Raw genomic sequence first — 63,360 nt, forward strand, 5'->3', positions numbered from 1 at the left:
AGCATTGTTTTGTTGAAACAAATAAATCATCCAATCTAGATAAACCACCGCAAGGGAACAGGCTTGTTAGGGAAAGAAGACCCTGAGTTATAATCACTAAAAGTCCATGTAAAGTAAGAATGAATATGAGTTTCATATGAGTTCATCAGACCAAAGTGTTAAGCACCCAGCCAGATCTGAATTATTAAAAATATCGACAAGTTGTCAAAGTGTCAAAATCAGGTAAAAATGAATTCTCAGCTCCAAGGTGTTGCTCCCCTGAGTGGGCGTGGCCTCAGCACAATTAGCATTCATGGGAGCAACTCCACCTTTCAGTAACATATAAGTCTTTTCACATATTCTCAGCAATTATTTTACAAGATATTTAATGTGTTTTGGAAGTGGTGTGTCAGCAGCTGTGTCACAGGGTGCAGAGGCTTTTAAAACAGGTTTCAGTGCATATTGTGGTTTCTTTTCTGTGTATTCTTTTCATAAGAGTGTGTCAGAGATTTTGAGAGTGAGGCTATTCTGTAAGCTTTGGGCCAGTCTCTTTATTTGTTAAGCACCACATCTGAGATCAGACATGGGTCACTTGAACACATGCTCATATGGAGATAGTGCTGCATTACTTCAATACAAACTAAGCAATGTTTTCATTACACTTGGAAATTTCTTCAGTTTGGGCATTCTTGACTTCTGTCTCAACTTTTCTACTCGTGAGAGTTTGGGTACATGTGGCCCTGCAGTCTCATGCTCTTTATTGATGATTGGAAGGTGTTCAAATGCTAATTAGCAACAACGGGCATGCCCTTTCAACTTACAAGGAAAATGGGAGAATGTGTTGCTATCACTGTTAAGTACAAACATACAATATAGGGAGGACATATAGCTACCAACACAACAGTTCACATACTTGGATCATTGCTGACATTGAGAAGTTATTGTGAAGGTGTACACACTGTACTACTGTGTGGAGTTACAGTGAAGGCAGGTCATCTGCGGGTGTTTGGTCTCAGGAACAGGGCAGATCAATGAGGTCCATGTTTTTATTAAAGATGATGGAGAACTCTTTAGACAGCAGCTGATGGAGGCTCACACCATCATGAGTGTACACCCAGCTTTCCCCTGTCCAGTCATAGCGCTTTGGTCCACTGCAAAAGTGGGAGAAAAGAACTGAGCTTAGAAGCTGTTATTTGAGTTAAATTAAAAAAAAAAAAAAAAAAAAGAGGGAAAATCTCAAAGGTTTAGTTCTATGCACTTCTCCCTCAATCAGAGTTTTACTACTTCTATTAGTTTCCATCTATTTGTCAGTGTACATTTAAAATGCCTCTGTCCACTAATCAGATGATCAGTGGTTTGATCCCTGGCTCCTCCAGTCTGCATGTCGAAGTGTCCTTGAACAAGATACTGAACTCCAAACTGCTCCTGAAGGCTGAACCATCATTGTGTAAATGTGTATGAATGGTTAGCTCCTCAAACTGATGAACAGTTGGCACCTTGCATGGCAGCTAATGCCATCAGTGGCCAAGAGCACTTTGACATGCAGACTGGACGACCTGCTCTACCTCCGAGCCACAACCGCCCGGTGTGTGTACTATTATTAGTACTAGTAGTATTACCCCCTCACTCTCAGTCAAAATATTTTCCCGTACATTTAGTATACAGGAAAACAAAGCTTTCTTTCAGAAAAACACCAGTGGCTTTGTGTTGCAATGTGACATTTTGAAGAAGATCACGTTCAGAAAATCAATGTTTGGTAGTTTTGGTTCAGACAGAATTTAATGAAAATAATATGATTACTTAATATTTTCTAGCGTTTGTCCTCTAACGACGGCTCAGCTGTGGTGTTACTGTCCAGTCTCACCTGGTGGGAGAAGAAAGCCAGATCTGTTTGTTTGGAGTCTGTTTGTTGATGACGTAGATGCCGTGGTCCCCGCCCACCTTCACTGTCAGCACTCCACTCTGTACATGAACCAAAGACACCATATGCACATTGTGATGGCCACAGCTGTGGCTCGGTCCCTCACACACATACATAAAAATGAATGAATTATCAAGCACAATGGCTCTATATGTCACTGCAGCAAGTTGAAAAAGGGGGTCAGCTGCCAATATTGGAACACTGACCAATCAGTCAAAGCCAGCAGAGACAGCTGCTGTCCAACCAAAATGATTAGGACAGACAGACAGACAGACAGACAGACAGACAGACAGACACAGCTGCTTTATTAATCACCCTCTCATGGGCAACTGACATGGTGAAGGAAGCCGTTAGAGGAGAGAAGAGGGTGAGGGGTGAAGGAAGGAAATAGGGACACAAAGTGGTCTTGATTTGGATGGATGTGTCAGTTGGAGGGAAACCAGCAGTTCCTGGACAGATACACAACAGACATTTGTCATTGTGATGGTGATGCATACATGGGTGATCTGTCCTGAAAATGAATCCTCCTCTCTGATGTTACTCGTTACTAGTTTTTGAGCTTCCTTAGCTATCGGATAAACTCATCTCTCTCCCAACAAGAAAAACAGGCTTCAAGTGTGCTGATTTTATTGCAAAGGAAAACCAGAAGGCAACAGAAGCTAGCAGCCAAATAACCAGCAATGTCTGAAACAGAATCATGGTGCACAGGGAGATAATGGACCTGCAGCCTCTGCTGTAGTCTCACTATGAAACAACACTGACTGGGCAGTTTGAGGAGCTAACCAGCCCAAGGACACTTCGACATGAGATCGAACCGCCGATCTTCTGATTAGTGGACGACCCCTTTCAGAACAGAACAGATTACAAACGACTTGTATGTCTCAGCTCTGTGTTGAGCTGAGAGCCAGTACAGAAGAAACATGAAGTCACTACTCCCAACAGTAGGAGAGGTCAGACTGCAGCAGATGGAGGCAGAGATGGTGTTCATACGTGTAATATCTGACTAAACGAAGACATAAATTGATGCAGCCAAACAGACAACACAAAACAGACCAGCACATACTGCACAACATTAGTAAATCCAGCTGGATACACACACATCTGCTAGCATGTGTGATATAGTTTATCTTCCCACAATCAGAATCTGCTTTATTGGCATGGAAGGAATTTGACTCCTGTTTTTAAGTTACTTGCATTACATTACATTACATTGCATTTAGCAGACGCTTTTATCCAAAGCGACTTACAGAGGAGGACATAAGCTGAGAAAGGTGTAAAGGAGCACAGAGTAGTTGTTAGTTTTGTTAGGCAGGGAAGCATTCTCGAAACAGAAAGGTTTTTACAAGTTTTTTAAAGGTCGAAAGGGATGTTGCTGTTCTAGTAGCCGTTGGTAGGTCATTCCACCATTTGGGGACAACCACAGAGAAGAGTTTAGAGTGACCTCGCTTTGCGAGAGGCGAGGGTACAACTAGACGGTTTGTTGTAACGCCCTGGTCGGGACGTGAGCCTTTAGTAAGACGCTGAGATAGGCAGGGGCAGATCCTGAGATGGTTTTGTAGGCTAGCGTCAGAGCTTTGTGTTTGATTCTGGCAGCTACAGGCAGCCAGTGCAGGTCGCTGAAGAGTGGGGTGACATGTGACCTTTTAGGTTGATTTAAAACCAGTCGCGCTGCGGCATTCTGGACCATTTGCAAGGGTTTGATCGCGCAAGCAGGTAGGCCAGCCAAGAGCGAGTTGCAATAATCGAGGCGGGAGCTGACTGTAGCCTGTATCAGGAGCTGAGCGGCATATTGGGTCAGAGAAAGACGATCATCAAGTACGACGCCCAGGTTTTTAGCAGCATGGTTAGGGGTAATAGTGACAGTACCAATTTTCAGGTTGAAGTCATGGCAGATTGACTCATGGGCAGGGATGACCAGGAGTTCGGTTTTTGACAGATTAAGCTGGAGATGGTGGTCTTTCATCCAAGTTGACAGATCAGAGAGACAGGCGGAGATGTGTGCGGAGACCGTGGTGTCGTCCGGCTGGAACGACAGGTATAGCTGTGTGTCATCGGCATAGCAGTGGTAGAAGAAGCCGTGTGAGCAGATAACATGGGACAGCGAGGTGGTGTAGATGGCAAACAGAAGGGGACCCAGCAAAAGTATTTACAAACATACACTGTGTGTATTCTTCAGGTTTTACAAATATGTTGAATGTACTTCAATTTATGTCCCCATAAAACATTTCCAAAAATGTTTTTTTCTGAGAACTTCAAAGTGTAGCTACAGTTTGTTACTAGGGGAGGGTATTTGTTAGACATTGTTGTACACAAAACATACCAAGTTGAGGAAGTAACAACTACTACTACTATATTGTAGAACTTATTAGAAACACTGCGTGTCTGCTGAATGGAATCTGTAAGAACAACATCAAACTTCTTCAAATGGTTTGCAGGCAGGACGTGCAGTATAGAGTGCCTTTACTTATCAATATAGTCAAATAATGTGAACAAGCCCGTTGATCTGATTCAACTGCTTTAATCACCTTTAACAATGGTGACACAAAGACATCAATAACAAGCTTCTGTGTGAAAAAATGGCCCAAAAAGTCAGAGGCTACCTCAGCAGTCAGCAGGAACACCTGCAAGTGAGCGTGATGGCCAAAGACACAGCACAGTGCAAATCACTGTATGCTGGAAGAATACATGATAGACAAGCTTGACCCAGCACTGCACACCTATAATCATGGTATCATAGGTAGGAATGGTCGTAGTTTGAAACATCAGTTTTGTAACTGCAAACACTCTGACTGTTACTGTCACTTACAAACAAAGGAGTGGTGAGGTAAGAGTTGATTGATTGATTGATTGATTGATTGATTGATGTTCAGTGCAGCATAAACACACTCAAACAACATGTAATTGTACTATCACAGTCTAGAATCGTCTCTAATCGCAGATGCCTTTTAAAATGTCAGAGCACACAAGGCTCCGATTTAGAGATTCTGGTAGACTATGAGCATTGCTCAGTAGAATCTTTGTATAAAGCCTGTTTTGGTCCAGAGTCTAATGTCTAATGTCATTTAATATTATTTCACTATCCTTATTAAGTAATAGCATTAACACATTTCACTCCCTCCACACACCTTCAAAGAAAACAGCTGTGTTACCTGTAGAATGAACAATACTTGTAATTAGCAATGTGACTGTTTAATCAAGTTAAGTCTAGTTAAGTTAGTCTAATTCAGTTTTAGTTTGAAAGGAAACAGACTGACTTACCGAGAAGACAACATCGTACTCTGCTCCAGTGAAAGCTTCATCTGTCAGGTCTTCAAAATAATCAGCCAGAGCATCCAACGTCACATCTGCCAGCTTCTCATACTCCGATTCTGACAGCTCACTTTGACACAATGACACATGTTTCAGTTTAAACATTCAGCAGGTGATGCTTAGAAAATAAAAGAACTGTGCTTTACCTTATCTGTACAGGGGTGGCTTTCTCCTGCTGTAGTGATGTCAGATGGATGTTTTTCCTCCACCTATCACAATCATCTTTGCTCTTAAACCACTGACACAAAAAAGAAAAAAATGAGTTGTATTGTATGTGTATTACTGATCATCAGAATTCTAGTAGTTCTAAATTGATCTCTCCAAAACTTGCAACTTGGAAAATTCCATGAGATTTCAAAGTTTACTCAGATTTTTACACCTAAAAATAAGTCACACAATAAAGAAAATCTGGACATCAAAGTTCCTTTTTCCCACCAAATATTACTAGAGTAACCACTAACTTGCTTTGGTGTGTATATTTCTGACTGTGTTGATGTTGATTTTATTTTCCCAAATGAATTCCTTTGGTATGTTTTCAATAAAGCGATTCTACAGGAAGGGATCCTTTATTTCTAAAATCAAAAACAGTGTAAGCTGATGCAGAGCAGAGCGAGTTCCTCCACAAACACAGTTCATGTATGTCTAATCCTTTGACATGGTGATGCATTCAAGATTTCCTTTAATAGTCAGGTTGGCACTGTCCAAGCACAAGCTCAGAGAGAATGCATATCTGGAAACAGTGTTACCTCAGGGAGATCCTGCTTCAAGCCTGGCAAGGTTAACATGTTGGTGTAACTTCCAAAAATACACATTTGTCCTGTTGATGCATCTGTGCTCTGTTCGCATGAGCACCATTTTTAAAAATGCAATTGCGTAATTTTGGCCACAAGAGAGCTCTGTTTCCACTTAGCTCAGCTGTTGTTGGCAGTGGGAAACTCTGTTGGCAGAGTATTGTCTGTGTCTATAGCACTGTGCCAAATGGCGAAGATATATTTAAGTGCAGTTTTGTAAATTGTGATGTTTAAAAAGTGTCATGAGATAACATCCGTTATGATTTGGTGCTATATGAATAAAACTGAATTAAAATGATTATTGTGTGCATGCCATTGCAGTTATTACAGGTTTTAGCCACTATGTGTGCATCCAAAGTCTCTTATTTGATATTTCCTCCCTCCTCACTCCAGACAGAAGCTATTTGCCACCTTGCAGGAGGATCAATCGAGGAGCCTTGTACAAAGTTCCACAAGAGCAGCCATCATAGAAGACTTTTATCAGCCAACCTACTGGATATCAGTTATTGATTGGACACCGCAGCTGATTGGACCGACCTGATACAGCATAACATTCGTTAAGTGAAGACAGAGAACTGACTCATTGTAGGTCTGATTAATTCTGAATTCTTTACTGGAAAGATTTTTTTCCTTTTCATTATCTGTTATTGCTCTTCATTAATTTAAATACGGGTACAACAAAGAGAAGAGGAGAGAAGAAAAGGAGAGGAAAGAAAAGTCTGTGACGTCAAGTTTCATCTTCCAGCTGACATAAGGCGACATAGCTGAAGTGTTGTCGGTGTGTGCATGCAGATACTTACAGTGTGTGGAGGCTGACAGACCGGGTGCAGCGTGTGTATAGTATATGGACGAATCCCCGTGACGTGAGACAGGCTCCTGACCTGGAAAATACACATGATACAGGTGACTGCAGTGTTACATGATGTCTTTCATCAGTCTGACTTCATACGCACTGTTGACTCACGTTAGCTACAGCTCATATGAACTCACGTGGTGAAGCAGCCTGCTTGTCGTCATGGTGATCTGTGTGTATGTCAGGTAAACACAGGGTATTTTAGTGAACACAGACATGCTTCCTGTCCAACGCACTTTGTTTAAGCTCCTGAAAAGTTCACCGGTGTCCTGCGTGATCCTTCCGCCTTCTGTTTCTTCGTGTTTCTTGGCCACAGCACACTAACATTCATGACTCACACTGCCCCCGAGTGGAAGGATGTCTCTGTTCTCCGTTTGAATTTATCTTGGCATGTCTTTGCCATTCGTTACAGGCTGTAGTCCAAAGTACTGTAAGAGCAGTCAGGTTGCATTTGTTTCACCTCATTACGTGTGGCAGATGAAAATGGGTCACTCACAACATTTCATTATGATAGAGTCTCAAGATTAATTGTGTTTGTATTAGTTTGTCAACTATTTAGCAATGTTTGCAAGATAAAAAATGATGTATTGTAATGTTTTCATTGTGTTTTCTATCATGTAATTATCATGTTTTCTATCATGTCATAATCATGTTTTATCTCATGTAATTATCATGTTTTCTGTCATGTAATTATCATGTTGTCTCTCATGTAATTATCATGTTTTCTATCATGTAATTTTCATGTTTTCTATCACATCATAATCATGTTTTCTATCATGTTTTCTATCATGTCATCATCATGTTTTCTATCATGTTATCTATCATGTCATTATCATGTTTTCTATCATGTCATTATCATGTTTTCTCTCATGTAATTATCATGTTTTCTATCATGTGATTATCATGTTTTATATCATGTGATTATCATGTTTTCTATCATGTAATTATCATGTTTTCTATCATGTAATTATCATGTTTTCTATCATGTCATAATCATGTTTTCTCTCATGTCATCATCATGTTTTCTATCATGTCATAATCATGTTTTCTATCACGTCATCATCACGTTTTCTATAATGTCATCATCGTATTTTCTATCATGTCATAATCATGTTTTCTCTCATGTAATTATCATGTTTTCTATCATGTCATCATTATGTTTTCTCTCATGTAATTATCATGTTTTCTCTCATGTAATTATCATGTTTTCTATCATGTCATCATCGTATTTTCTATCATGTCATAATCATGTTGTCTCTCATGTCATAATCATGTTTTCTGTCATGTTTTCTCTCATGTCATCATCATGTTTTCTCTCATGTAATTATCATGTTTTCTATCATGTCATAATCATGTTTTCTCTCATGTAATTATCATGTTTTCTATCATGTCATAATCATGTTTTCTATCATGTCATCATCACGTTTTCTATAATGTCATCATCGTATTTTCTATCATGTCATAATCATGTTTTCTCTCATGTCATAATCATGTTTTCTATCATGTTTTCTATCATGTCATTATCATGTTTTCTCTCATGTAATTATCATGTTTTCTATCATGTCATCATCATGTTTTCTCTCATGTAATTATCATGTTTTCTATCATGTCATCATCATGTTTTCTCTCATGTAATTATCATGTTTTCTATCATGTCATAATCATGTTTTCTCTCATGTAATTATCATGTTTTCTATCATGTCATCATCATGTTTTCTCTCATGTAATTATCATGTTTTCTATCATGTCATCATCATGTTTTCTCTCATGTAATTATCATGTTTTCTATCATGTCATCATCATGTTTTCTCTCATGTAATTATCATGTTTTCTATCATGTCATCATCATGTTTTCTCTCATGTAATTATCATGTTTTCTATCATGTCATCATCATGTTTTCTCTCATGTCATTATCATGTTTTCTATCATGTCATTATCATGTTTTCTCTCATGTAATTATCATGTTTTCTATCATGTCATAATCATGTTTTCTCTCATGTAATTATCATGTTTTCTATCATGTCATAATCATGTTTTCTCTCATGTAATTATCATGTTATCTATCATGTCATTATCATGTTTTCTATCATGTAATTATCATGTTTTCTATCATGTCATCATCATGTTTTCTCTCATGTAATTATCATGTTTTCTATCATGTCATTATCATGTTTTCTCTCATGTAATTATCATGTTTTCTATCATGTCATCATCATGTTTTCTATCATGTAATTATCATGTTTTCTATCATGTCATCATCATGTTTTCTCTCATGTAATTATCATGTTTTCTATCATGTCATCATCATGTTTTCTCTCATGTAATTATCATGTTTTCTATCATGTCATCATCATGTTTTCTCTCATGTAATTATCATGTTTTCTATCATGTCATCATCATGTTTTCTCTCATGTAATTATCATGTTTTCTATCATGTCATCATCATGTTTTCTCTCATGTAATTATCATGTTTTCTATCATGTCATCATCATGTTTTCTCTCATGTAATTATCATGTTTTCTATCATGTCATCATCATGTTTTCTATCATGTAATTATCATGTTTTCTATCATGTCATCATCATGTTTTCTCTCATGTAATTATCATGTTTTCTATCATGTCATCATCATGTTTTCTCTCATGTAATTATCATGTTTTCTATCATGTCATCATCATGTTTTCTCTCATGTAATTATCATGTTTTCTATCATGTCATCATCATGTTTTCTCTCATGTAATTATCATGTTTTCTATCATGTCATCATCATGTTTTCTCTCATGTAATTATCATGTTTTCTATCATGTCATCATCATGTTTTCTCTCATGTAATTATCATGTTTTCTATCATGTCATCATCATGTTTTCTCTCATGTAATTATCATGTTTTCTATCATGTCATCATCATGTTTTCTCTCATGTAATTATCATGTTTTCTATCATGTCATCATCATGTTTTCTCTCATGTAATTATCATGTTTTCTATCATGTCATTATCATGTTTTCTCTCATGTAATTATCATGTTTTCTATCATGTCATAATCATGTTTTCTCTCATGTAATTATCATGTTTTCTATCATGTCATCATCATGTTTTCTATCATGTAATTATCATGTTTTCTATCATGTCATCATCATGTTTTCTCTCATGTAATTATCATGTTTTCTATCATGTCATAATCATGTTTTCTCTCATGTAATTATCATGTTTTCTATCATGTCATCATCATGTTTTCTCTCATGTAATTATCATGTTTTCTATCATGTCATCATCATGTTTTCTCTCATGTAATTATCATGTTTTCTATCATGTCATCATCATGTTTTCTATCATGTCATTATCATGTTTTCTATCATGTCATTATCATGTTTTCTCTCATGTAATTATCATGTTTTCTATCATGTCATCATCGTATTTTCTATCATGTCATAATCATGTTTTCTCTCATGTCATAATCATGTTTTCTATCATGTTTTCTCTCATGTCATCATCATGTTTTCTCTCATGTAATTATCATGTTTTCTATCATGTCATAATCATGTTTTCTCTCATGTAATTATCATGTTTTCTATCATGTCATCATCATGTTTTCTCTCATGTAATTATCATGTTTTCTATCATGTCATCATCATGTTTTCTCTCATGTAATTATCATGTTTTCTATCATGTCATCATCATGTTTTCTCTCATGTAATTATCATGTTTTCTATCATGTCATCATCATGTTTTCTCTCATGTATTTATCATGTTTTCTCTCATCATGTTTTCTATCATGTAATTATCATGTTTTCTATCATGTCATCATCATGTTTTCTCTCATGTAATTATCATGTTTTCTATCATGTCATCATCATGTTTTCTCTCATGTAATTATCATGTTTTCTATCATGTCATCATCATGTTTTCTCTCATGTAATTATCATGTTTTCTATCATGTCATCATCATGTTTTCTCTCATGTAATTATCATGTTTTCTATCATGTCATCATCATGTTTTCTCTCATGTAATTATCATGTTTTCTATCATGTCATCATCATGTTTTCTCTCATGTAATTATCATGTTTTCTATCATGTCATCATCATGTTTTCTCTCATGTAATTATCATGTTTTCTATCATGTCATCATCATGTTTTCTCTCATGTAATTATCATGTTTTCTATCATGTCATCATCATGTTTTCTCTCATGTAATTATCATGTTTTCTATCATGTCATCATCATGTTTTCTCTCATGTAATTATCATGTTTTCTATCATGTCATCATCATGTTTTCTCTCATGTAATTATCATGTTTTCTATCATGTCATCATCATGTTTTCTCTCATGTAATTATCATGTTTTCTATCATGTCATCATCATGTTTTCTCTCATGTAATTATCATGTTTTCTATCATGTCATCATCATGTTTTCTCTCATGTAATTATCATGTTTTCTATCATGTCATCATCATGTTTTCTCTCATGTAATTATCATGTTTTCTATCATGTCATCATCATGTTTTCTCTCATGTAATTATCATGTTTTCTATCATGTCATCATCATGTTTTCTCTCATGTAATTATCATGTTTTCTATCATGTCATCATCATGTTTTCTCTCATGTAATTATCATGTTTTCTATCATGTCATCATCATGTTTTCTCTCATGTAATTATCATGTTTTCTATCATGTCATCATCATGTTTTCTCTCATGTAATTATCATGTTTTCTATCATGTCATCATCATGTTTTCTCTCATGTAATTATCATGTTTTCTATCATGTCATCATCATGTTTTCTCTCATGTAATTATCATGTTTTCTATCATGTCATCATCATGTTTTCTCTCATGTAATTATCATGTTTTCTATCATGTCATCATCATGTTTTCTCTCATGTAATTATCATGTTTTCTATCATGTCATCATCATGTTTTCTCTCATGTAATTATCATGTTTTCTATCATGTCATCATCATGTTTTCTCTCATGTAATTATCATGTTTTCTATCATGTCATCATCATGTTTTCTCTCATGTAATTATCATGTTTTCTATCATGTCATCATCATGTTTTCTCTCATGTAATTATCATGTTTTCTATCATGTCATCATCATGTTTTCTCTCATGTAATTATCATGTTTTCTATCATGTCATCATCATGTTTTCTCTCATGTAATTATCATGTTTTCTATCATGTCATCATCATGTTTTCTCTCATGTAATTATCATGTTTTCTCTCATGTCATCATCATGTTTTCTCTCATGTAATTATCATGTTTTCTATCATGTCATCATCATGTTTTCTCTCATGTAATTATCATGTTTTCTATCATGTCATCATCATGTTTTCTCTCATGTAATTATCATGTTTTCTATCATGTCATCATCATGTTTTCTCTCATGTAATTATCATGTTTTCTATCATGTCATCATCATGTTTTCTCTCATGTAATTATCATGTTTTCTCTCATGTCATCATCATGTTTTCTCTCATGTAATTATCATGTTTTCTATCATGTCATCATCATGTTTTCTCTCATGTAATTATCATGTTTTCTATCATGTCATCATCATGTTTTCTCTCATGTAATTATCATGTTTTCTATCATGTCATCATCATGTTTTCTCTCATGTAATTATCATGTTTTCTATCATGTCATCATCATGTTTTCTCTCATGTAATTATCATGTTTTCTATCATGTCATCATCATGTTTTCTCTCATGTAATTATCATGTTTTCTCTCATGTCATCATCATGTTTTCTCTCATGTAATTATCATGTTTTCTATCATGTCATCATCATGTTTTCTCTCATGTAATTATCATGTTTTCTATCATGTCATCATCATGTTTTCTCTCATGTAATTATCATGTTTTCTATCATGTCATCATCATGTTTTCTCTCATGTAATTATCATGTTTTCTATCATGTCATCATCATGTTTTCTCTCATGTAATTATCATGTTTTCTATCATGTCATCATCATGTTTTCTCTCATGTAATTATCATGTTTTCTATCATGTCATCATCATGTTTTCTCTCATGTAATTATCATGTTTTCTATCATGTCATCATCATGTTTTCTCTCATGTAATTATCATGTTTTCTATCATGTCATCATCATGTTTTCTCTCATGTAATTATCATGTTTTCTATCATGTCATCATCATGTTTTCTCTCATGTAATTATCATGTTTTCTATCATGTCATCATCATGTTTTCTCTCATGTAATTATCATGTTTTCTATCATGTCATCATCATGTTTTCTCTCATGTAATTATCATGTTTTCTATCATGTCATCATCATGTTTTCTCTCATGTAATTATCATGTTTTCTATCATGTCATCATCATGTTTTCTCTCATGTAATTATCATGTTTTCTATCATGTCATCATCATGTTTTCTCTCATGTAATTATCATGTTTTCTATCATGTCATCATCATGTTTTCTCTCATGTAATTATCATGTTTTCTATCATGTCATCATCATGTTTTCTCTCATGTAATTATCATGTTTTCTATCATGTCATCATCATGTTTTCTCTCATGTAATTATCATGTTTTCTATCATGTCATCATCATGTTTTCTCTCATGTAATTATCATGTTTTCTATCATGTCATCATCATGTTTTCTCTCATGTAATTATCATGTTTTCTATCATGTCATCATCATGTTTTCTCTCATGTAATTATCATGTTTTCTATCATGTCATCATCATGTTTTCTCTCATGTAATTATCATGTTTTCTATCATGTCATCATCATGTTTTCTCTCATGTAATTATCATGTTTTCTATCATGTCATCATCATGTTTTCTCTCATGTAATTATCATGTTTTCTATCATGTCATCATCATGTTTTCTCTCATGTAATTATCATGTTTTCTATCATGTCATCATCATGTTTTCTCTCATGTAATTATCATGTTTTCTATCATGTCATCATCATGTTTTCTCTCATGTAATTATCATGTTTTCTATCATGTCATCATCATGTTTTCTCTCATGTAATTATCATGTTTTCTATCATGTCATCATCATGTTTTCTCTCATGTAATTATCATGTTTTCTATCATGTCATCATCATGTTTTCTCTCATGTAATTATCATGTTTTCTATCATGTCATCATCATGTTTTCTCTCATGTAATTATCATGTTTTCTATCATGTCATCATCATGTTTTCTCTCATGTAATTATCATGTTTTCTATCATGTCATCATCATGTTTTCTCTCATGTAATTATCATGTTTTCTATCATGTCATCATCATGTTTTCTCTCATGTAATTATCATGTTTTCTATCATGTCATCATCATGTTTTCTCTCATGTAATTATCATGTTTTCTATCATGTCATCATCATGTTTTCTCTCATGTAATTATCATGTTTTCTATCATGTCATCATCATGTTTTCTCTCATGTAATTATCATGTTTTCTATCATGTCATCATCATGTTTTCTCTCATGTAATTATCATGTTTTCTATCATGTCATCATCATGTTTTCTCTCATGTAATTATCATGTTTTCTATCATGTCATCATCATGTTTTCTCTCATGTAATTATCATGTTTTCTATCATGTCATCATCATGTTTTCTCTCATGTAATTATCATGTTTTCTATCATGTCATCATCATGTTTTCTCTCATGTAATTATCATGTTTTCTATCATGTCATCATCATGTTTTCTCTCATGTAATTATCATGTTTTCTATCATGTCATCATCATGTTTTCTCTCATGTAATTATCATGTTTTCTATCATGTCATCATCATGTTTTCTCTCATGTAATTATCATGTTTTCTATCATGTCATCATCATGTTTTCTCTCATGTAATTATCATGTTTTCTATCATGTCATCATCATGTTTTCTCTCATGTAATTATCATGTTTTCTATCATGTCATCATCATGTTTTCTCTCATGTAATTATCATGTTTTCTATCATGTCATCATCATGTTTTCTCTCATGTAATTATCATGTTTTCTATCATGTCATTATCATGTTTTCTCTCATGTAATTATCATGTTTTCTATCATGTCATCATCATGTTTTCTCTCATGTAATTATCATGTTTTCTATCATGTCATCATCATGTTTTCTCTCATGTAATTATCATGTTTTCTATCATGTCATCATCATGTTTTCTCTCATGTAATTATCATGTTTTCTATCATGTCATCATCATGTTTTCTCTCATGTAATTATCATGTTTTCTATCATGTCATCATCATGTTTTCTATCATGTAATTATCATGTTTTCTATCATGTCATCATCATGTTTTCTCTCATGTAATTATCATGTTTTCTATCATGTCATAATCATGTTTTCTCTCATGTAATTATCATGTTTTCTATCATGTCATAATCATGTTTTCTATCATGTCATCATCACGTTTTCTATAATGTCATCATCGTGTTTTCTATCATGTCATAATCATGTTTTCTCTCATGTCATAATCATGTTTTCTATCATGTTTTCTATCATGTCATAATCATGTTTTCTATCATGTTTTCTATCATGTCATTATCATGTTTTCTATCATGTCATCATCGTGTTTTCTATCATGTCATTATCATGTTTTCTATCATGTCATAATCATGTTTTCTATCATGTTTTCTATCATGTCATTATCATGTTTTCTATCATGTCATCATCATGTTTTCTATCATGTCATAATCATGTTTTCTCTCATGTCATAATCATGTTTTCTATCATGTTTTCTCTCATGTCATAATCATGTTTTCTATCATGTTTTCTATCATGTCATTATCATGTTTTCTATCATGTCATCATCATGTTTTCTATCATGTAATTATCATGTTTTCTCTCATGTCATAATCATGTTTTCTATCATGTTTTCTATCATGTCATAATCATGTTTTCTCTCATGTCATAATCATGTTTTCTATCATGTTTTCTCTCATGTCATAATCATGTTTTCTATCATGTTTTCTATCATGTCATAATCATGTTTTCTCTCATGTCATAATCATGTTTTCTATCATGTTTTCTCTCATGTCATAATCATGTTTTCTATCATGTTTTCTATCATGTCATTATCATGTTTTCTATCATGTCATTATCATGTTTTCTATCATGTAATTATCATGTTTTCTCTCATGTCATCATCGTGTTTTCTATCATGTAATTATCATGTTTTCTATCATGTCATCATCATGTTTTCTCTCATGTAATTACCATGTTTTCTATCATGTCATTATCATGTTTTCTCTCATGTAATTATCATGTTTTCTATCATGTCATAATCATGTTTTCTATCACGTCATCATCACATTTTCTATAATGTCATCATCGTATTTTTTTATCATGTCATAATCATGTTTTCTCTCATGTAATTATCATGTTTTCTATCATGTCATCATCATGTTTTCTCTCATGTAATTATCATGTTTTCTCTCATGTAATTATCATGTTTTCTCTCATGTCATCATCGTGTTTTCTATCATGTCATCATCATGTTTTCTGTTATGTCATTATCATGTTTTCTATCATGTCATCATCGTGTTTTCTATCATGTCATCATCATGTTTTCTCTCATGTCATAATCATGTTTTCTATCATGTCATAATCATGTTTCCTATCATGTCATTATCATGTTTTCTATCATGTCATCATCGTGTTTTCTATCATGTCATCATCATGTTTTCCCTCATGTCATAATCATGTTTCCTATCATGTCATAATCATGTTTTCTATCATGTCATCATCATAATTTCTCTCATGTCTTTATATCATTTTTTCTATTGTGTCTTCATCATGTTTTCTATCATGTCATTATCATGTAGCCTGTCTCTGCACAGTGACTGGGCCCTTTTCCAGTTTGTCTGTTTAACTGCAGATCAGTGTAAAGCAGGGATGATATGGCCAGGGGGCCAATCACGGCCCACGTTTAAATTTCATGTAGCCCACAGCTTTATTTTTATAATGTATTATTTATGGCCTGCTAGGATTGTCAGATATTGTATGGTATGCACTAAACATTAGCTCTGAGGACATAACTGCTGGTGTTATATATCTGTAGATATAAAATATTACTTTCAGAATGATCTTGTGAAAGAGAAGAGCAAGTGATATGTTTTAAACCTAAATGTTAACAAACTTTGCACCACTCATAAAAAGTCATGTTTAGAATGCATATGAGGTTCAGATTTGTATTAACGTCATGCAAGTTTAACATATTCCATACAATTACATTCTTTGTTATCTGACTCCAGATGTGAAAGAAAGGAAGAACTGGTTTTTAGATTTGTTCACACCTGATTGGCTTAGATTTGGTTATTTGTTAGGTTTATTTTTTGTCATTTAAAAAAAAAGAGAGAATTGTGACAATGAAAACTAAATTATTACAGAACAGTGCAGTTATTGGTATTTTTTTCATTTTTAAAATGTTATTATTAGCCCCAGGGCATCTTCACATTGTCAAATCTGGCACACTTTAAAAAAAAGTTTGGACACCCATGGTGTAAAGAATAGTTACTCATGTGAGATAGTTACTCACAGAGATTTTGTTCTTTTCAGTCCTTACATCTTTAATTACAGTAACTTGTGAAGCACATACATGCATTTATGATGTATTACTTGTGTTAATTCATGTACCCAAAGTGTCAGAAAGCAAAACTAACATGTCTAGCAAAACTAGACATGTGTCTTTAAATTCTTGCCTGTCCTATTTCTGAACACTGGACCAGGTTTTACTCATTATTCATGAATCCGCCCTGCAGCTGTCTTACCAGGGCTTGGCCAATCAGTGCACTCACAACTGGTGAGATGTGTTGGGCCCTCATCTGATTGGCTGGCAGCTTCTCTGGCGAGGGCCAGGCAAGAGATCAGTGGAGGATCTCTTGCATGGCCTGTCTATACATCCTCTATATATATATATATATATAGCAGAGGTTTAAATGTTGAGCAGGGCCACAATGACCACAACAGGGACTACCCTGTCTCCCCTCAGTGCACTGCAAAATATATTTAAGAATATTATTTATAAAAAAAAATTTCAGCACCATATTTATTAATGGTTGTATCAGTGTATAATAATAATAATACGTTGCTGCCAATAAAATAAAATAAACAAAATATTTTGACCTCTTCTCCTGAAATGACTGTGACAATGTGATTTATTCTTGATAAAGAGTATCTTCTCAAAACTTTATTGATCAATCTCTTCCAAACATATCGCAGTGAAAATTTAATCACAATTGACCTGATGTGTATAAATAGGAATAAAAAGAGGAATGTGTCTGAAAACAATATTATTCCAGCTTTATGGGCAACAGTACATGAATAGATAATAATTATGAATCCCTCACTCTTTTGAATGTCTTTACAAGACAGGGCATCAAGATAATGTAGTAGCACTAAATATTGCACTTTTTATGGAAAAAGTTACCCTGGCAAAATATACAATTAGTTAGGGCCCCAGCAATAACATTTCTATTTATGAATGTGGTAGTCAATAATCTATGAAATGAAACTCTACCACACAAAGCTTCTGGATGTAGTTTTCATGATTCACCTGATACACGTGAATCGTGGGCGCTTCAAAGATTAGATACAAACCAATGAACTTTAGCTATTCAGTGTCAAGGCCAATGGTGTGTTTACTGTCACGTTAGTGTAAATTCCATGTTCCAGCTCATGTGCAATTTATGACAAATCATTAATAAAAACAGTGCAATGTCATTGTAAAGCCATCTTGTATTTATTACAAAATATATCCAAAATATTTGCCATCCACTGGAACAGGAAAACACACTATGACTGAACACACACACAAGCACGCACACAAACACACACACACACACACACACACGCACGCACATGTACAGTAGTAAATGGGCACTGGAACACACTTTACTTTGATAGTTAGTACTGGAAATGTGCTAAGTGCAAAGGTTAGTTTTACAATCTAATCTCAGAATGAAGGGACTGATGATTTGTTGTAAAGTCTCATCAGGCACTTGTAGCCTTTTTTTAGTTATCCTGCTATGATAGACTCGTTACGAAGCTTATATACCATTTCTGCTATATTCTTCCATATTCTAAAACTTACTTAAGTCTTTTTTGGTAGAACCAGGACTCAAGTCTGCTTTGCGATACTGCTGAGTTCACACAGTTGTGTGGGCTGCTTCAAACTATGACACTACATTCTTGTTCACAAACCCCCCTGATGAAGAAATGAAATGATGCAGAATCTGTAGTAAGCAGCATTGTTCTGAAGTTCCCACTGACAACCACAAACATTCACTGCTTAGGTCACAAAGTTGCTTCATTTGGCATCAGGGAAGCAGAAATGATTCATTTGAACCCAAAACCTGATAGCATTCTTAAATGTAGAAATAAAAGCTCCATAAAACACAGAAAATTAATATAGTCCCACAGAATAGTCTGATTAGCTTATATGGATCCTTTCCTATCCAACATAGTGATTGGTCAAAAGAAACCAGTGTCTCTTTGAAAGCACTTGGAAGACTTCTGAGGTCTGTTTTCATTGAACAAAATTATTAGTCCATTTCAAATTGTCCATCTTTCCCAGGTTTACTGCTCTGTGAGCTAGTGTAGCGCTGCTTTCAGGTTCTCAAGAGGCTTTTGTGGTGCACGTTCCTGGAGTTTCCTGTAGGTTCACCTTGGATCTACACACAGAACAGTTAGATCAGACTTCATCACACTTTGTTTAGTTTTGCATCTTTAACTTCAACACATAAAAAATAGGAGCAAAAACATAAGGGTTGCTTTTATATTTTTGCTCAGGAGTAGTTTAAGTACCGTTCAAAAAAATCCTGCTTACGAGCTAACTGTATACATAAGTATAAGAGGTATGCTGCTATCTATACTAGCCTTTAAGTGCTGAACACACAGTGGTGCAGGTGGTGTTGGGATCAAAGATTTTTGCAAGCCTTTTCACATTTTTGTTACATTCAACAAAGATATTTGTAACCAGCAGATTAAAAATCAGCTGTGGTGTTATGTAAAGATGGAGACACTGACAAACATGGCAGAACTCACTGATATGGCAAACACATTTGATGACTCTTTTGTCTTTGGCATACACCAAACTTTCTGATTATTTTCTGATATCTTCTGTAAATTAGGGCTGCTTGTTCTTACCTGTTGTGTGTCATGTGACTCTTGACCAGGTGGCCAGCAGCCAGAGCAGCCATCAGTGAGAGTTCTCCTGCCAGCACAGTGGCACACACAACTCTGGCCAGCTGCCGGGCATTCTCCCCTGGACAGTCCTGACTGGCACCCTGTACGCCCAGCATCTGTGCGCGCGCACACACACACACACACACACACACACACACACACACACACACACACACACACACACACGGGTTGCAATCACCAAAACTTTGCAGAAATCCAAAATACTGCAGACAATACTGAGGAAACTTTTTTTCTATTGGTGGAACTGTAGTAACATAAGTTATCTTAAATGTGTGTGTGTGCGCGTGTGTGTGTGTGTACCCGGAGGCAGGCTTGCTGGGGGGGCAGGTTGGTGCCTCCTCCTACAGTGCCTAGCTCTATGGAGGGCATAGTGCAGCTGATGTATAGATCCTCCCCTGTCGGTCCTGTTGCCTCCATCAGAGTGATGCAGTTACTGCTGCCTACTGACTGGGCTGGATCCTGGACACACACACACACACATTAACATAGGAATACATTGAAGTAAATGGAAGCACAACAGTTTCTTTGAACTCCTTTTACCTGACCACAGGCTATGTAGATGGCAGCCACTAGGTTGGCTGCATGTGCGTTATATCCACCGATGCAACCTGCCATGGCTGAGCCCACAAGGTTCTTACTGATGTTCACCTCCACCAGAGCTCCTGTCGTTGTTTTCAAAACCTGCAGCACAGAGATATATTATTTAAATGAATAGGTTACAACTAATACTGAAGGATAAACTGAACTCATATCACACAAAAATACAGAACAGAATTTAGCAGATCATGAAATGCCACCAAGATCGGCCATTCATTCTTTTCCCTGGTGTGTTTTAATGTTTTGCTCTGCCTACCTCTCTGACCACTTTAGCAGGTATGGTGGCCTCACAGACAGCAGACTTTCCCCTGCCTTCGATCCAATTGATGGCGGCTGGTTTCTTGTCGGTGCAGTAGTTTCCACTGACAGCCACCACCTGCAGCTCTGGGAAGTGTTGCTGCAGTCTGCTCAGAGCCTGCTCTGTACCCTGCAGGTAGAGTGTTAATCTCCATACATGAGATACACTGGGATTGCATGTCTTACACTTTTCTGCAGTGTGGTAAGGTGCAACATTCTGATAACATTTATTTAATATGTATATTATGTTAATTTCAGGATACCTTGGAGATCATATTCATCCCCATGGCATCACCAGTCTTGGAATGGAAGCGGATGTAGAGATTTCTCCCTGCCAGACCAACCAGCAGCTTCTGGAGCCGAGCAAACCTGTCAACAGAAACGTAACATAAAGACATGTCAACATACAACAAACACATAGCCCATTCTCTAATTTTTAGTTGGGTCCATGGCAGCTTTCAAGTTTTACCTGCTGGTGTTGTCAAAGGCATCTTTGATGGCCTGAAATCCGTCTGTGCTCTCCAGCCAGGCCTTCACCTCAGCGGCCTGGCAGGCAGAGGGCAGCCTGACTACAGGGCCTCGAGTCATGCTGTCAGCCATGATACGACTGCTGGCTCCGCCTCCCAGCTACGGCATAACAGGGACAGGGCCACGAGGTACAGTACATATTATCACACAGTGATGTTGTAGAAAAGGCCTAAACAGAATAAGTCACTTCCCACTATGACCCACATGAGTGTGATCCAATGTGCCCATAATCACTTGTCAGTGTCTCCCCTATCTAAAGACGAGTCTAAAGCTTTGTTGACTCAACCATAACAATCTCACACTACATTGTATACATTGTGTACTTATAATTCAAATGTATATATCATCCATCTATTTTTTAAGAGGTGGTATATGTACATATGTTCTATTTAATACAAATACTTTACACCCTGCATCACAGCCAAGGACTTCGGAAATTATGCAGCTGTGTTCCACAGGTTTTCATTTATTGTCATTCACATGAAAATCACTTGGCAGACTGTTGGCAACAGTGATTGTATGGTTCAATATTTTAATATAAAAACTCACAAACTAGACTAGAGAATGCAGTGGAGTTTTTCAATTAGTTTCAGTAGTTGTTCTGTAAGATCCTATCAGCATCTTTAGGGGAACACTTACAGCAATTGCTCGACAGCCACGGTTGGTACTGGCAACCAAGCAACCCTCTGTGGTTGCCATAGGAACCTGAAACTGCTTTCCATCCAGGTGCAGAGGACCAGCCACACCCACCGGTACAGGCATGTAGCCAATCACATTCTCACAGCAGGCACCCATAACCTGAAAGACAGAATTTTTTATGAGCTTGTACAGAACAGAAAGTTTTCAGTTTTCTATGTATGTGTGTGTGTGTGTGTGTGTGTGTGTGTGTGTGTGTGTGTGCGCACCTTGGAGTAGTCATAGTCTGTGTATGGCAGGGAAGAGAGCGCAGAAGGAGAGGGGAGCTTTGCAGAGATCATTTTCCTTCGTATGGCCACTCCTCTCTCTGGTCTCTCCATCATGACCTCCAGTTTGTATGCAGGGATGTGTTTGGAGTTGACCAGCAGCATCACCTCAGCATCGCTCAGGAAACGAGGACCCAGCTGCAAGAGACACAATCATGCAGTGACCTACTGTTTTTCAGTGGCTCCACTTCAAAATTTACTGAGTTCAGCATGGGATGAGCGTGTAAGGAATCATCAGGTTGATTTCACCTCTTTCCAAATTTCATGAAACAAAATTTAACAAATACATCAAATAGTTGTTTACTATTATATACTGTTTTATCATATATATTAATATAATAAATATAATAAATAATTGGTTTTAGTGCTGGGTGGTGAGGTATAAATACAGTTGAGTACAGCAGTAAGAGATAGTGCGGATGCTCATGTGGAGATGACAAGTTTCAGAGACACGGTCAACATCTCCAGGACAGGCAAGTCTACTCAGCTGTGATGTGTACATTCATGTTGTCACCCTGTTGTAACCCTAACCCTGATAGCCGATTCTGCCATCTGGGTCAGTGTCGAATAGATATGCCATACCAATGTCTGATTGGTGCATCTCTACTATATACAGTACATATTTTATACATATGTTTTATTTGTACTATCACCATCACCTGCTATGATACTTAAATGGTAGCCTTAATGCCTCTGCTTCTGATCATTTAAAAAATTAATTTCTGTCTACTTGTCATTATCATTTGTACAAATATTGCATTTCATAGTCATAGTCACACATCTTACGAGTAGAAATGTTCCATGTAGTCTGGGTGAAATGAAACCTCAGAAGTGTGAAAAAATGCAAAGGTGAGCTGAGTGGATGTGAGGACACACAGAGCAGTGGAATCAGTGCAAGTGTCTTTTCTACTGCCGTCATGCTCTAATTGGTTCATCCTCAGAGAGATTATGGCGTGACTAAGCTCATTACAGTGTAGTTAAATCACACAACTGCCTCAAACTCTGCAGTCTACTTGGTGGGATATGGCTCCCCGACCGAAGCAGACTGAGGTGATGTAACCATCTGAGAAGAGGTTAGCCGAGTTATCAAAGGGAGGTTTCATGGGTTCATGTACATGTCTCACCTCAGGGTTGTTGAGGATGGCCACACATTCTTCCAGGCCTCTGGGCTTTGGGGGGAGGCTCAGCTGATTGTTCTCAGACTCAAGTTCTTCCTCTTCCTCTCCAACGACAAAGAAGCTCTTTGGCCTGGGATCAGCAGCCGGGGCTGACAGGGGCCGGATAACCTCATCTAGGGGAACAATATGAAATTCGATACCACAGCACTACACACGTTTATCGGTTACAGCATCACTCAGTACGTTTGCATGCAGCAAAAAAAATTTAATTTCTGATCGTATCAGATAAAGACGTGCATAAGACTGGAAGTATAAGTGTACATGCCGTTAAGAGAATCAGGTGAAAGCCCCAGCAGAAATTCTCGCTCGAGCATGTACGGAATGCAAAATCTATGGTGTTAAAATGCCGACTATGTACAAATTATCTAGGTGTTCTTATCCAATTTTTAAATGTGCATTATGGTCCGAAGTAGGTCTGAAGTAGGTCGGACTAAGGTGTTTACAAGAATTTTAAAAGTACAAACTATGTCTGATACGATCAGAAATTCGAATTTTTTGCTGCATGTAAACATACTGACTGAGCACAGACACACCTCTCTCTGCATTGTTGATGGGTGCTGGGACACCTGGGCTCTGAGTGGGAACCAGGGGTTGTGGAGTGTACGGCTCCCTCCTGCAGCAGGTCTCAACTGGCCTTCGTGGGGTCAGGACAGGGGCAGACATAGTAATGGGGTTCTTCAGTGACAGAGTAGACTCCATCTCAGCCTGTTCAAAAAAGATGTACTTGATAGCCAGCAGCAGAGCCAAAGCCAGACAGATGACCTGCTCTATGTCCATGGTTATCATCCTGTAGGGGAAAAGTGACAATTACAAGTTTTATTATTGATGCTGAAATCAGAAAGTTTGTTTTGTAAAACTAGATAGAAATTTTACCAACCAACAACTTTGCGTATGTCCAAGCAACACTTGTAGTATAAAGACTAGCTTTATTGGTATCATCAGACCATGAACATGTTGGTTATCAATAACATTGTTCTTTACACAACTAAATATTGTTACTTCACATTCTTCACAGTCACCACTTCTCAAGCTTAATTGCATTTCCTTTGGGAATGCAGAGCATTTCTTTTTGAGGACACACAACTAATGCTTTGTACCACTGCAGGGAATGCAGAGTTAAAAGCAAGCATATCATTGGCCTCACCTGGTGAGGTAGAAGTGCCAAAGTGGTTTCTCTGGCTCAATCCTCCTGGGCGAAAGGTGGTCCAGTTCCATGCCAACCTGTGGGATTCCCACTGTGGTGTTAATGGACAAAGGCTCAGCGATCCAGCGGCTGTGGGCGTGAACCATCACCAGACCAAGAGACTACACACAGAGCAGAGAGGAGGCATCACACTTGAATCAAACTGTTCAATAATAACAAGCAGACCAGACAGATGAAGAAAGAGTGGTATTACCATGATCATTTTGACCCTCTGGGTTACAGGGTTGGGTTTGTTGTCCTCCTCCTCCTCCATCACTCTGGAGAAGTGGCTCAACTGCCAGATGGGATGGCCCTCCTGACTCTCACGGGACAACTACAGGAGCAAATACAACACAATTAATTAATCTGATCTAAACACATGTACATGTGTGCACACATGCAATGAAATGCTGCACCCTTACCTCCAGCACCAGAGAGACACACGCAGGGAAGAAAGTCATGAACACAAAGTAGTTGGCCAAGACAGACATGCAGCCAAAGCAGCACATGATTTCCAACTGCCGCACACCTGAAACGTACAGACAGATACTCCAGAAGTGTCCTCTGTATTACCAAATCAGAAAACTACTATTCACTATCTGTGTTGTTTCATTTTCTTCTGGTCAAAGGCAATCATCTGCTAAGGAGTCTGGTTAAAAAAACGACCCCAGGATTTAATTTGTTTCCAGTTTTCATTTCTTTGAGCTTTTTAAAATGTAAAATGGCCTTGAACTGTGCCAATACTTGACCCCTGTGTGAAGTATAAAAAACTACTGTATGTGATCTCAGTTCAGTAAAATTGATAAAGTCGTCACAATGCAAACCTATTTAACTGTCCATCTACAAGCCCACACAGACCATCATCAGCAGGGCAAAAATGCTCTCAACACTAACCCATCCACTAACTATTATTCTCCAAAGCAGCAGCAAATACCTGACATGGTTCCCACTCCAATCACTAGGCACTCCACCAGGGCATCCAAAGTGAAGGTAGGTCCCAGTACAGCCATTCCACGAGCAATGTTGTCCCTCACTTCATCCTGAAAAAGTTGTAGTGATCAGTCAGTGGTACTGTTGAATTTCATGTGGAATATTGCAATAGACGTAAATATTTCTTCCTACCTGAGAACTGGAGCTCAAAGCAAACTTGGCAAGAGCACATGCTTTGGAGAGGTCAATGAGAAGCAGGAAGAAGGGCAAAGCCTCACTGGAGGTCAGAACAGAACAATCAACTGGAGATTTTCACATAGATACTGATAAGAAATGGCAGTATGCAGAGTGTGTCCTTACTTGAGGCCTGTGAGCTCTTTATCAAGAAAGTGAATGACCACTGTGCTGAATACAAAGCTGGAGAATATGGTGAAAAGACCAGCAATGCCTACAAGACAGAAGGTAGGGTCAGTTTTAGCTAGATCTAACTTCCTCTACAAACACAAGACCTTAAGTCCCCTCAGATGATAAATATCAGTTTTACCTAAAATATATTTGGATCCCAGTTGTCGCAAGTTCTGGAACTGGAAGTAAATATACACAATGGCAATGCAGCGTGTGATGGTCAGGATGATGATATCACTGCTCAGAATTTGCTGTGATAAGAGAAAAGAAACTCTGTTCACTGGAAATGTAAGGATAGTACATTTTTGGGAAATGTTCTTATTCATTTTCAATTGAAACCACTGTCTGTACAGTAAATATAAGCCTAGCTTAGCATAGTACAAAGACAGCTAACATGGGGAATCAGCTAGCATGTCTCTGTTCAAAGATAACAAAATCCACTTATACCAGCAAATCTTAAGCCCACTAACTGATCTGTTATATCTCATTTGTTTAATTCGCAGAAAAAAACACTCTCATGACTGTACAGGTGTAATAATGACATGTTATGTTATTTTTCATGAGACTTTTTCTTGGGCAGGTGCAGTAATTTCTTGGAGCCTTGGCATCACAGAGAGGTTCCAAGCTAACAAGCAAAGAACCAGGAAGTGATAAGATGACAGATGAAAGGGACATTACCAAGTGGCGACCTCCATGGCACTGAAGCCAATGTGGAAGTCCTAAAAACGGTAAATCCTCGAGCGGCTGCAGAAGTGAGTCAATCTCTAAAAGCGGCCATTTTAAAATGTCCAGAGAAATAAACATGTTCACAGCCTGGTACAAAAAACAGTTTTGGTTTCTATAACTAATTTCCCCGTTCATGACAACTGTACTGAGGGTGAATTTATATACAACTCACCTGTTCAGATTATATTAAAGTTTAAGGTTGCACATAATTAACAGGTGGCCGCTTTGATTGACAGGTAAGTGGCATTACTGATGGCTTGTTCAAGCACCCAGGCATCATTCAGCCCGCCTTAGGTCAGCCGATGAACCACATCCTTGCTGATTTTTAGATTCGCCTGGAGGCGGAGGAAGCAGTATATCCAACATGATGGCGACCAGTGTGGCATATTTACAGCTTCAAAATGTTGCTTCACTCAGGTTCTGTCCATTCTTTATACTGTCTTGGGCATCACCAATGACAGGTAGGTATAGTCAGAATGACTGCATGTCATTTCATGCCAATACATCCATTAATTGTTGAGATATTTCGGTCTGGACCAAAATGGTGGACTTGACTTCTTCCATATACGTGTTGTTAAATAAAGTATACTTAGTAGTTAATATAGTCTGGATAGTTATAGTACACTGTCAGCACAAAAGTGTGACATATTATATGAGTTACAGGTAAGAAGACAGTGCAGATTTCTTGGTCGGTGACTTTATGTTGTGTGGTGGTGGATGCACTACTACAGATAATTAACACAATCATCTTGTTCGCTCACCTCCTCCATTTTGGGGCAGTCAAAGTTCCAGCCACAGATCTGGTCATTGCCAGTGAACATGTTCATGGACATCATACAGATGGTGAGGGTGACTGTGCCAACAATCACCTCCCAGGGGTGGGAGGCCACCAGAAGGCCATGCATACGGAACAGACGGGTCAGCATGGTGCAACAGAGCTACCAAATAACACAAGTTGAGTAATGTGAGCTGGGAGAAGCTGACTGTACACCATTAGTGGAGGAACAAAAGCATTCGCATTTACAATCTGATGACAGGAAACACAGCCACAGTGCAAATCAAAGCTCATTTATACTGTTCCATTGGTTTTTCAAGGAGAATTATAATGTTTGTATATTTGACTGTTCCCATTTTATGCTACATTGATGTATTCTTTTGTTCTTAACTTTCTTTTCTCTGATTCAGTTCTGACATTAAATTTTGTCTTTTTACTCCTTACAATAAGATAGATAGTGAAATAATTATGAAATGAAAACTAAAACAGTAAACATAACTGGAAGTTTAATAATTATAAACAAACACACACATTGAACATTATGAATTGATCTAAATTTCCCCATGCATCGTTTATAGCATTATGTTCTGTAAAACAAACAAACACTTTAATTGTGAAAACTCTTGTGACAGACGATTTCATAGAATGGTGTATGGAAAAGCCAAAAGTCATTAAGACATTAGTTTAAATACATATACTTTTTAATTCAAAGCTGACTTATTTTATCATGAACAGTGGGGTATTTTATGTTTTTGGTTTATTTTTGTGAATAGGTGGGAAACTTTGTAATAAACTGAATTAAATGGCATGGGGCTGTTTTAAATCAAAAAAAATTCTAAGAGGAATTATAGGCTCTGCTGTAGTGTTAAGTCCAGCCGCAGCACGGTGGATTTAGTCTACCATGTCGCCTGTAGAGACTATATTTACTCCAAAGGAACATAATAAGCAGATAAACTTGACTTACTTTGAGCGGCTGTTGGACGGGGAGCAGTTTCCAGTCTCCTGCTGTGCCACAAAGCCAGTCTATCAGCACCGTCCCTGAGGCTGACTGAACACCGATGGAGCGATGGCACGCTACTACATCTTTCGACCCTTCAGCCAATCATGTCGGCCATCTGCTTCACGAGGGCTTTATCCACGCCCCGTTTCCTAGGCGACAGCAGTAATGGGGCGTGGCTAGAGCGAGGACGTCTAATCTCACCATGCGCGGACACGCGTGGAGTGACAGCACAGATCAGGTACAGATCAGTGTGCTCTATTTTCGACTCTCGCGCTTTTGTCAGATTCAGTTGTGTATCAGAGGCCTAACATGTACACCTTGACTTTACAAGTAATACTAATAAATCATACAAAATATAATCAAAATTGTGTTTCACAGATATAAAGGAACCTGGCGTTTTTATGAATGTTTTCTGAACCAGAAATTAATAAAGGAACAGCTTTAACGGTTTTTCTTTTACAGCCCCTATATGCATATTTTACTGTTAAAGGTTCTGCAGAAACGAGCTTTAAAAAGTCCATTCTGACATGGTGTCCCAGGGTTTCTGGAACAGTATCTGTTCAGACATCATTTCATGCTCACAGTGTAAAGGTGGATGACTCAAGGTTCAAGGACTAATCCTTTGTTTGGTTTTTATCATAAGTTTTCAATTTCTTAAAATTGGGTAATTTGCATACATTAGAACAGAAATGTGAACATTTGATAAAGCCAGATTTAACATTCTTTTTAACATTGTAACGTTTTTTACAGAGGGAATTTTGTCTTTTTATCACTCCATAAATAAGAATAAAAACTGTTGTATAAATTATGCTATAAATGATATATGAACACACCTCTCTGTAAAGACTACAGAAACTTTATGTTTAAATATACAAATGAGGCATTATCTTATGGTAACTTTGAATTTACAAATGGACAAAGTGTAGTAGAAGAAACACCTACGTGTGTATTTGTGGTAGTTCTTTTCTGTCAAACCTTACTCTTACATACATATGTACATATACACTGTTGCATACAAGGACCCTAGTCATACATCTCATATGAATGAGGCTGGTAGAAAGACGATCAGAGACATACACCAGCTGAAAAGGCAAAACACGACAAGCAGATCAAATCTGCATGAGAGAGGAAGAGAATGAGACAGCGGAGGACTCAGGACCCCAAACAAGGTTTTTTAAAATTCAAAATATATTTGAACTCACTGATTGACGTTTTGTTAGTTAGAGTTATGAGACAGCAGACTGGATGTTTGAAAATAAAACCATCCATAATTTGTTACTTCTAGGCTGGACTATTGTAACTCTTTGTTATCAGGCTGCTCTAATAAGTCTTTTAGGACTTTGCAGTTAATTCAGAATGCTGCTGCATGTGTTCTGACAGGAACAAAGATCAGAGATCACATCTCTCCCATTTTGGCTTCCTTGCATTGGCTACCTGTTAAATCTAGAATATAATTTAAAATTCTTCTCCTTACTTATAAAGCTCTTCATGATCAGGCTCCATCCTATCTAAGAGAGCTCATAATACCTTACTACCCCTCTAGAACACTGCGCTCTCAGGATGCTGGGTTCCTTGTGGTTCCTATAGTCTCCAAAAGAATAGAGAATAGATCTTTATTGTCATTGTCACAGGTACAACGAGATTGAAAGTGCTTCTAGTCAGTGCAATAAAATCCTAGCATTAAAGTGACTAGTGAGTGTTAAAATAACTAGAATAAATAAGAATAAAATACCTGAGACATTAAAATGTACTAAAATAAATAAAATTAAACATATGCTAAAATCAAAATAAATACTAAATATGCTAAAAGGAGCATACACCCATAACGTAAAACATAAAACATTAAAACATTGTGCACATCATTTTTTAGCAGCATTCACAGTGGCTATTGCAGTTGGATAAAAACTGTGTTTGAGTCGATTTGTTCTAGCACCAATGGCTCTGTATCGTCTGCCTGAAGGCAGCATTTTAAACAGGGGGTGACCAGGGTGTGAAGTGTCCCTTATGATGTTGTGGGCTTTCTTGAGACAATGGGATCTGTGTAGGTCTCCCAGTGCTGGAAGAGGGCAGCCGACAGTCCTTTGGGCGTTGTTGATGACCCTCTGGAGCGTTTTTCTCTGAGCCACTGTACTGCTGGTGTACCAAATGCATACGCAGTAGGTGAGTATGCTTTCAATGGAGGCACGGTAGAAGGACACCAGCAGTCTTTGTGTGATGTTATTCCTCCTGAGTATTCTCAGGAAGTACAGTCTCTGCTGGGCCTTCTTTAGTAGCTCCGAGGTGTTCACGCTCCAGGAAAGACTGTCCTGTATGTGGACTCCCAGGTAGCAGAAGTCTGCCACCCTCTCCACACTGTCCCCGTTGATGAGCAGCGGTGGGACCACAGTCTTCTTCCTCCTGTAGTCTATTATGAGTTCTTTTGTTTTTGCAATATTGAGAAGAAGGTTGTTGGCTGTGCACCAAGCCAACAGCCTATAGGCGGACTCATCCCCCCCGGAGATGAGCCCCACCACTGTGGTGTCGTCTGCAAACTTCACAATGGTGTTGCTGTGATGGACAGGGGTGCAGTCATGTGTGTAGAGGGAGTAAAGCAGGGGACTCAACACACAGCCCTGGGGGGAGCCAGTGCTGAGGCTAAGGGCCGTGGATGTATGGTGACCCACTCTGACTCTCTGTCTGCGTCCAGAGAGAAAGCTGCTGATCCACCTGCATGTGGCCTCAGGGAGCCCGAGGTCCCTCAGCTTGACCGCCAGCTTGTGTGGCAGGATGGTGTTGAATGCCGAGCTGTAGTCCACGAAGAGCATCCGCACATAGCTCCCCTGCTGCTCCAGGTGTGAAAGTGCAGCATGGAGTGCTGTTGCCACTGCGTCTCCCGTGGATCTGTTCGCTCTGTAGGCAAACTGGTTGGAGTCATGGCTGGGGGGCAGGGCTGCTGTGATGTGACTGCGAACCAGTTTCTCGAAGCACTTCATGACCACTGGAGTGAGTGCCACTGGTCTGTAGTCGTTGAGGCTGGTGATGTGTGGCTTTTTGGGCAGAGGGACTACGGTGGAGGACTTCAGGCAGGGTGGAACAGAGGACTGGGCCAGGGATTGGTTGAAGATCCTCGTGAAGACTCCAGCCAGCTGGTCTGCACACTCCCTCAGCACCCGTCCTGGGACGCCATCCGGACCAGCCGCCTTCCTTGGATTCACCGCCCGCAGGGTGCGCCTCACTTCCTGTTCCTCAAGAGTGAGGGTTGTGCTGCTGTGGGCTGTGTGGTGTAGCTGTGCTGCCTCTGGTGCTGTGACCTCGAACCGAGCAAAGAAGATGTTCAGCTCCTCTGCCAATGCAAGATCACCTTCAGCAGCTCCACGGTTGGTCTTGTAGTTGGTGAGCTGCTGGACGCCCTGCCACACCTGCCGGCTGTTGTTACTGTCCAGGTGGTTCTCGATCCTCCTCCTGTAGTCTGCTTTGGCCTCTTTGATGCCTCTCTTCAGGTTGGCTCGGGCTGTGCTGTAGAGGTCCCGGTTGCCGGACCTGAAGGCCGTGTTCCTCTCCCTCAGTAGCTTCTTGACCTCCCGGGTCATCCAGGGCTTCTGGTTGGGGTAGACCCGGCTGTGTTTTACCACTGTGACAGTGTCTATGCAGTTCTTGATATAGCACAGTACACTGTCCGTGAACAGTTCCAGGTCCTGATGTTCAAAAACCTCCCAGTTGGTCGTAGCAAAGCAGTCCTGTAGCTGCTGGGAGGCCCCCTCTGGCCATATGGTAACAGTCTTAGTGATGTTGGGGGCAGTTTTCTTGAGGGGGGCATATGCAGGGATTAAAAGCAAGGACAGATGGTCGGACTGGCCCAGGTTTGGTAGTGGCCTGGCCCTGTAGCCCTGTTTGATGTTCGAGTACACCTTGTCCAGAGTGTTGTCTCCCCTAGTAGCACACTTAACATGCTGGTGGAAACTGGGGAGCGCTGCTTTTAAATCCGCATGATTGTAATCCCCTGCTAGAATCAGCACAGCGTCCGGGTACATGCTCTGCTTGTTGCTAATGTTTGTATGCAAAAGTCCAATAGCTGAGTTGGCACTAGCGTCCGGTGGGATGTACAGAGCTGTTATTAGAACTACAGTGAACTCTCTCGGAAGATAAATGGGCCTGCATTTAACAGTCAGATATTCCACGTCTGGTGAACAGTGACTCTCCATGATCACTGTGTCGGTACACCAGCTCCCAAAAGTAGATTGGGAGCCAGAGCTTTCAGCTATCAGGCTCCTCTTCTGTGGAGCAAACTACCATTCTGGGTTCAGGAGGCAGACACGATCAACACTTTTAAGAGTAGACTTAAGACTTTCCTTTTTGATAAAGCTTATTGTTAGGGCTGGCTCAGGTCATCCCTTAGTTATGCTGCCATAGGACTAGACTGCCGGGGGACTTCAAATGGTGCACTGAGCTCTTCTCTTCTCTCTCTCTCTCTCTCTCTCTCTCTCTCTCTCTGTCTCTCTCCCCTTTCTCTCTCTCTTGCTTTCTCTCTATCTATCTGAAAGTGTAAATACATTTTTTTATTGAATAAAATCATAGTTTCAGTATCAGCATGATACGTGCTGGCATGGAAATGCAGGTTTTAAAGTAACACATAACTGTGGTTCTCCCAGTAGTTAGTTTTTTTGTGTGTGCATGTGCAACAAATCACTGAATCCTTTTTCCCCTCTCTTTTCTCAAAAGGCTATATTTAAATAAGTGTTAAAATATTTGTAGTTCTATCCTCCTTTTTATTACTTCTACTACTTCTACTTCACCACACTTCAAGTTGGCTCCTTATTCAGGAGTCACAGCATTTTAAAGCATTTAAAAAGCTGGTGAACAGTACTGTAGATGTAATGGCGTCAGATCTGAGTGTTCCTGTCATCAGTCTTTTCTGTACAGTGTACTAGAGAAAATCATGTTTTTACATCCTTCCTATATTCTTTGTTTTTTCATCGTTATCTCATAAAAGAGGCTTTCATGTGTTATGTATATGTTTTAGTTTGTGCTGCCATCTAGTGGTGATCATTTACCTCAAGCTAAAAAAAATGACATTGTTAAAAACAAAAATGTTGTTGTTGTAAGTGACCCAGTATTTACTGGTTGGAATCCCATACTCACTGAAGGTCCAGCTCACAATGATCCTGGTAAGGAGAGGATGAGTTGTACAGGAACTAAAATAGAAGGTGAGCATTTGCAGCCCTGCAGCAGATCTGGGTCAACATCATTAGCCAACTGAGGTCCACAAGCATCACGGCAGATCATTTATTTGCCAAATTTCTGAGAGACTGCTAAACCCAGGTAAGTCCTTGTAAATAGCTGTCCTAAATAAAATAGTTAAGTGAACACATAGATTCTCTGAATCTGAATTTATCAAAAGTATTGTCACCCATGATTGACCATCAAATTCTTTTACAGAGACTGGAACATCGAATTGGCATCAAAGGAACCGCCCTAAGCTGGTTTAAATCGTATTTCTTAGATCGATCTCAGTTTGTTCACGTCAATGATGAATCCTCCATGCAGACCAAAGTTTGTCATGGAGTCCCACAAGGTTCTGTACTTGGACCACTTCTTTTCAGTTTATATATGCTTCCTTTAGGGAACATTATTAGGAATCACTCTATCAATTTTCATTGTTATGCTGACGACACCCAATTATATTTATCGATCAAGCCTGATGCAAACAATCAGTTAACTAAACTCCAAGCATGCCTTAAGGATATAAAAAGTTAGATGACCTACAATTTTTTGATGTTAAATTCAGACAAAACTGAAGTTCTTGTAATTGGACCCAAACACCTCAGAAACTCTCTTTCTAGAGACTTAGTTACTTTAGATGGGATCACCCTGGCCTCCAGCTCCACTGTAAAGAATCTTGGAGTTGTTTTTGATCAGGATTTGTCCTTTAACGTCCACATAAAACAAATTTCGAGGACTGCATTCTTCCACTTACGTAACATCGCTAAAATCAGACGCATTGTCTCTCAGGCGGATGCAGAAAAACTAGTCCACGCATTTGTTACTTCAAGGCTGGACTATTGTAACTCTTTGTTATCAGGCTGCTCTAATAAGTCTCTTAGGACTTTGCAGTTAATTCAGAATGCTGCTGCACGTGTTCTGACAGGAACCAAGATCAGAGATCACATCTCTCCCATTTTGGCTTCCTTGCATTGGCTACCTATTAAATCTAGAATAGAATTTAAAATTCTTCTCCTTACTTACAAAGCTCTTCATGGTCAGGCACCATCTTATCTAAAAGAGCTCATAATACCTTATTACCCCTCTAGAACACTGCGCTCTCAGGACGCTGGGTTCCTTGTGGTTCCTATAGTTTCCAAAAGTAGATTGGGAGCCAGAGCTTTCAGCTATCAGGCTCCTCTTCTGTGGAACAAACTACCTTTCTGGGTTCGGGAGGCAGACACGGTCAACACCTTTAAGAATAGACTTAAGACTTTCCTTTTTGATAAAGCCTATAGTTAGGGCTGGCTCAGGTCATCCCTTAGTTATGCTGCCATAGGATTACACTGCCGGGGGACCCCACCGAGGGTTATGCCTAGCCAGGCACGGTATTGGTTGAAGATGCACACATCTCCCTTACCGAAAACTCTCTCTCTCTCTCTCTCTCTCTCTCTCTCTCTCTCTCTCTCTCTCTCTCTCTCTCTCTCTCTCTCTCTCTCTTTCTCTCTCTCTCTCTCTCTCTCTCTCTCTCTCTCTCTCTCTCTCTCTCTCTATATATATATATATATCCATCTCTCTCTATATATATCTCTCTATATTTCTCTATATCTCACTCTCTCTATATATATATATCTATATCTCTATATCTCTCCATATCTCTCCATATCTCTCCATCTGTGGACATGTCTCATTAATGCATGTTACTAACCAAACTTCCCCGGAGTTTCTGTGCTCTGTCGTCCAGCAGGTTCTCGTGGATCGTGGCTGCTGCTGTGATCCTGCATGACGCCCACTACATATATTATTACTGTCATTATTACTACCATATCTATTACTGTAATCATTTTTATCATTCATTATAATTCATTGTCATTTTATCAGTCATTGTACAATATGTTTGTGTTGATTTGTCCTGTACACGTGACATCCATTGCACGTCTGTCCGTCCTGGGAGAGGGATCCCTCCTCTGTGGCTCTTCCTGAGGTTTCTTCCACATTTTTCCCTGTTAAAAGGGTTTTTGTGGGCAAGTTTTTCCTCACTCGAACCGAGGGTCTAAGGACAGAGGGTGTCACTCCCTGTACAGATTGTAAAGCCCTCTGAGGCAAATGTACTTTGTGACTTTGGGCTATACAAATAAAATTGATTTGATTTGATTTGATTCTTCCAATAAACTTGTGGGGAGAATCATGCTACATTTGTTGGTTTCTTTATTCATATTCATATATTAATTATCATATATTAATTTTCTGTGGTGAATTTAAAACCAGATTGCTGAAGCTCCCCATAAGCATGGTACAAACACAAAGACAAGTGACGAAGGAAGACAACCCTTACAGTACAACATAAATAGTGGAAGTGAAAGAGGTCATGCCTAAAAACAGAAGAGAGGATCTCAAAAATTGAACATGTTTCTTATTATTCTTATTCTTGTAGGGAACATAGTGGCAGCTTTCCATTATATTTTCTCCAGCTCCAACATGAGTGAGTGATTATACAGTAAATGACATCAGAATGAATATGATTGTCATAATGTATAGGAACTTTTTCTGTTATTGCATTCTAAAATAATGGATAGTAAGAAACAGACATCATTGAATCTATCTCTCTCTCACTTTATTTTATGGCACAAACATTACAGTACATAGTTCATTCTGCAGTACATAGAAATCACCTTTCTATGTTTGACCAGCAGGGGGCTCTAAAGTTGAAATCAGAGGTCTGACAGACAGGAATAATTTTTAGACAACAATATTTCTTTTCAGAAACTTATTTCATTCTTGTCTTATTGTAGTTATCATTCCATTTTCAGGGCATGCACATTGATTGTTGTAGATGTGTATTAGTACCACAGACAGTACACTGCTAAAGAAGAGTGCAGATCGATGTCTGTGGACCTTCATGTTCGTCCATCTTCTAGTAATGCCTCACGGCTCATATCGGTGGGCGTGCCTCAAGGTAATTAATTACCATCCACACACCACTACAAACTTTAATTCATTAGGTATAAAGAATAGTTTTCCTGTGTTGCTGTTGTTTTATATATTTTATATATATATATGAAGTGACTGACACTACAGTGGAACAGCCATCATTCAAATGCAAGCTAACGGTTAGCTCGTCGCTCGTCGCTCCTCGCGCCAAAAAGTTTTCACATTTTTAACAGTGTGCATCGCGAGCTCACTGCGCGAGGGATTGTTGTGTTTTCTTTCGAAGGCTTGCAAAATATGTAATTAATTAATAATAATGAAATAATATATGTTAATATATGTTTCTGGAACAGAATGTTTAACTAACATTGTGCTCAGCAAGACTCATTCACATCTGATAATTAGTGACTACGACACTCGTCAACTATTGTTCTTCTGCGTGTTTCTTTGTCTTATTATTAGTGACGAGTGCCGTAGGTGCTATCAATTAGCATTAGCCACTAAAAATTAAATAAATGCTAATGCTAACATGTTAATGCTAACGTGCTAATGTTAATTTCTAGCACGTCAGTGCTAGCCGCTAATTTTTTGTCACTAAGAATACATGCTAATTACATGTTAATTAACATGCTAATGCTAATTAGTATTAACCACTAAGAATTAAAAACATGCTAATGTTAACATGCTAATAGTAACTGCTAGCGCGTCAGCACTAGCAATTAGTATTAGCCACTAAGAATTAAATACATGCTAATTGCTAACATGCTAATGCTAATTGCTAGCACGCGCCTGTGTCTAAATAAACATGTTAATAATTACTATTTGAGGTGTGCGTTTTGAATACAGACCCCCGGCAACAGCCCACTCGTGCTCTCAAAATTTCTGCAGGAATTTTCTAGTGTTCCTATAATATTTTATAATCACATGCCAATAAACAAAACCTATATATCTAGTGACAGCTAGCTTCAATATTCCTAACTTAGCATACTGTTTGTATTTGTTACTAATTGAATTATTCTATTATTATTAATATTATTATTATTATTATTATTATTATTATTTATACCTCGCTATGGAGTAGCCTTAACAATATTCACCTTTGCTCTTCTCTGTCGTTATGCTGAACATCTTTAAGGCACAAAATTAGCACTACTGCTGCTGACGTGACAGGTCAGGAAATGTAAACATGTATTTTTGTGCCAGACAAATCATGTGAGTAGAAAAAATAGAGAGGTAGAAATATGTTTTCAGCACTAATGGTGTGTCCACCTTTACTTGATCATTTTACAGACAAACAAGCATCGTCATCTTTCTCTGTGAAATGAAGCCATGCATTGCACCATTTCTTCCCCGACTCCTTCCTGTTGCAGGTTTCAGCAGAGCAGACACATGAGTCTGATGGCATTGTTTGTTTTACAGTGTGCAACATGGTTCTTGAATCCTGTCTCTGTCTGATAGTCATCTCTTTCTGTCTACTTTCTTGCAGAGACAGAGATGACTGATGGCTGTAATCACAAGCACATGAGGAATACATCTTCATATGATAACTCTGCAAGCTTGTTGTGTCCTCTTAATATCTGCCAAAGCAAAGGGTTAGCTGAGGACATGGAGACAAGTCATTTTAATTTACAGGCTAGGAACAAAGAGCAGAAGAAGCAAATGGAGACAAGTCAATCAGCAGGAATATCCAGCTGTATGCAGTCTGCAGCAGGCTGTGCCAATCCTGCAGCTCAGTCAGGTAATTATGTTGGAAACTCCTGAAACACCATGCAGTATTGTTGCTACCATGACAAAAAATCTCTGAAGAATCTTTGTTGAAGATCATTTTCACATTACAATTTTTTTCACATTATTATGAAATACCAAATGATTCAATTTTCTTGTCATATCATAAAACATTCTGTACATACTATACCCATACACCTTTTGTGTAAAAAATGACATGTACATTGAGAGGGTTCCCAGCTGTCCTGGAAAACCTGGAAAAGGAAACATTTGGAAAATGACCTTTTTTGTCCTGGAAATGAAAACTTTAAATTGTATTGTAGCCCTTCACTCAGATTGCCCACTAGGCGTAGTAAAACTAGGTGTGTATATAGTTTGGAACTCGATTGTTGCTAGGATAATGGGTTTTTTAGACAACAGAAAAACACTCAGCTTGTACATAAGTTGATCTGTTGATTTAGCCGTTCTCACCAGACATGGAGTGGAACAAGAACTGCAGCGATCTTTTCAGTGTTTAGTCTATTTTTCCAGAGCTGCACACAAAGTTCCTAGAGAAACCCATTCTTACATTTTATGTGCAGCAAACACGTTCACTTCCTACTGTATCTTTTGATGGGCTTTTACTTTGAATTGTTACTTATGGGCTCTGGACAAAATCCAGGGGAGCCAAAGTGAGCTGGAGAACTGAGTGAAGTAGGTCTGCAAGGAGTTGGAGAGCAAAATGAACAGATGAAATGGGAAAAAGGTAGAGGTAATAGCAAACTGCAAGAATCAAGGCTGGAGCATGGCAGTCTTAAGAGGTCTTAAGAGATCCAAAGTCTTTTATTTGATATTTCTACAATCCTTGCTTGAACCAGAAGATGCTGACCATCGTGCAGGTGGTAGAGCAAGAATCGAGGGGGGATCTCTGGGTAGTGTGAATACAGAATGCAGGTTGTTCTTCGTGTGCCGGTGACTGTTAAACACGTAACAGAAAGAAAGCACTGCTGCTCTAACGCTAACTGTTTGTCTGTGTTAGGATTAGCACAGTGCATGTGTGTGCAGACACAAGTTTCAACTTACAGCTGTTAAAACCAACTGACAGCTGATCCAGCTCTGATCAGCTTCACTTCATGTGATGCTTCAGAGGAAAGGAGGTCTAATTTCTCTGAAAACCATCCTTTCTGTGCTCTCTGCATGCATTAGAGGGGCAAAGACAAAGAAAAGATAAAAGTGAGGGAAACGTGGATGCATTTGAACAGATGCAAGGATTTCTTGTTATAAGAGAAACTGAGTGTTTTTTTGTAATGGTGGCAGCACTGTGCTGCTGTGTGATGTATGAGACCTTAAGACTGGATTTGAAGTGAAAGTACTGTCCCCTGGAATTTGTTATGTTTATTTCTAAGGATGCACCAAAATGAAAATTTTCCAAAACCGAATAAAGATTAAATGGTTGGCCGAATACCGAAACCGAATATGAAATGCGGTTGTTAAATTTTTCACTATTTTTTTTACTACAGTCGTCCCTCGCTATAACGCGGTTCACTTTTCGCGGCTTTTTTTTTTACAGTGTCCTGTACAGTATGAACGCGCATTGTGTACTGTACAAAATGCGTGTAAAAAGGTGTATAAAAGTGTGTGGTGAGGGGGTTTACGGCCTTAAAACATGTATAATAATTGTAAACCTTACTTCGCAGATTTAGTTTATTGCGGGTTATTTTTAGAACGTATCCCCCGCGATAAACGAGGGACCACTGTATTGCATAAATAGCCTAGAATAAATTTGTAGACATGTTTTTTCAAAGAAAGTAAATGTTTATTTAATATCCTTCAAATATTCCAGTAGAATTTCCAGTTAGTATTAATATTATTTCATTTATACTGTTAGAAAACCCATGTTGTTTTAATCACTGTTAATTTGTTCTTGAAAGAAATACTATTTAGTTTTTCCGGTGAATTTCCATTTTTCCCACGTTCATGAACGCATCATAGTCATTCCGACGGTCATTGAACGAACCTTGCCTGTGTGAGACGCCGTAATGTAGAGAGAAGTATACAGCTTCGCTAAAGAGCAGTGTATGGTGTATTTCTTGCCTGTGTTTTTCCTATATCCTGCATCGTGGGTTTATTGTGTGTGAATAAGAAAAAGAATCAGCAACCCTGGCCAGATCACCGCGCACGTTGTTTCATTGCATCAATTGCGTCACGCCACTATTCGGCCTTACTATTCGGCCACTTCACCTAAAGCCGAAATGCACTTTTGGGCCATTTTCGGCCGAAAATTTTCGGTGGCCGAATTTTCGGTGCATCCCTATTTACTTCACAAATCTTGCATTTCTTTATCTTCAAAGCAAATGTTTTGCGATATGTGAAAGTTCCCAAGAAGACACAACTTAACAGGAGAAATGCAAAGGGAGAGACTCTTCTGCACAAAGCATGTATGAGAGGAGATCTAGCACAAGTCAAAGTGCTCATTCAAGCTGGGATCAATGTCAATGTGGAGGATTATGCAGGTTTGTCATGTCTTAGACACTTGTTTATTTTCACTCCTGACAGATTTTACGTCTATCTGTTACTCGTGAAAACTGTCAAACACAAGTCCCACTCTCATCAGTAATTGTTGACTTGTTGTCAGGCTGGACAGCTCTCCATGAGGCCTCTGCTGTGGGTAGTGAGGCAGTGGTTGAGAAACTGTTGAAGGCTGGAGCTACTGTTGACAGTAGAAGCTGTGATGGTGTCACAGCCTTACATGATGCTGTTTCGTCTGGACACTATCAGGTGATGGACACACTTTAAGATGTAGCAAAGTAAAATGTACTTTCCACATGTTCATAGAGAGTCAGCATCCTGATCTTACTTTCAGACTAGCCTCTGTTCCACACATTTCACTTCAGATTCACTTTTCTGACAAAAATTTGAAAAAATTTGTCCCTGGGGTTTACAAAGGCATCAATGTTTACTACAACACTAAAATAGTTTGTTGCATTTATATTACTATTATAACACTCTCTCTTTGCCTTTTCCTCTTTTCCCTCCTCTTATTTGTGAGCAACTTTAAACATTAAGACATTACCATCTCTGTCCAGACAAATGTAGTGAACATCCCAACATACTGTTCAGCATCATTATTTGAATGCTTGATTTCTCTTTTTTTGTCATTTGTGTTATTGTAAATGTCTATTTGTGTTTATGTTCCTTTATGACAGCTCAATGATGGATTCAGTTTCAAGATTTAACTGACATTTTAACTGAGCATATTAAAGAGTGTGTTGTTGCACTGTGAAAGCTGCTAAACAATACTTTGATACAAATTTTAGATTAGATAAGGTTGGATAAGACTACAGCAGAATATTTAGCATCAATTGTAACAGACAAAAAAACTTTATTAGTTACCAGTTATGACAAAAGCCAGAAGGCTTAATCACATTAATAACTTAATAACTATCACTCATTCCACGAGCTATTGGAGGTTCTGCTGTCTAACAAAATGTTCTGAAATACATGTGTGTTGTGTAGGTAGTGAAGCTTCTCCTCCAGTATGGGTCAAACATCTATAACAAGAATCTCAGTGGCCTCAGTGCACTAGACATGGCGAAGAAGGAGAATATCAAAGAGCTGCTCTCGACTTTTCAAGCATCTTCTGTTAGATGTGAGTGTGAGGCACCTGCACAACAAAAAGGTGAGTTCCCTTCCACATTCTGGTTTCTGGACTCTGTAAAGCAAATGTGATTCAAGCCTTTTATTTTGACATCCAAAAATACTAGACTGTTATCAGCCTGGCAAAACATGACAGGAGATAGAAAACAGGTTTGCCAAGAGTATAGTGGTTATAATTTGAACTTGGTTTGTGAAGAGAAATGTATGATATGATGTGATGATAACTATTAAAGTTGCAACTAACATACATTTGATGATTGCAGATTTTACTGGAGTGCTTCATAGAATTTATGGTGTATGCATTTAAGATTCAGTCAGTGTAGTGGGTCTTCACGGAACACGTTTCCACATTGAAAAGAGTTTAAACCACACAATAAATCTAACTATAGGACTAATAGGACATTTGACAACACTTGACACTTGACACTGATTTGAACTGTGTTCAAATCAGTGTCAGTTGTTTTGAATCTATTGCTGATTCCAAGCTTAAAAAAACTTTTGGAATGATTTTGGATTTACAATTCTTCCAGATGACACATCCTTAGAAGCTCACTGCCACATGCAGCTCTCCTGCCAGAGTAGCTTCAGTCCCAGCCACAATGACACGGCAAATGTTCAACCCAGAGAATCAGGTGACAGAGACGGAGCCAGAGAGCCCAGTGACATTCAGCTGAGAAAGAAAGACACCACCTCTGATAATGTGAGAGCTCTTTACACTTTGAATACCTTCAGAATCAAGTGTGCATTAGTGTCAGCCGAGGCCAGATTAAATGTACACAAAAAAAGGTCTTTTTAACCATTAATGGCACAGGTCCAATCATCCAATCATAATAACGTTATCCCTCTCTCCCACATGTAGCATCACTTTATTGAAATTTCACCGGTTTGGCAGCTTTGATTTAATACTTCTTTCACTAATTATCTTTTTTTTTTTTTAATAGCTGAGTCATTCAGTTGCTGTAACAGAGGCTTTGGAGGAGGTTAGGAAAAAACACAAAGAAATATCAGCTTGGCCTCTGGAAGTTCTGGAAGATGCGGGTAAATCAGCTGCAGAAGTCCAGCCTCTCAAGTCAGTTGTTTTTTCAATAGCCAATATCACAAGGAACAAATTAGCCTCAAGGGGCTTTACAGTGTCTACGGCATACACCACCCTCTATCCTTAGAGCCTCAATTTAGTTAAAAAACTTCTTTAATGGGAGGTTGAAGAAATCGACCAACATAGACCAACATAATAAAATTACTTAAATAATGCGTGGACACTTAGTAGGACAATATTATAGATTGTACACTTCTATAAAGAATATTGATCCAGGAGACACATAACATCCTCTCACCAATATCATTGCTGCCATTTCACACACATGTGACATGTGACCTTCCATGAACATGCAAAGACAGTTATACACCAGTATTAGTCAATGTCCAGCTGTTGCAATGCAAATGAGATAGTATGATATAACAACAAGAAATAACAACCAGGCCGAATTTGTATCTGTTACTGTACTGTGCTGTTTTTCAGGCAGATATGATGTTGCTCTGAGACATATCCAGACAATGCTGACTGAGGTGCTCACCAAACAACAGCTAGCCAAAGATAATCTTACCCAAAAATACTGGTCAGTTCACTTTTCCTTATGACTCTAATAAAGTTTCACTCACAGTCACTGCTGAGATCTGAAGACATGGTGACTGTGCTACACATGACTTTACAGCATAACACAGAATTCAAACAAGCCCACTATTGAACCATATTATCTAAACTACTGATGTAGAGATGAATGTGATGCAATAAAAATGGCAGATGAAATGTTTTCTTCTCTTATCTATATATCTTGCAGAGTTATATTCTGATTCTGTAATTACAGAGTTTTAAAATGCAGCAGATAACTATTGTGGGTATTTTAGGTGCATTTGACTAATTTTTAATTGGTGGGATATATCAAAAGTTGCTTTATTACCAGATCTTAGCAAATGGTGAGTGAGATTTTAGAATAAGTACACAGTGCTGAGTGTGGATTTAAAATCAGTCAAACCATAAAAACCTTCTATTGTCTTACTGTTGTGTGTTTTTCTTGTTTATTGCACTCTGGTGGGGCAGTAAATTAAATCTGAACTGAACTGTGTCACTTACCTGTCTTTCTCAGTCCTAGGTGTCTCTCTTTACTGTCACTTGTCTAGTAAAGGTAGAAATTCAATGTAGTATCATGCTTTAAAAACATTGGTTGCCATTCATTTCTGAGGTGCAGTCTTTTTCTAAATCTTTATGCTTTTTTTGAAAGACATGACTAAAGGTTGCTCTTATGATTGTGCCAGCACACTACTTATCTAAATGACAGCAATATTGTTTGGTTCTCTGTGTAGGGGTGCGCCCGACTGCCTTCGGAGACGTCTGTTGAAAAGGCAACTTGACTCCCTGGCTTCGCTTCAGAGAAGCTTGGTGGAGATCCTCCAGAAGCATATTAATTTGGTAGAGATGTATGTACCCATGAAGGCCAAATGCCGTACATTAATTAGACAGGAACAGGATCACACATACTCTCTGTCTTTTACACCAACCTCTTCTAAAGCTAGTGAAGCACATTGCTGCAATCAAGGGAAGAGAAAGGAAAGCAGTAGACCAGTCCCACAGGCCAGTCTGTTAAAATCAGCACCTCCAAACAATGCCAAGGACTTAACATTGCCTAGACCTCCTGCTTCATTACTAACCCAGGGGAAGAAGACTCCAACACATATAGATGAGCTTAATAGGAAAGCCAGCAGAAGTCAGAGCTGCGCCCCAAAACCAGGGAATACTTTACAACACATCAACTTTGAGATGAAAAGAAATGATGCCCTGATACAGACAAGAGCTAAAGATGATCGCAGACATCTCTTCAAGCTCATACAGAGTGGAGTCATGCCATCTGGAAGTATTCTACAGTTATTCTTGAAGGTCAGGTAAAGCTCTTCTCTTAAAACATTTAATCCTCTTGTCACCAAACACACTTATCGTCCAACATCCTGAATTCATTACATGACAAGAACAATAATAATACAGCCCATGTCTTACTCTATTACCTCATAGAAAATGAAAAAACTAATATTGTACATAGAGTGGTTTATCAACCACTGCAGTTCAGCAGTAGTCAACACAAGCCATTTGTTGCCAGTGCTGCTGTCATGCAAAGACAACATATTTAATGAATTAAGAAAATAACGTGTTTGCCTTACCTCTGCAGGGTCAGTGGCACTTTGCTCACATTCTGGACAATGGCTCGATACAGGACAGTAAAGGCAAGTTGCACTTGTCTCCAGAATGCTGGTTGGAGTCTATCCTTAGAAACAACATTCCTGTCAGCTCAGCATACACCTGGGACAAGGTTAGACACCAGTTTGCCTTAAGCCCCTTAACTACACTCAAAACATAATAATGGCTGCAGAAACTGAGACTAACATAAGCAGCCGGGCCATGTTAAGACCAAGAATGGCACTGCACGAAAAGGAGTTTCCTTATTAGTTCCAAGAGTGGAATTATAGTATAAGTATCTCACGTGTTTTAAACTTTGCCAGGACTGTACTGCATAGTGTTAGCTAACTAGAATGAGCACTGAGGTTATAACTTGTTGTGAGATCTGATACTCAACCCATAGGGAGCACCACAAATACCAAAAACATGTTAGACAGAATTTCAGCAATTTTGGTGCACATGCACAAGTATTTACCAAAGTTTGATATTCATTGGTGCATGTGGCTGTGGTCTTCCACATGTTGGCTTATAACTCAAGTTTTTTTGTCAACTCCATGGAGGCATCCTGCACTGTGCCCTGAAAGGACAAATACAATGACAGATAATATAGCATTTTAATGATGAAACAAGTAAGAGGTGTCACTCCTTCTTTAAAGGTAGCCTAGTTGTATCAACATATCTGTGTAGTGAACAACGTGAGCCTCTTTGCCATTCACAACTCTAATTGATTCTTTAACCACTTTGATTTGTTGAGCACAAAGGTTTGCAGTGATATTTTCTAATAGTTATGAATCCATAATAACTGAGTTGACTGTGAGCAATCCCACACATACTTTTCCTTCTTTATCTGTTGGTGTGGAACGAGGTTTACTTCTCTGCTGTTTCCTGCCTGCCAGTAAGGGTCTGTGCACAGTACTAGACTATAAATTATTTAGTGTTCATTGTAGAGCTGTGCACCAGCACATACACTGATCCATATCTTCTGTCTCATTGAGAAAATTAGAAAGAAGTATAGTACTACAGAGGCCTGTTGTTCCAGAGTACTACTGAAAGACATCTGATAGGCTCAGCCTCAGGTTTCACATATCCATAGATACCATACCTTTGACATCTCATTAATAAGTCATTATTTCTGAACAGATGTGTTAGTGGTGTTAAAATCTATTTTTGATGAACTGTTTGTCCAGGTGACGTTCAGAGACAAACCATTGTCTTATTACTTATTGAACATGGAGGCTGAAGGAAATCCACTGCAGGCATGTCCTAAAGAGGATGTTCAACACTGCAGGCCTGGTTCTTGTCAGGAAGTGCTGTCAACAGGTCAGTAGTTCCTGTCTGCTGTCATAGCTAACCTTGGCCTCAGTTCCACATACATCCTGGCTTGGGCATTTCTTTCAGAGCAACTCAAATTAAGCAAGCAGTCGCTGAATCACCTGTACTGTAGTGTCACTCACTGTAGTAGAGCCTCAGTAAAATGTATTGAAAATACATTTAGATTCAAATGGACTTAATATAGCTCTTAAATGTATTTGAATGTTTTTTGTTTCCACAGAGGCAGACAGCCTGAGCCTCCTCAGGGAAATCAAAAAAGTGCATTTGGTGGGTGATGACGTACTACTAACAAACGCTGTGATGGACTACTACTGGGAGAAATTCACAAGAAATGACTATGATTCTGAGGACTGGGAGAGTTAATTCTTATAATTTTGTCAGCACACATTTTGTTCATGAATAACTGTTTAGACAATTTAACTTGGTGAGTTTGACTTATTCACTCATATTTCTGTTTACTGCACTGCACAGGTGACTTCCACTCAGTGAATATGATTGAAAAATGTTTGAGAGCATTTATCTTTTTTTGTTGTCATATTTGTTCTGGTTCTGTACATGTTCATAAGGTTTTATGTTGTAATAGTTTATGCCTAATTATTTAAATATTATCTAAATGATCTTTAATCTATATCTAAGTGCTCAGAGAGTTTGGTGGTAGGTTTTAGTTTCACACTATGATGTATCAGTCTATAAGTTCAGTGTTCCTGATTGACTTCTTGTATGAGGTACATGTTGTATTTGCACCGGTAAATGTGACATTTTGAACTGTTACAAGAATAAAACTATATATGAATAATATATGATGAATAATTTAAATAATACCGCTCAAGTGTCTGCTTTGCTGTGTGAAATGTTTCACTTGTCACTTGTGGCCTTGGGTCCTGCCTTGCTGTGACATATACAGTATACTGTGCATAGTGTGTACACAGAGAAGACTGTATCTGGACACATTGATGGGTGGTTGTGTGTAATATGAGATAAGCTTTGACTTCCCTCGTTCTTGGGTCTTGTTGAAGAGGGTTAATCATTAGTAAATGGGTGGTAAATGTATCGGGTGGTGGTGATGTGCAGGATGTGACTGGGCAGTGGGCGGACTGCTGCGGGAACTCTCCCCCCTGCCACTCCTTTCAACAGTCGCTCCAGTCCGCGATGGAGCTCCGGACATAGCAGACGGGATTGAAAACTACTCGGTTCTATCAATGCGCGCTTTCTTTACGCATGTGGTAAGTTTTGTGCTCCCTCACATTCTAAATATGCTGCTGATGAACGCAAAGTGTCTGTGTGTGGATACACTGCCTCGTGATTCCTCCTGGAGAGACGCGCGTGTGTGGTGCGTAATGCATGGAAGCGAACCTGGCTTTGCTTTTTGTGTAAAGCGCGATATTGCACTTGTCTTGAATGTGTTGTTGCCATGTTACCGTAATGTTTCATTACTTTTTGGATTGTACCTTCACACCCGCTGAAGACAATTTTCTCATGTTTAGGTTCTGCTGTGGGAGACGCTCAAAGACAACTTTAGAGAGCAAGGTAACCTAGAGCAGAAACAGGTTGTCAAACATCAGACGTAAACTGAAATAAGCCAATTATGTAAGGTAAAGAAAATCACAGACTACTAACTAAAACTAAGTTATTCATTTAGTTCATTTTATAGTTTTCTCATAATTCCTTACTGTAGTACACATGCTTATTCCATGTCTTTTTATTCCTTTATTTGTAGAATGAAAATAAGATGTGCCCACAACATCCATAGATTGAGACACAGGTGCTTCCTGATTTCTTTCACTCTGTTGGCTGCCTGTCTGCTCAAGCTGGTCTACATTAAAGTGACAGTGAGGGACAGCATCTACATAGAACCCTATGGAATCACTGTTGGCTTATCCAGAATTCACAACCGCAGGTATGACATCAACTGCACCTCCATCTATGAGCTGGACCCTGTGGAAATAGGTAAAGCGCTTGAAATCAAACGTAAAGTCGTTGTTGACGTGGATGATGATAGCACTGTGAGTTTGACCTCAGACTGTCAAACGTTTATCAAAACGAGGGGTTACAATGAGGTACCGGTGTCGGATGAAGAACACAGCTTCCCATTGGCTTACTCCCTGGTGGTGCATAAGAATGCACCCATGGTGGAGCGTATTCTTCATGCCATCTATGCACCTAATAACATCTACTGCATTCACTATGATCAGAAGTCCTCTCCAGCATTTATAAAGGCTATTAAAAACTTGGCCCGCTGTATTCAAAATGTATTCATTGCCTCAAAATTGGAGTCTGTGGAATATGCCCACATCAGCAGGCTTAATGCAGACCTAAACTGCCTCTCGGATCTGCTGAGGTCAGATGTCAAGTGGAAGTATGTCATCAACCTGTGTGGCCAGGACTTTCCTCTCAAGTCAAATTATGAACTGGTAATGGAGCTTAAACAGCTGAATGGTAGTAACATGCTAGAGACTAGCCAACCCAGTGAACTCAAGAAACAGCGCTTCAGGTTCCAGCATGAGCTGAAAAATGTGCCTTATGAGTACCGACGTATTCCTGTCAAGACCACAGCCTCCAAAGATGTTCCTCCTCATGGTATTGAGATGTTCATTGGCAGTGCATATTTTGTCCTGTCATGGGATTTTGTGAATCACATTAGTAGCAGCCAGGTGGCAAAGGACTTTCTGATATGGTCTGCTGATACATACTCACCAGATGAACACTTCTGGGCCACCCTTGTCAGGGTTCCTGGGGTGCCTGGACACATTCCCAGGTCAGAAGCAGATGTTACGGATCTAAGAAGTAAGACACGACTAGTCAAATGGAACTATTTAGAAGGAAAGCTTTACCCAGCCTGCACAGGAATACACATGCGGAGTGTTTGCATCTACGGAGCAGCTGAACTTCGCTGGCTCCTAAACTATGGTCACTGGTTTGCTAATAAATTTGACCCTAAAGTGGACCCGATCCTGATTAAGTGTTTGGAGGAGAAGCTGATGGAAAAACGTCTACATGTGCACACGTGATACAGAAAGGAACAGAAAATGTCATGAGGAGAGAAGAGGGTAGGTGCAAAGGTGCAAAATTACAGAAAGGGAGTGTAATAAAGTACATATGCTCACTATTTTGAGATGCAGGCATATTACCCGAGTGTTTTCATTTTGTAAAAGGTCCAGTGTGTCAGATTTAAGGGGCTCTATTTACAGAATATGACCACAATGATATATAATATTCATGACTTTGGTTCCATTATTCTATAATCACCTGAAAATAAGAATCATTATGTTTTTTACATTCAGTCATTTGATTGATGCGTTTATCCAAAGCAACCTATAAAAAGGAAACAATCATGGTACAGAGTGACAAGGACATGTAAGTGCAGCAATAAGTACTACTCTTAGAAAATTCAGTAACAGAAGGGGGATAGATTATCATGTCCAGTTGTTGGTAGTGTTGGAGAGGAGGTCCTCTCTGAAGAGCTGGAGGTCTTCAGGAGGTTTTTGAAGGTAGAGAGGGACGCTCCTGATCTGGTAGGAACTAGCAGATTAAATGTTTATACCCTCACTTGTCGACACTAGAAATACAAGTTGGTTACACTAATTGCATGATTTTACTGTCTACCATCTAACCTCACACAACAAGTCAATTTGAGATGGAACTATCCAGAGGAAAGATTAACGTTATGGAACTGTTGTTGAAAAGAAGAGTATGGTCAATTATTATTAATTAATACCTGTCAGACTTGCTATATATGCAGACTGATGTTTAGTGGTGATGTTTAGTTAGTTAGCATATGATTAGCTTTACCTATATGACTACCTGTTTTCTGAAGATTATCCTCTTTACATCATCAGTGATGTCAATCATCTAGGTTTTACATCACCAAGTAAATCCGTCCAGTGGTGGAAAAAGCTAAAATTAAATAAAAAGCTAAAAAAATAAAAAATAAAAGCTAAAATTAGGCATGATGGCATGCAGCCATGAGAATGTCTAATAACTTTAACAGAATTTTTATTTTCCTCAGAATCAGTTACATTTAAATGCTGTGTGCTAACAAATTCTTTAGTTGAGTTTGTTCCTGACCTTTTTTTTTTTTTTTAGACTAGTCCAAATTTAAATTCTTGTTTAATCAATGTTGAAATTAGTTTTAGAAATTAACATCCCTAATCTGAATCACCTGCTAAATTAAAACACTGCATCAAAAATGTAATACTGAAAGAAAGATAGTTTTTGCTTTACTTACTTACTTCAAAAAATACATTTTACTAATATTTCTAAACATTGTTTGCTGGACCTTAAATGAATGATTTTTCCATGTGGACTTGCTTATGGATTTGAATTTACTTGTAGATTATGTCATTCACTCTTCATTGTAAATTGAACCTTCACTGACCACACAAAGCATTTAAAGCATCAGAAAGAGAAGAAGTTATTTTATTATTATGAGTAATTTCAGGAAATGCCTGAATTCACAATTCTATGTTTCCACATTGTTCTTGAGATTTCAGAGACTACTCTTACATTGAGAGCAGTAATGCCAAAGACTTGTTGTTCTTATGTGTTCTGTCAATTAAATGCTTTTTTATCATTAAGATATGAACTTATTTGAAAAAATTTAGATTAAAATGAAAGCTTGTGATGATTGATGATTTATTTATTCCTGAATAAATGCATGATGCTTCTTACAAGTTGTTTGGCCTCTCACTGCAGTCACATATCTGAACAAGCTCTGGCTTATGAAAGAATAATTCATCACTCTTGATGGTTGTTTATAATGAAAACTTAACAGGGTAACTTTAACTGAGTATTCTGATTGAATTAAACTAGTTTGATGGGCTCTGCTTAGCAATATTGATGCAAGTCATGGTGTTTTTCATATGCAGATCCTAGGATTAACTGCATTTTGCCCATAGTGCATCTAACTGTAGAAAGTGATGTTTTAATTCCCTCTTTGGCTGGCTCCAGGCTTGGCTCAAGATACTGATGACTTAACAGGATTGATATAAAGTATATCAAATAAGAGTGAGGAGGTGGGAGCTTGTAAGTCACCATAACTCAAGCACAGACTCCTATTTCTCAGTCTGTCAGAATATACCCGAGAGGAAGAACACTGCTCTTAACAAGCTTGTGTTTTAAGAAATTCAAGTATAAAGGCTGTAGAAGAGCAAATTCTCAGCTCAGCTCTCAGCTCCCTTGAGATTTTCCAGGTTCTTGTTATCCTTATTTTTTCAGCCTTTTATATCTACTGCAGGCCTTTTTGTCTGCTGCAATCAAGTCAGTGTTTGTTGATGAGCCAGTGCTCAGACAGGCTGAAATGGGATTTGGTCGTTTATGCTAAAATACAACACAAAAGATGAAGTGCTGCAGCAGCAGCTGGTGCTGGTTGCACAGCAGAAGCTCATGTTTCTGTCTACTTGACTGGATGGTAAACACTCACATTTTTAATCAGCTGTTATCTTTCACAGGAAGATTTTAAAGGACATAATGGAAGCGGTGTCAAATGGCTAACTGGCTTTATTATGATGGCAATTTGTGTGCGCTTCAACTCCCGAAAAGCAGGCTATAATTAGTCCTTGGACTTTGGCATTTACTTCTTTGTTTGTGTGTTTGAAGTGTTTGGAGCTCAGAAACAGTAAGACCCAGAACAACCTTCTTTCCCATTTAGGTATAAAAGATCTCAATAGAAATTATTACATTTTAGCCAGATATTGGTGCTACAGTAGCCTCAGATTTTGTAGTGGCATTGGTACAGTATTCTTGGATTATAATGTATTGGGGTTGCTACATCAACACATTGAGACAAATTCCTATTAAACCTTGGGTAATAGAAAAACAGTATCCATCTTCTAAACATGTCCTTTTTAGCACCAATATTCTATATTCTATCCTACCTGGAGCTACACTGGAGGACCAACAACAGCAATTCTTGACTCTCAGCCCAGCTGCTGTTCCAGGTGAGGATGGATGACAACAGAGAGCATCTTTGCTGACAGTGTCATGTGTGGCAATTTGTCTAAGTGTTTGGGTCTGTGTGGGTGGGTCACTGTGTGGGTCACTGAACCTCTGGTCTCCTGGAGGCAGTTACCCTGGTGAAGGATCATGTAATAGTTGGTGACACGATCCTTCACCTTTCACAAGCCCAGTACTGATTCCTACCCATAAGGTTTTACCTTCAGCAACTGAAGCAACTGCCAATGTGTTGCAGATCGTCCTGACTTCCAACAGTTTTGGTGAGTCTGTTCTAAAAACTGCAACTCAAGTGACCAGTATATTGAGTCTGAAGGGCATTTCAGACTGTCAAACAATGTCACGACCCCCCATCCCATAGACCTTTCCAACACTTGAATTTGGCAATTGGTCAGGTGTGAAAGAAGGTGATGTTTAAACTTCTCTAAAGCTCTCTTATTAAAATCATTTAAACAACTGCACTCAATGCACACAGATGGTCTATTTCTCCCAACTTTGGTTCAAAACTCAAAACACTTCAGCTTTACCGAGACAATCCACCCAACAGGTGCATCATATCAAGAATGAAGAACAAGTTCAGATCCTTTACTTCAAAACTCATGTAAGATGGTAGCAAAAACAAAAGTGTTGCTTTTAGATTTTTGTTGAGTGTACCTCCTTCACTACAAATGACAATAATAGTATTTACTTTCGAACAGACTGTAGTTCGTAGTTTGACTGTAGTCAGGAACTGCCATTTAATTTAGTTGGAACTTCAATTAATTTACTTTATTCCATAAGGATAACCCACTCAGCATCAAATAAACCTAAAAGTACTCATAAAAATAGAAATTCCATCATCTACAATTCCATGACAATTAAGCAAACTGGAGTACAATTGTGTGATGTGATCAAAAGGTCCAGTACAGCTACTCATGGACCTTACATTGAGATTGTTTTCCAACTGTTTTTTTTTAAACTCACTGATAATGTGTAATGTTCACAGTTGTTTTCTGTAATGAAAGTGTCACCACAAAGAAAAAAAACTTGGAAATACTCTAATGCTTCTTGATGGAAAGTATTAATGCTTTATTTTCACCATTATCAAGTGTTCACAGTCAGTGTAAGCAGCACAGGTATTATTTTGGGGGCTTGCAGTCAGCAGTGGCCTCACTGTCGGTCCTTCTCTTCTATACTGGCCAGCTCCTCACAATAAACTCAATTCATGGCTGCTCTACAGTACAGAGGGGTTGTAGAGGACAGGTGAAATTTGAATACGAAACCTGTGCCCCCTCCTACGTGTCTGTCCATCTGCAGGTATACAATGAACAATAAGCATCATTCTCTGTGGACTGGTATTTTGAACAGGGTCCAAGCTGAGCTGTTTGTTTTTTTCTTTTTCTCTGGCTCATTAAGACCTCTTTCCCAAAAGAGCTGCTGAGTCATCTTCTAAGTCAAAATTTATGATTCATGCTTTTTCTAGCGCATTAATAGCCCCTGTACATTCTAATTTCATTTGTTTTGTAATGTTTTTTTTATCTTTAAAAAAACGCAAGACATCAGGATCAACCTTCCCCGCTTGAAGTAATTATTATATTGTGGACATCTCCCAGTCAGTTGGCTGGCTACAGTCAAACAGATATCCAACAGGATGTTGTCTATCCAATCTGTTATTTAACTTGTCAGTAGTTATGATGTTAGTAGTTATAATGTGATCTTTATCTGGATGCTCAGTGTGTTTCAAACAAATTTCCACCAAAAAGTGGCTAATTAAACTACCTTCAGCATGTCACAGCTACCACATGCTCTTCCAGTTCCACTAGCTGAGAAACTATCTCTGGCTCATTCATCAGTCTGAATTAATATTGCTGATCACTGATTGGTTCCCAGGCATGTAATTTAAAAAATACTTCCTGTAGAAACAAAAGACTAGACCTGAAGCATCGAAAGTAGAATAACTGCACCTGTGAAATATTACTACATGCTTCTTGGTTTTTGATCATCCAAAAGTAACACAAAAGTCTGGCATGTTCTACTATTTCAACAGGCCACAGTCTCACCAAAAATGGCAGCGACACATCTCACAAAACAGATGCAACATATGGTCTATACTGTGTCTATGCACTGATTAAATGTGCTGGTTTCGATCTGATGAAGACAATAGAATCACGTGAAAAAGTAGAGATACAAACCTCCCCTGTATCACTTTGATGATCCTGCCCACGAATATCACATAAATCATAATATGGCAAACCTGAAAGCAAGGTGATAATATATAATGTAAGCTATGGGAGGACTAAAAGGAAACTATATTGTGAACCTGGAGTTCATACTATGAAGACCTAAAAGTAAAGGCTTGTTGTACATATACAGTATTTGTATCAGACAGTATAATGAGTGTGTTCTTAACATGCACATAACTCCGCCTTCACGGTGGTAAGGTCCAATCAAGTGCCTCTTAGCATGTATCCAAATACAGACTCTTCCTTCTGTCCTGTGGTGGGGATGCCTCATACCTTGATGCACAATAAATAAGTGAGCGAACAGCCTGTCTTTGTTCCTGTGGAGTAACCCTGGGCCTTGCTGCAGGATTAAGAGTCCAGGGATGGGTGGGGAAAGTGGAGGTGGTAAATAAGTGCACCCTCTCTACCTGTGAAAAAAATGGTCAAAGGTTAGAAATGTGTATTTAAGATAAGGCATGCCTCATAAATCTGCAGGCCTGAATGAGAAATTTGATGTTCTGCCCAACACGTTAGCTGCATTTCCTACAAAAATGCACTTTTAGCATTATCAAAAAGAGAACAAAATGTGTTATGATGATTGAATTCTCTGTTTACCCGTCTCTGCCTCAGGAGGTGTTACACTTCTCTCCTTCACATTAAAACAAAGATCTGCTTGAGCACACAACCTAAGCAAACAAATAATCATGCTTTTGCAAAATAAGATAGAAGACAAATGTTCATTTGAAAAATGTTCAATGGGATGTCCTACATCTGCCTCACTCATTTGACTTGAATAATATGAGCCATCTACAGAAACATTATACTAAGTAAAGGTGTGTGACACTAAGAAAGAGCACATTTGCAAAGCTCTAACTTTTTCTTGCATTCACTGCAAGCCAGTCACTTGTTGCTCAATCGTCCTGATAGATGTAGACCTCATGTTTTCATTAGCATGATGAAAAGCCAGCTTTATAACTGATGGCCATTGAAAAAACTGCCCATGGAGCGCAGTACTCTAAGCATAATGGAGACCTTGTCTGTGCAGATAGCCACTGGTTCCAACCAACACCTCACTACATGAGGTAATTGCCTGGAATAACAGAGAGCACTGTATGTGTTAACTTTTCTCACACACTCCTTGCTTGGCTGCTGAGCAGTAACAGACTCATAAGAGACAAATAGTATGCTTTCATAAATAAGGCTGGATGATTTAATGATGAGTTCAGATTTCATGCTTTTATACCAACACAAAAAATGACAAATGCTAAACGAATCTCAAGGTACAAGAATAAAAGATCTGCAATATACTGTGGAGTCAGCCAACTTAGTATTTTGTAAGTCATGAAAAGCACCTTAAAATTCTAAGAAGTACTACAAGTACTGGGAAATATACAGTATGTCTTCATCTTCATAAATATTTTTAACAATTAAAGGTCCAGTGTGTCAGATTTAGATATAATATAGTTCTAGAATATGATATATGATATTCATAACGTATGTTTTCATCAGTGTTTCAGTTACATGAAAATAAAGGTTATGTTTTTCTAATCTTTTGTTACCCTCCTATCTACAGATGAAGTGGATTTGTGGGCAGCCACCTCAGAGGGTGAGGTGTGGGGTATTGATTTGGTTGTGTGGCAGGTTAAGTCACGGGGCACAGGCAATGAGTCACTGGCCAGATAATTAATGTGAAGGGGCATGACAGTGTATCTGTCCTATATCTGGACATGCAACCACTGCTCGAGTGTACATTCACTCTTCCTCCTCTCCAAGACTAGCAGTGTGTCTGCAGTGGCATTGTTCAGCACCATTTTCAGTGTATGAGCGATTGGATGGGATTTTCCAAGTTATGTCTTTTTATAGTTTTAGTGGTGTTACATCTGTAGACTATACATTTACATTTGGCCTCAGCTCCAGTATTTGCAGCATAGCTAACTAATTTTTGGGCAGCAGGATTCAGAGCAATATTTTCCACTCGGGCTGTCGCTGTTCTAGAAGTAGGCTGGCTCACCTTATTCTACCAGCTTTAGGGGGCTTTAATTTGGCCTCCAGTTAAAGGTACAATGTGTCAGATTTAGGATGCTCTAATTACATTATAACTCTATTTCCAGTAGTTTATATTAAGCTTAAAATAAGAATCATTATATTTTCTCTGTTTAGAAAAATAAAATAAACCTGTATACACTATCTACACATTTGGTCCTGGCTGTGTACTACAGTCTGTTGCTCTGGCCTCCACTCCTCGGTGTTTCCCTCTACACGTATCTCTCTGATGATATTTATGCTTCTTTTTGCTCATGCTCATACCACAACCCATTTGACTAAGTGGCACAGACCATGTTCACTTAGGGCAGTCCTTCTCAAATAGTGGGGCGCGCCCCCCAGGGGGGCGTGGTGCGATGCCATGGGGGGATAGTATAAAGTGTAATTGCACATCCACTACAGTAGTTGGCGCTAGTGGCGCTCTCATTGTCAGAGTATGCGCAGGGAGTATTAGGTCTATGGTGGCGTTATTCAACAACAAAACCCTAAAGAGACAACATGAAGAAATTTTTAACAGGGATGAAAAGAAAGGCGGAGAGAGACGAAGATAATGAGACAAAAGAAAGTCACCCAAAAGCTAAGACTAGGAAATATGACGAAGCGTATGTAGCGCTTGGCTTCACTGTGACTACAGTGGGAGACGAGGAAAGACCGGTATGTTTACTGTGTCTAAAAATGCTGGCAGCGGACAGCATGAAGCCAAATAAATTAAGGCGCCACTTAAACACATTACACCCCAATCACGCTGATAAACCGCTGGAGTTTTTTCAGCGAAAACGTGCCGAATACGGCCAACAATCATCCCGCTTTGTGAATGCTACTTCAGTAAACCAACGAGCACTGTTAGCATCATATAAGGTGGCGTACCAAATTGCTCAGTGCAAAAAACCCCACACCATAGCAGAGGAGCTGATACTGCCTGCAGCATTAGACATGGTCTCTGTCATGCTGGATGATGCAAGTGCTGCAAAACTAAAAACTATCCCTCTGTCCAATGACACTGTCGCCAGACGTATAGATGACATTGCTAACGATCTTCAAGAACAGCTGGTAGATAAACTCAAAGACAAACGTTTTGCCTTACAATTTGATGAAGCAACTGACAGCAACAAAGACTGTTTGTTTATTGCTTATGTACGTTTTGACATGACAGACTCCCTGTGTGAGGATCTACTTTTTTGTAAATATGTCAGAGACAGAGCCACAGCTGAAGAGCTATTCAAAATGCTGGACTGCTTCTTGACTGAGAATGGGCTAAAGTGGGAGAACTGCATTGGTGTTTGCAGTGATGGTGCACAAACCATGGCAGGGAAGAGAAACGGACTTCAGGCACTCATCAAGAAGGCCTCACCTAATGCTGAGTGGACACACTGTATTATACACAGAGAAGCACTTGCATCAAGGCCACTTTCCCCTGAATTAAGTGAGGTGATGACTGATATTATAGGTGTAGTCAATTTTATAAAGACCAGACCACTAAAAACAAGAGTCTTCTCTGCTATCTGTGAGGAGATGGGAGCTGAACATCAAGCTGTGCTCTATCACAGTGAAGCAAGGTGGCTGTCACGAGGAAAAGTCTTTTCCCGAGTTTTTGAGCTCAGAGAGCAGATAAGAGTGTTTTTGGAGCAGGAGCACAAGTATGAAGTCGCAGAAAAATTTAGTGATGAGAACTTCCTGGGAAAACTGGCCTACCTGAGTGACATATTTGGAAAGCTGAATGAACTAAATCTACAGCTTCAAGGGAAAGATAAACACCTCCCTCAGGTCACAGACAAGATCAGCTCTTTCACTCGAAAGCTTGCGATGTGGGGCAGGAAACTTGATGAAGGAAACACTGATTCCTTCGAGAACCTACATGAATTTGTGGACACTACTGACTATGATGCTACCTCAGTGATTCCACACATTAAGCAGCATATTTCATCACTGATGGGATTCTTTAAAAAGTACTTCCCTGAAAACAGTTCCCAGTATGACTGGGTGAGAGATCCTTTCAGTGCACCAGCTCCAACTGGTTTCAGCTCTACAGAAGAGGACCAGTTCATTGACATGACGTCTGATTCCACATTGAGACTGAGGTTCACATCACAGACACTGAGTGAATTCTGGCTGAGTGTAGAGAGGCAGTATCCACTCTTAGGGCAGAGGGCTATAGGCATTCTGCTTCCTTTTGCAACATCTTACCTCTGTGAGACTGGCTTCTCTGCTGTTGCTGCGCTGAAGACCAAGTACAGGTCCCAGCTAAACATTGAGCAGGAGCTGAGAGTTGCAGTATCATGCTTCAAACCTCGCTTCGAAAAGCTGTGCACTGCAAAACGTGCTCATTGTAGCCATTAATCCTGACTTCCTCATTTTGATAAAAAAAGAAAGGAAAAAATCAGCACAAATTGTTTCATTAATTTTTGTTTTGTAGGTTAAAGTGTTTTATATATTGTGTTCCTGAGTTAATGTTGCTGAACTGAATTTAAATTTATTATTTATTGATTTTATTTAATTTTATTTTTCAATATCAAATGGCGCAATAAGTTGGTCAAAAATGTTTACAGTTTAAACAAGGATTTATTTATTTTTTAATTTCAGGCAAATTGATGCACTTAAAATCTTTTCTGTTACAGACTAAAAAACAATGTTAATAAAGTTATTCTTTGTTGTAAGTTGAACTATAGTTCTTTCTTTTTTCTTTTTTGTTTTCTTTAATGTTGATGAGGATACAATGTTATGCAGAGGTGTACTTATTACAATTTTATAGACAAATGATATTATTTATAGACGCGGCGGAGAGTGGGGGGGCACGAATTGTTTTCTTCTTGCTAGGGGGGGCGTAACAGAAAATAATTGAGAAGCACTGACTTAGGGAGTTAACTGAAGTTATCACTTCTTAGACACTGAACACAGCCTTCCTGAACAATATGAGCAGGTGTGGTTTAACTTTTTTTTTTTCAAATGGATTATTTATGGTCCTGAATTCCTGTGTTTTAATGAATTCATCTGCTGATCATCTTTTATTCATGACTATTCATCAATATAAATATATGAAGAAATTTTTTAACTGATCTATAAGAAGGTGTGTGAGAACTTGTGGTACTGTATTGGTACTGTATGAATCAACCAACAGACATAGAATCATGCTGTGATTGGTGGTGTCGCTCTCTTACGACGACAACGTGCTTTACGGTAACGTATTGTGTCACTTCCGGTTATCGGTGTTGCTGCCACGGTGCTCACTGCTCTGTTCACCTAAACAGATTTTTGTATATTTCTCACATCTGCGATTATCTACTTATCTCTGCACTAACCACAATCTGATAGTTTCTCCAGTTTCTGTTAGCCACACTAACTAGCCTAGCTATAGCAATGGCTTCTCTCTCCTGCTCTCTCCTGCCCGGTGTGCCACATGTTCAGTTACTCCTCGTCCTCCTTTAGTGATAACGGTACTTGTAATAAATGTAGTTTATTTGTAGCTCTGGAGGCGAGGGTCAGTGAGTTAGAGGCACGGTACCGCACCACCGAACAGTCAGTAGCTCAGATAGTTAGCCAGTCCCCTGTAGCCGGTGCGGTACAGCCACAGGTAGCTTCTGTTAGCCGTCCCCCGGTAGTTCCCGAGCAGCCGGGAGGCTGGGTGACTGTTCGAAGGAGGCATAGCCCCAAACTGAAGCCCACGGTACACCACCAACCGCTCCATGTTTCAAACAGATTTTCCCCGCTCAGCGACACACCCGCTGAGAGGCCAACTCTGGTCATTGGCAGCTCCATAGTCCGAAACGTGAAGTTAGCGACACCGGGGGCCATAGTTAAATGCATCCCGGGGGCCAGAGCGGGCAACATCGAGTCTTTTTTGAAACTGCTGGCTAAAGATAAACGTAAATACATTACCGCTGACGTAATGACACCCGGTTACGCCAATCGGAGGTCACTAAAATTAATGTTTCATCGGTGTGTGAATATGCCAGAACGATGACGGACTCCGTAGTTTTCTCTGGTCCCCTCCCCAATGTGACCAGTGATGACATGTTTAGCCGCATGTCGTCGTTCCACCGCTGGCTGTCGAGGTGGTGTCCAGCAAACGATGTGGGCTTCATAGACAATTGGACACCTTTCTGGGGAAAACCTGGTCTGATTAGGAGAGACAGCATCCATCCCACTTTGGATGGAGCAGCTCTCATATCTGGAAATATGGCCAAGTTTATTAGTTGACCAAAACCATGTCGACAACCCAGAGTTGAGACCAGGAAGCAGAGCTGCAGTCTTACACGCTTCTCTGCGCCTCCATTAGAGCAGTTGCCCACCCAGTCCTTTAGTATAGAGACTGTGTCTGTCCCCCGTCCACCTACATTAGTTAAAGATAAAACAAACAGAAGAGGAGTTCATCATAAAAACTTAATAAAAATTAAATCAACATCTCCAACAGTCCAAAATAAGAGAATTAAATGTGGACTGCTAAATATCAGGTCTTTGTCATCTAAAGCTGTCTTAGGTAATGAATTAATATCTGATTATGATATTGATTTGTTCTGTCTCACTGAAACCTGGCTGCAGGAGGATGAATATGTTAGCTTAAATGAATCCACTCCTCCGAGTCATTGTAATACTCATATTCCTCGAAGTACTGGTCGAGGTGGTGGAGTTGGAGCCATATTTGACTCAAGTCTATTAATAAATCCTAAACCTAAACTAAATTATAATTCATTTGAAAGTCTTGTTCTTAGCCTCACTCACCCAACCTGGAAAACATCGCAGCCAATTTTATTTGTTACAGTATATCGAGCTCCTGGTCCTTATTCTGAATTTTTATCTGAATTTGCAGAATTTGCATCAGGCTTGATCCTTAAAACAGTGAAGTAATTATTGTAGGTGATTTTAACATTCATGTGGACAACCACAATGATAGTCTGCGTTTATCTCTCTATTAGATTCAATCGGCTTCTGTCAGAGTGTAAATAAACCGACTCATTGTCTGAACCACACTCTTGATCTTGTTCTTTCATATGGCATTGAAATTGATCATCTTTTCCACAGAATCCTCTTCTGTCTGACCATTTTTTAATAACCTTTGAGTTCATACTACCGGACTATAAGCCTTTGTGTAGAAGCTTCTACAGCAGATGTTTATCTGATAGTGCTGTAGCCAAATTTAAGGAAGTGATTCCTTCAGCATTGAATCAAATGCCATGTCTAACTGTAACAGAGGACTTGTCTACTTCCTTTAGCCACCCACAAATAGACCATCTTGTTGATAGTATTACAGGCTCATTACGGACAACTCTAGACTCTATTGCACCTCTGAAAAAGAAGATAATTAAACAAAGAAGGCTAGCACCATGGTATAGCCAGCAGACTCGTAAATTAAAGCAAGAGGCACGTAAATCTGAACGCAAATGGCGTGCCACTAAACTGGAAGAATCTCATCTAGTCTGGCAAGATAATCTCAAAACATACAGGAAGGCTCTCCGTAATGCCAGAGCAGCCTATTACTCTTCTTTAATTGAGGAGAATAAGAACAACCCCAGGTTTCTCTTCAGCACTGTAGCCAGGCTAACAGAGAATCACAGCTCTACTGAACCATCTATTCCTTTAGGTCTAAGTAGCAATGACTTCATGAGCTTCTTTAATGATAAGATTATAACTATTAGAGACAAAATCCATCACCTCTTGCCCTCAACAGGCATTGATCTGCATTCTGATACAGCAAGTTTTGAAACAGCTGTAAAACCTGATATGTATTTAGACTGTTTTTCCCCCATCGACCTTCATCAAATAACTTTAATCATTTCTGCAGCTAAGCCGTCATCCTGTCTCTTAGACTCCATCCCAACCAGGTTGCTCAAGGATGTTTTACCTGTAGTTAGTAATTCGTTATTGGATATGATTAATCTGTCTTTATTATCAGGATATGTACCACAGTCCTTTAAGGTAGCTGTAATTAAACCTCTTCTTAAAAAGCCCACTCTAGACCCAGAGGTCTTAGCCAACTACAGACCGATATCAAACCTTCCCTTTCTGTCTAAGATACTTGAGAAAGCTGTAGCTAATCAGCTGTGTGACTTTCTCCATAACAATAGTCTATTTGAGGATTTTCAGTCAGGATTTAGAGTGCATCATAGCACAGAGACCGCATTAGTCAAAGTTACAAATGACCTCCTAATGGCATCAGACAAAGGACTCATCTCTGTACTTGTCCTGTTAGATCTTAGTGCTGCATTTGACACCATTGACCATCAAATTCTTTTACAGAGACTGGAACATCGAATTGGCATCAAAGGAACCGCCCTAAGCTGGTTTAAATCGTACTTTTTAGATCGATCTCAGTTTGTTCACGTCAATGATGAATCCTCCATGCAGACCAAAGTTTGTCATGGAGTCCCACAAGGTTCTGTACTTGGACCACTTCTATTCAGTTTATATATGCTTCCTTTAGGGAACATTATTAGGAATCACTCTATCAATTTTCATTGTTATGCTGACGACACCCAATTATATTTATCGATCAAGCCTGATGCAACCAATCAGTTAACTAAACTCCAAGCAT

At 38.7% G+C, this 63,360-nt stretch overlaps 5 protein-coding genes across 13 annotated transcripts in view; 3 read left to right on the plus strand and 2 right to left on the minus strand.

Moving 5' to 3' along the window:
- Positions 1–7,255, minus strand: part of fxn (frataxin) — a 7,745-nt gene extending 490 nt beyond the window's left edge. The window contains exons 1-6 of one of the 2 annotated variants that reach the window (XM_010754184.3): positions 6,991–7,235; positions 6,801–6,881; positions 5,356–5,447; positions 5,159–5,279; positions 1,844–1,941; positions 1–1,130 (exon numbers count right to left, since the gene is read on the minus strand). The exon at positions 1–1,130 is cut by the window's left edge and continues 490 nt beyond it. In XM_010754184.3, the coding sequence (XP_010752486.1) occupies positions 992–1,130; positions 1,844–1,941; positions 5,159–5,279; positions 5,356–5,447; positions 6,801–6,881; positions 6,991–7,071 (612 nt within the window). In that variant the 5' untranslated portion in view covers positions 7,072–7,235 and the 3' untranslated portion in view covers positions 1–991. Of the gene's footprint in view, positions 1,131–1,843; positions 1,942–3,929; positions 4,522–5,158; positions 5,280–5,355; positions 5,448–6,800; positions 6,882–6,990 lie in introns of those variants that run through there. The other variant, XM_027288832.1, reaches the window with a different exon arrangement.
- Positions 7,256–18,553: 11,298 nt separating this feature from the next.
- LOC104937871 (3-hydroxy-3-methylglutaryl-coenzyme A reductase) lies at positions 18,554–28,713 on the minus strand. The gene is made up of 20 exons (XM_010754185.3): positions 28,581–28,713; positions 27,603–27,779; positions 26,255–26,366; positions 26,071–26,158; positions 25,903–25,987; positions 25,715–25,820; positions 25,203–25,309; positions 24,995–25,114; positions 24,742–24,902; positions 24,131–24,384; positions 23,544–23,710; positions 22,363–22,557; positions 22,097–22,255; positions 21,399–21,556; positions 21,193–21,298; positions 20,889–21,059; positions 20,576–20,716; positions 20,336–20,494; positions 19,976–20,130; positions 18,554–19,500 (listed from the first exon to the last, which is right to left on the minus strand). The coding sequence occupies exons 2-20, from the start codon at positions 27,765–27,767 to the stop codon at positions 19,446–19,448; spliced, it is 2,664 nt and encodes an 887-aa protein (XP_010752487.1). The 5' UTR covers positions 27,768–27,779; positions 28,581–28,713; the 3' UTR covers positions 18,554–19,445.
- Positions 28,714–28,793: 80 nt separating this feature from the next.
- On the plus strand, positions 28,794–47,382 carry LOC104937873 (putative ankyrin repeat domain-containing protein 31). 5 transcript variants are annotated; one of them, XM_019253890.2, is made up of 12 exons: positions 28,794–28,854; positions 38,209–38,460; positions 40,778–40,939; positions 41,062–41,204; positions 41,943–42,105; positions 42,614–42,783; positions 43,025–43,121; positions 43,603–43,699; positions 44,445–45,015; positions 45,302–45,442; positions 46,497–46,629; positions 46,862–47,382. In XM_019253890.2, the coding sequence occupies exons 2-12, from the start codon at positions 38,217–38,219 to the stop codon at positions 47,002–47,004; spliced, it is 2,064 nt and encodes a 687-aa protein (XP_019109435.2). In that variant the 5' UTR covers positions 28,794–28,854; positions 38,209–38,216; the 3' UTR covers positions 47,005–47,382. The 5 variants fall into 5 exon arrangements, with proteins under 5 accessions (XP_019109435.2, XP_027144495.1, XP_027144494.1 ...); XM_027288691.1 differs by lacking the exon at positions 28,794–28,854 and adding an exon at positions 36,562–36,750; XM_027288694.1 differs by lacking the exons at positions 28,794–28,854; positions 46,862–47,382 and adding an exon at positions 36,560–36,750 and having other exon boundaries at positions 44,445–44,558; positions 46,497–46,606.
- A 385-nt stretch (positions 47,383–47,767) lies between these two features.
- gcnt4a (glucosaminyl (N-acetyl) transferase 4a) lies at positions 47,768–51,278 on the plus strand. 4 transcript variants are annotated; one of them, XM_019253898.2, is made up of 3 exons: positions 47,768–47,864; positions 48,126–48,233; positions 48,359–51,278. In XM_019253898.2, exon 3 carries the CDS (start codon positions 48,360–48,362, stop codon positions 49,647–49,649), a length of 1,290 nt encoding a protein of 429 aa, XP_019109443.1. In that variant the 5' UTR covers positions 47,768–47,864; positions 48,126–48,233; position 48,359; the 3' UTR covers positions 49,650–51,278. The 4 variants fall into 4 exon arrangements, with proteins under 4 accessions (XP_019109443.1, XP_010752488.1, XP_027144132.1 ...); XM_010754186.3 differs by having other exon boundaries at positions 47,779–47,864; positions 48,126–48,168; XM_027288330.1 differs by having other exon boundaries at positions 47,864–47,971.
- Positions 51,279–57,767: 6,489 nt separating this feature from the next.
- On the plus strand, positions 57,768–59,171 carry LOC113747729 (zinc finger BED domain-containing protein 5-like). Its single transcript, XM_027288564.1, has one exon. The coding sequence runs from the start codon at positions 57,768–57,770 to the stop codon at positions 59,169–59,171; it is 1,404 nt and encodes a 467-aa protein (XP_027144365.1).
- The last annotated feature ends 4,189 nt before the right edge of the window (positions 59,172–63,360 follow it).

Source organism: Larimichthys crocea, chromosome XV (genome assembly GCF_000972845.2).
Source record: "Larimichthys crocea isolate SSNF chromosome XV, L_crocea_2.0, whole genome shotgun sequence".
Classification (NCBI taxonomy): Eukaryota; Metazoa; Chordata; class Actinopteri; family Sciaenidae; genus Larimichthys; species Larimichthys crocea.

Bases quoted from the DNA above. Each gene is read 5' to 3' on its own strand.
- LOC104937871 (XM_010754185.3), bottom strand. From the start codon at position 27,767: ATGCTGACCCGTCTGTTCCGTATGCATGGCCTTCTGGTGGCCTCCCAC. The intron at 25,115-25,202 runs GTAAGGGTGCAG...TTGCTCCTGTAG, and splicing joins GTGTCTCTCTGGTGCTGGAG to TTGTCCCGTGAGAGTCAGGA. The intron at 21,299-21,398 runs GTAAAACTTGAA...TTCTGTTGACAG, and splicing joins GCCTTTGACAACACCAGCAG to GTTTGCTCGGCTCCAGAAGC.
- LOC104937873 (XM_027288691.1), top strand. From the start codon at position 36,678: ATGTCTGTGGACCTTCATGTTCGTCCATCTTCTAGTAATGCCTCACGG. The intron at 42,784-43,024 runs GTGAGAGCTCTT...TTTTTTTAATAG, and splicing joins AAGACACCACCTCTGATAAT to CTGAGTCATTCAGTTGCTGT. The intron at 46,630-46,861 runs GTCAGTAGTTCC...TTGTTTCCACAG, and splicing joins TCAGGAAGTGCTGTCAACAG to AGGCAGACAGCCTGAGCCTC.
- LOC113747729 (XM_027288564.1), top strand. From the start codon at position 57,768: ATGGTCTCTGTCATGCTGGATGATGCAAGTGCTGCAAAACTAAAAACT.
- gcnt4a (XM_019253898.2), top strand. From the start codon at position 48,360: ATGAAAATAAGATGTGCCCACAACATCCATAGATTGAGACACAGGTGC.